Here is a 72,089-nt window from a genome sequence, read left to right as displayed (position 1 = left end):
AACAGCGAGTAAGTGTGGTTTTCTGCCGCTTTGGGCACTTTTCCAACGACGGGCCTCATAAGTAGGCGTGGGGCATAGTATTTAAGTGAGGACTCGAACAATGGTACTGAACATGACGTGCCAACACTTGAACAACTAGGCTACACTACCACTCCGTTTACATGCAGAAACCAGTATCAACCTTTCCCATCTATACCTAAATGGCTGTGACTATGCTTGTCGTAAGAGGCGACTAACGGGATCGGGTGGTCAGACTCGCTGACTTCTTGGTTGAAACATCTCATCGGTTCCCATTTGCGCAGATCGATGCTCGTGTTGTTGATCACTGGATTGTCTTGTCCAAACTCGATTATTTACAGACCGTCACCTTATAGCTGAATATTGTTGAGTGCGGCGTAAATCTAAACTCACTCACTCCTAAATGGCTGTATACTATGAGAGAATTAGTGTGCACTATATATGAAACAAATATTTTCTTCCAAAATGAGTTGAAAACACCTGCCTGTCTGGTCCTCTGTCACCCTTCCGAAGAATCCATGGTCCACGTCTATCCATAGAATATCTTCTTGGCAGTCGTCCTGCCTCTGGGGGACTTCAGGGTCCATTTCCGCCCCCAGGACGATGGAATCCACGTTCCTAATAGTAACGATAACGAATAGGTTAATGTTTCATATCACTGATACTTACTACATAGATAATAAATATTAAAAGCATATGCTTTTTGGTCAGGAAAACGCTGTAACCTGAAACACAAGTTGTGCTCATGACGTCATTGTCAACAAGAATGTATTGTATGTTGTCTTCAAAAGATAGTTTGGAGAACTTGCCTTCCTGGTAGTCTGGCGGCTTTGTGGTCGTTGTCCTGCCGCCAGAAGAGACCTTGATCCACTTCTGTCCACGGAATATCTTCTTGACAGTCGTCCTGCCTCTGGGGGACTTCAGGGTCCGTTTCCGCCCCCAGGAAGATGGCATCCCTGCTCATAACAGTACAGAGAATATAGTTTACATCGCTGGCACTTACTGTGTGCATAAATGCAACTTATATGCCTACACGTAAAATCTCAAACATGAAACTCAAGTTGTAATTTTGCAGTAGATGTCATGATAAACAAGGATGCATGGCATGTTATGGTTTATTCAAAAGATTGTTTGAAAGGAACAGTTGCATGCGTAAACAACGGTTCTACTTAAAAAGGCAAATAACACTTTACATAATTTATGCTTCTCACACAGATTATGACTGCACGAGTGTCCTTTTACACCGCTTTCAGCAATATACTAGCTATATCACGGTGGGAAACACAAATAGATGCTTCACACATCATCCAGATATGGGAAATCGAAATAGGGTTGTTTGGAGCGTCATGAGCGAAAGCTTTAACCATTCGGTTATTCGACGATCCACTAACATTTATATACAAAGCAAATACGTCGGGACGTGAAAAACAAAATTTCATCTAAGTTTTAAACTGAAATAGTGAATGCTTTACCAGCAGGTGGCCAGTACACTGACTTTCAAAGTGACCATCCGGGACTTGCTTTGTCTCGAACTACCTATTGAAGGACGGAATGGTGGGTTAACACTAAGTTATACTATCTATAGATAGCATCGTACAGGGCATGCACGAAGGGGGCCCTATCTACACTAACCCCTAATCTACCAGTCAAGTGCAGTCAGCATTGGGTCTACTGGGGGTGCTGAAAAGACTGGGGCCACAGAGTGTGCCAACCCTAAACTAGCTGGGTTGCTGTAACAACCATCCTGACTGTACAGTCAGGCCCTAACACCGAACCTACTCCATGTACGCTCGGCAGGGGGCTACGCGGAGAGCAGACGCACAATGGAGCCACCATGAGACAAAAGCTCATCCCATCGGACCCTCGGAAAGCCAGTGTACTAAAGTCCAGGTGGAAGGGTTTAGAGTGACACAACACCAAATCCAGAGTGTGCCAGGGTTCCTGCGTCTGAAAGAAATGAGTCATGCATAAGCATCAGTAATCACATTTCTCTCGGATGTAGATAGGATTAACAACAGCGAGTAAGTGTGGTTTTCTGCCGCTTTGGGCACTTTTCCAACGACGGGCCTCATAAGTAGGCGTGGGGCATAGTATTTAAGTGAGGACTCGAACAATGGTACTGAACATGACGTGCCAACACTTGAACAACTAGGCTACACTACCACTCCGTTTACATGCAGAAACCAGTATCAACCTTTCCCATCTATACCTAAATGGCTGTGTACTATGAGAGAATGAGTGTGCACTGTACATTAAACAAATATCCATGAAGATGCAAATTTTCTTCCAAATAGATATGGAAACACCTACCTGTCTGGTCCTCTGTCGCCCTTCCGAAGAATCCTCGAAGTCGTCCTACCTCTACAGCATTTCAAGACTTTCTGTACCCACGACGAATATTTCACGTCACTATAGGTGGGTGCTCAAACTCCAAGCGTGCGTTTCGCTCGCTTACGCAACCTAGTCCCAGTGGCCGAACCCAAAACAAAGGATTAGAGCTATTGAAAGCACCTCCATCAATCACAAGTGTTTGCACAGAGGCATGTTTTCTTATTTAGCGTGAGCCAAGTAAGACCTGGTAATATTTATTATTGAAACAAAACGAAACAAAATTTTCTTGCATTAATTACAGATTTATTTATGTAAGATAATATAGCTAAAGCATAATCAACGGCTAATACAATTACAGGTATAACCCATTGTATATTTAAAATTACAAGTTAAACCCAAAGTGACATAGGTGTATGGAACATTCAATGTAAATGAATTAAAACAAACTGTTATTCTCACTCGTGTTATTCTGCGATTACAGTCCGTTTGCCGTGAAAGCGTACCCATGAATGTCTCTTTAAACAAAAACGTAAATCGAATAAAATGAAATGACGATGGCAAATTTCTTATAATTTTATACCTTGCCAATTGAACAATTTCTCAGAATTTTATTCAACTTAAGATGAAAGTTGTTAAACAAACGATCATAATTTCAAATCACTTTCTTTGTATTACAGGGGGTTTGGGGTGCACATTAAATAAAACGTCGAGAAGTTGGGTTGGTCTAAGTTAACGCTCATCACGTACCGCGCGTGCACGTGTTTCACTGTTCTAACTGCTGCGCTTACCTCCTTGCAATACAAACCAGTAATAACGATTTGAATCTACAATCGTTTGTCAATCTACAACTTTTATCTTACGTTGAATAAAATTCTAACACTTAAACTTTCAGTTGCAAGATAAAATGACGTGGATTCGAAATATAAATTTCACTGTGTCTGGTTTACGTTTTCTTTGAAGTAAAAAAATCATCTCAATATCGTACACCACAATACATGTAAATGAGACACCACCATCACATTCACCAATGCATGGCGCACCACCACCGGGATACATGAGTACACCACAACATCCACCAATGTAATGGTCACCACAACCCTCATACATACACATGAGACACCACCATCACATCCACCAATGCATGGTGCACCGCCACTGGCATACATGACCACACAACATCCACCAATACATCGTACACCACAATACATGTAAATGAGACACCACCATTACATTCACCAATGCATGGCGCACCACCAAAGGCATACATCAGTACACCACAACATTAAGCAATGCATAGGGAACCACAACCGGCATATATAAGCTACCACCATGACATCCACCAATCCATGGCGCACCGCCACCGGCATACATAAGTACACCACGACATCCACCAATGCATCGTGTACCGCCACCGGCATACATGAGTACACCGCAACATCCACCAATGCATAGGGCAAAATTACCAGCATAAATAAGCGACCACCATCACATCCACCAATGCATGGTGAACCGCCACCAGCATACATGAGTACACCACAACATCCACCAATGCATATTGCACCAAACCCGGCAAACATGAGTACACCACAATATTCACCAATGCATGGCGCACCACCACCCTCATACATGAGCCACCACCATCACATCCACCAATGCATGGCACACCGCCACCGGCATACATGAGACACCACCATCACATCCACCAATGCATGGCACACCGCCACTGGCATGGGGCACCACCATCGGTATACATGAGTGCATCACAACATCCACCAATGCATGGGGCACCACCACCAGCATACATGAGCCACCACCATCACATTAACCAATGCATGGCACCATGCCACCGGCATACATGAGACACCACCATCACATCCACCACTGCATGGCACACAGACACTGGCATGGGGCACCATCACCGGTATACATGAGTGCATCACAACATCCACCAATGCATGGGGCACCACCACGGTCGTACATATATATGAGACACCACCATCACATCCACCAATGCATGGCGCACCGCAACACGCATACATGAGTACAACACACCATCCACCATTTCATCGTGCACCACCACCGGCATATGTGAGTACACCACAACATCCACCGATGCATGAGGCACCACCACCGGCACACATGAGTACACCACAACATCTACAATTGCAATGGCCACCACTAACCTCATGCATATACATGAGAAACCACCATCACATCCACCAATGCATGACGTACCACCACCTTCATACATGAGCATACCACAACATCCACCAAAGCATGGAGCACCACTTTCGGTATACATGAGTACACTACAACATCCACAAATGTATTCAGCACCACGTACACCGGCATACATGAGTAGACCACATCATCCACAAAAGCATGGGGCACCAGTACCTTCATACATAGTTACACTACAACATCCACCTATGCATGGGGCACCACCACCGGCATACATGAGCATACCACAACATGCACAAATTCATGTTGCACCACAACCGGCATACATGAGCTACCACCATCACATCCACCAATGCATGGCGCACCGCCACCGGCATACATGAGTACACCACAACATCCACCAATACATCGTGTATTGCCACCTGCATACATGAGCACACCACAACATCCACCAATGGATCGTCCACCGCCACTGCCATACATGAATACACCACAACATCCACCAATGCATGGGCCACCACCAACCTCATACATGAGTACACCAAAACATCCACCAATACATCGTGTATTGCCACCTGCATACATGAGCACACCACAACATCCACCAATGGATCGTCCACCGCCACTGCCATACATGAATACACCACAACATCCACCAATGCATGGGCCACCACCAACCTCATACATGAGTACATCACAACATCCACCAATACATCGTGTATTGCCACCTGCATACATGAGCACACCACAACATCCACCAATGGATCGTCCACCGCCACTGCCATACATGAATACACCACAACATCCACCAATGCATGGGCCACCACCAACCTCATACATGAGTACACCAAAACATCCACCAATGTATCACGCACCACCACCGGCATACATGAGCCACCACCATCACATCCACCAATGCATGGTGCACCACCACCGGGATACATGAGTACAGAACAACATCCACCAATACAAGGGTTAAAACCACCCTCGTACATTTACATGAGACACCACTATCACATCCACCAATGCATGGTGCAACGGCAGTGGCATACATGAGTACACCACAACATCCACAAATGCATGGCGCACTACCAACGTTCTACTGAGGCACCACAATCACAACCACTACTGCATGGTGCACCACCACCCACATACATGAGCACACCACAACATTCACCAGTGGATGGGACACCGCCACTGGCATACATGAATACACCACAACATCCAACAATCCATTAGGCACCAAAACCTTCATACATGAACCACCACCATCACATCCACCAATGCATGGACCATCACCAACCTCATGCATGAGTACACCACAACATCCACCAGTGCATGGTGCACCGCCAAAAGCATACATGAGCACACCACAACATCCACCAATCCATTAGGCACCAAAACCTTCATACATGAACCACCACCATCACATCCACCAATGCATGGAACACCGCCACCGACATACATGAGTACACCACAATCTTCACCAATGGATGTGGCACTATCAACGGCATACATGAGTACACCACAACATCCACCAATGCAGGGGCACCACCACAGGCATCCATAAGCCACCACCATAACATACACCAATGCATGGCACAAAGCCATAAGTAAGCATGAGTACAACGCCACCGACATATATCAGTACACCGCAACATTGACCAATGGATGGGCCACCGCCAACGGCATATGCATGAGTACACTACAACATCCTCTAGTGCATGGTGCACCGCCAAAGGCATATATGAGCACACCACAACATCCACCAATGCATGGGACACCACCACCCTCATACATGAGACACCACCATCACATCCACCAATGCATCGTTCACAGCCACTGGCATACATCAGAACAAAACAACAACAACAACAATGGATCGTAAACCGCCACCGACATACATGAATACACCACAACATCCACCAATGCAAGGCGCAAGGCACCAGCATACATGAGGACACCACAACATCCACCAATGCATCATGCACCGCCACCGGCATACATGAGACGCCACAACATCCACCAATGCATGGGACACCACCACAGGCATCCATAAGCCACCACCATCACATCCACCAATGCATGGCGCACCGCCACCGGCATACATGAGTACACCACAACATCCACCATTGCATCGTGTATCACAACCGACATACATTAGTGGATGTTGTAGTGCACTCATGTATGCCTGTGGCGGTGCGCCATGCATTGGTGGATGTAATGGTGGAGGCTCATGTATGCCGATGGTGCTGCCCCATGCATTGGTGGATGTTGTGATGCACTCATGTATACCGGTAGTGGTGCCCCATGCCAGTGGCGGTGCGCCATGCATTGGTGGATCTTGTGGTGTATTCATGTATGCCAGTGGCGGTGGACGATCTATTGGTGGATGTTGTTGTGTACTGATGTATGCCGGTTTTGGTGTGCAATGCATTGGCAGATGTTGTGGTGTACTCATGGATGTCGGTGGCAGTGCGCCATGCATTGGTGGATGTGATGGTGGTGGCTCATGTCTACCGGTGGTGCTTCCCCTATGCATTGGTGGATGTTGTGATGCACTCATGTATACTGGTAGTGGTGCCCCATGCCAGTGGCGGTGTTCCATGCATTGGTGGATGTGATGGTGGTGGCACATGTATACCGGTGGTGCTGCCCCATGCATTGGTGGATGTTGTGATGCACTCATGCATAGCGGTAGTGGTGCCCAATGCCAGTGGCGATGCGCCATGCATTGGTGGATGTGATGGTGCTTGCTTACATATGAATGTGGTGGTGCCCCATGCATTGGTGGATGTTGTGGTGTGCTCATGTATGTCGGTGGCGGTGCACAATGCATTGGTGGATGTGATGGTGGTGTCTCATGTATATGTTTGAGGTTGGTGGTGGCTCATGCATTTGTGGATGTTGTGGTGTGCTCATGTATAACAGTGTCGGTTGCCATGCATTGGTGGATGTGATGGTGGTGTCTCTTGCATATGTATGAGGATGGTTTTGACCATTGCATTGGTGGATGTTGCGGTGTACTCATGTATAACGGTGGTGGTGTCCCATGCCGGTGGCGGTGTGCCATACATTGGTGGACGTTGTGGTATGCTCATGTATGTCGGTGACAGTACACGATGCATTAGTGGATGTTGTGGTGTACTCAGGTATGTCGGTGGCATTGTCCCATGCATTCGTGGATGTGATGGTGGTGTCTCATGTATATGTATGAGTGAAATGATGGCCCATGCATTGGTGAATGTTGTGGTGTACTCATGTATGAACGTGGTGGTGCGCCATGCATTTGTGGATATTGTGGTGTACTCATCTATACTGTTGGCGTTGCGCCATGCATTGGTGGATGTAATGGTGGTGGGTTCTGGATGCCGGTGGTGGTGCCCCATGCATTGGTGGATGTTGTGATGCACTCATGTATACCGGTAGTGGTGCCCCATGCCAGTGGCGGTGCGCCATGCATTGGTGGATCTTGTGGTGTATTCATGTATGCCAGTGGCGGTGGACGATCTATTGGTGGATGTTGTTGTGTACTGATGTATGCCGGTTTTGGTGTGCAATGCATTGGCAGATGTTGTGGTGTACTCATGGATGTCGGTGGCAGTGCGCCATGCATTGGTGGATGTGATGGTGGTGGCTCATGTCTACCGGTGGTGCTTCCCCTATGCATTGGTGGATGTTGTGATGCACTCATGTATACTGGTAGTGGTGCCCCATGCCAGTGGCGGTGTTCCATGCATTGGTGGATGTGATGGTGGTGGCTCATGTATACCGGTGGTGCTGCCCCATGCATTGGTGGATGTTGTGATGCACTCATGCATAGCGGTAGTGGTGCCCAATGCCAGTGGCGATGCGCCATGCATTGGTGGATGTGATGGTGCTTGCTTACATATGAATGTGGTGGTGCCCCATGCATTGGTGGATTTTGTGGTGTACTGATGTATGCCGGTGGCGGTACACAATGCAATGGTGGATGTTGTGGTGTGCTCATGTATGTCGGTGGCGGTGCACCATGCATTGGTGGATGTGATGGTGGTGTCTCATGTATATGTTTGAGATTGGTGGTGGCTCATGCATTTGTGGATGTTGTGGTGTGCTCATGTATGACAGTGTCGGTTGCCATGCATTGGTGGATGTGATGGTGGTGTCTCTTGCATATGTATGAGGATGGTTTTGACCATTGCATTGGTGGATGTTGCGGTGTACTCATGTATAATGGTGGTGGTGTCCCATGCCGGTGGCGGTGTGCCATACATTGGTGGACGTTGTGGTATGCTCATGTATGTCGGTGACAGTACACGATGCATTAGTGGATGTTGTGGTGTACTCAGGTATGTCGGTGGCATTGTCCCATGCATTCGTGGATGTGATGGTGGTGTCTCATGTATATGTATGAGTGAGATGATGGCCCATGCATTGGTGAATGTTGTGGTGTACTCATGTATGAACGTGGTGGTGCGCCATGCATTTGTGGATATTGTGGTGTACTCATCTATACTGTTGGCGTTGCGCCATGCATTGGTGGATGTAATGGTGGTGGGTTCTGGATGCCGGTGGTGGTGCCCCAAGCATTGGTGGATGTTGTCTTGTACTCATGTATACAGGTGTCGGTGCCGCATCCATTGGTGAATGTTGTGGTGTACTTATGTATACCTGTGGTGTGCCCCATGCATAGGTGGATGTTTTTGTGTATTCATGTATGCCGGTGGCGGTGGACGATCTATTAGTGGATGTTGTGGTGTACTCATGTATGGCGGTGGCGGTGTGCCATGCATTGGTGAATTTGATGGTGTGCTCACGTAAGCCAGTGGCTGTACGTGATGCATTGGTGGATGTGATGGTGGTGTCTCTTGTATGATTGTGGTGGTGCCCCATGCATTGGTGGATCTTGTGGTGTATTCATGTATACCGGTGATGGTGGACGATCCATAATATTGGTGGATATTGTGGTGTACTCACGTATGCGATGGCGGTGCACCATGCATTGGTGGATGTTGTTATCTACTCATGTATGCCAGCGGCGGTGCGCCATGCATTGTTGGATATGATGCTGGTGGCTTATGTATGCCTGTAGTGGTGCCCCATACATTGGTGGATGTTGTGGTGTACTCATGTATGCCGGTGGTGGTACATGATGCTTTGGTGGATGTTGTTGTATACTCATGTATCCCGGTGGTTGTACACGACGCAATGGTGGATGTTGTAGTGTAGTCATGTATGTCGGTGATGGTGTCCCATGCATTGGTGGATGTGATGGTGGTGTGTCATGTATATGTATGAGGGTGGTGGTGACCATTGCATTGATGGGTGTTGTGATGTACTCATGGATCCCGGTGGTGGTGCCCCATGCATTGGTGGATGTAAAGATGCTGGCTCATGTATGCCGGTGGTGGTGCGCCATGCATTGGTGGTTATTGTGGTGTACTCCTTTATGTTGGTGGCGGTGCGAAATGCATTCGTGGATCTTGTTGTGTAATCATATATGAAGGTGTTTGTGGTGCGCCATACATTTGTTTATGTTGTGGTGCGCTCATGTATGCCAGTGGCGGTGCGTCATGCATTGGTGGATGTGATGGTGGTGTCTCATGTATATGTATGAGGGTGGTGGTGACCATTGCATTGTTGGATGTTGTGATGCACTCATGTATCCCGGTGGCGGTGGCCCATGCATGGGTGGATGTGATGGTGGTGGCTTATGTATGCCGGTGGTGGTGCCCCATGCATTGGTGGATGTTGTGGTATGCTCATGTATGCCGCTTGCTGTGCCCCATGCATTGGTGGATGTCGTAGTGTACAAATGAATGCCGGTACTGATAACATCTTTATACCGTACAGTATATTAAAAATATATCTCAGCTCAAACGTTGGTGAAAAGCTGTACGCATTATTCGTTGATTTTGCAAAACCTTGTGGAATAAACTATGGGGGTTTCGCACGGTCTTAGTAGTGGAATGAATAAAATGCTGAAGAGCTCGAGTATATACGAAAACGTTAATGTGTGTGTAAGGAATAAGCACGAATTATCTGGACCTTTCTATTGGTGAACTAAGTGTTAGAAAAGTCTGTATTTTGAAGCCCTCTCCTTTTTTCAATTCATTTTTCGTTAATGAATTGACAGTGCGCATATGTGACACATGTAAGAATGGGATCCAACGACACCCAGATACAATACAAGTGTTTCGGCTACTCTTTGCCGATGATGATGTATTATTTTAGTAATGTTAGCGTTTTACAGAAACAAATAGTTGAATTAGGAAACTTTTCTTGCAAATATAAATTGCGTGTATACAGAGACAAAACAAATTATTGTCTTTACGAAAGCAGGGAAACTTTTTAAATTAAAATAATGGTATTATAAAGGACATTTCTCCAAAGTACCAGTGTTTGTAAATACCTTGGCGTATATTTCTCTAATAGTCTTTCCTGGTCCAAACACAAAAACAAGCGTCAGTACAAGCCTTGAAAATTTAATCGGTGCTTGTAAAAATGCGAGATCTGTAGGGGTAACGTTCTTTAACACATTCTGTAAAGCGCTCGATATGAAGATAAGTCCAATACTCCCATACGAGGGCTGGTCAAAAATACGAAGGGTTGAGTTCAGAGTTGACAATTATGGTTGACATATTTTCGGGAATCACATTTCGAGTTCACACAAACAAAATCACCAAAACGGCTACCATTAAGATTCCCCAAAGTCAGGATTGTGTGTGGTCTCCATGGGCATCGGTGGGCGCGTTGCGTCGTCTGCATATGGAATGAATTAACCGGCTGATGAAGGCCATAGGCACTTGGGTCCATACTCTGCGAAATGCAGAACGAAATGCGAACAAAGTCCAGCCGCAGTTGTCTGACTTGGTTGGAGGGCATTCGGTCGTCTTTTAATCGCGTCCCAAAGGTGTGCTATTGTACGCCATTCCGGACCGAGTGCAAGCTATTGTAGGGGTTTGCTGGAATGTTGTCTTAGGAAGTCCAATATTACCCTAGCAGTGTGGGCACGAGCGTTGTCGGGCTGGAGTAAGTGAGTGAGTGAGTGAGTGAGTGAGTGAGTTTAGTTTTACGCCACACTCCGCAATAGTCCAACAATATGACCACCGATCTGCGCAATTGGGAACTGATGACATGTGTCAACCAAGTCAGCGAGTCCTGACCACCCGATCCCGTTAGTCGCCCCTTACGACAAGCATAGTGGCTTTTTATAGCAAGCATGGGTTTCTGAGGGCCTGTTCTTGCCCGGGACCTTCAGGGGGCTTTTGATTGTGAATTAAAGTGAATTAGAGCGCGTGCTTTGAAAAAAAAGGCTATCGGTGTGACATCATAAAAGAGATGATGAGGGAGGACACGCGTAAAAATATGCACCTTGGTGAATTTAATAGGACATTCTGTGTCAAGAATTTACAGAACTTGAATAAACCTATGCCAGAATGATATATTAGGAAAATATGATAATTCATATATTTTCTTTGCTATTAATTCTAAATCAATTTCAAAAGGTGATTGAAGGATAGGTCTACTCTCGTTTAGCTTTAATTGGAAGCTACATGTTATTATGTGTGCATAACTGAGTAAACCCAGCAAATATTTATAGTATGAATGGTACATTTTCTTCGATTAAAATCTCAGCAACATTTAAAAACGGACTGAAATAATTAGATACATAACACATATTTTGAATGACAAACACAACAACCGTTTTCTTAAAACTTGAGGAATCATTTAATTTATGCTCCTTGTTGTGAGGGAGTCTAGTTTTACAATACACTCAGAGCTATTCCTGCTACATGACAGCGGTCTGTATATAACTGAATCTGGGCCAGACAATACGGGGATCAACACCATGACCATCTATCCACGCAAATGGGATACCATGACATGCTTCCGCCAAGTCAGTGAGTCTGACCCTCAGATCCCGTTAATATACTCTTACGTCCAGCTTAGGTTACTGACGATCAATTTTAACCGGGATCTTCACGAATGCTAGATACTTGCTGAGGTTTTGAAAGTACCCACAGTATTGTCCTTTATACTGCCTGTCAAAACCTCCAGTAATAACGGTATGTTTGCAGCTGAAATTACTAAACGACATCTACTTTAAGTATTTCATGTACTCTAATAGTAGGTGATTCGTGACTGTATCAACCGTCTTAAAAGATTTACTTCACATCAGATGGTTTTACATGTCGTTGGGGTAATTGTCATAAAATCATGTGCAATTCGACATTCTGGTAAGTGAAAAATTGCCCGTTGAAGCAAATCATCTCAAATGTTCACGTTGACGTGAACACAACCGTTCAAAATACTGGATTTCTTTACTCAGAATATCTTCTGTTACAGTTAAGTTTTGTTTGGAATAGCATTCTCGATAAGCATGATACTCGCGTTCTTGTTCAGTTCTTACTATCTCTACTTAAAAACAGTAGGAGCTAAGTGCAACGCTTCTAAAAATGGGTGTACTCAAGGTGAGTTCATTCAGTTTGCAACAGATCTGTGAAGTGAATACTGCTGACTGTCAATCAGGTGACTGACAAGGTTACCTAGGTGTTCATGCGCTGAAAGGAAATGGTTCTCATATGTTCTTTGGTAAGCAATTCGTTCAGACTTTGCTGTCTTGGACAATTCATTTACAATGTAAAATGAATGACTAGACTGTGTCATTCTCTGTTTTGAGTCATTGTCACCCTCATTCTTATGATCAACCTGGATCCCAGACTCGAAACTGTATTTGCTCAACTTATGTGAGTGTGAACGCTCAGACAAAGAAGTGCAATGTCGGCAAGCCACATGTACAAGGTTAACCAGAGTCAAGACATCTACACTGGTTGAATTTGACAGATAATATTGGATTTAATGTGAGAATGAGTTCCGCCCTGTGCCATCTAACCAGGTCTGCTTCAATTAGTTCCATGAGGTTACAGCAATTAAATAGTTAAATATCTTTGGAAATAAATACACTCTTAGTTTGGTAAGCCAAAACCTAGCGTCATGGACAAATACCGGGAGAGCAAAGGTGCCACTTAGTTTCTTAATTAAACTCCTACTGGCTTTGGAGTATACTACCATGGAGAAAGCTCAAGTTAATAAATGCACATCTCTATATCTTAAAACAGCGCGGGGCCCTAGTTTATATCCTGTTCCTCGGTCTGTGAAGAACGCAGAGAGACACCAATACTTCTTATGGATTCACCATATCTTGTAATCATGCAATAGCACTGTTTCTGTCGTGGACGCTTAATAGTTTGCGTTGTGGCATGTAGAAGAAAGTGTGAGGCTTTAATGCCGTTTGTAATTCTTTTAAAGGACACGTTGCCACAAGCTGCTTGGGAAGTCTGTCTGTCTTCCGCATGCACCAGTCTGTTGTGTTTGGACTTTTGAATCTAACACGTTGCTGGTGTTTCAGCACCCTTGTTTTTCGCTGTTTTTGAAAACGTTTCATTTCACTCAACCTCAACGATTATTGAATCAGCTGCGTCACTTCAAGCCCTAAGATGTTGCTGAAAGTGCCCATTAAGCATACAAAAAGTTGCATTTACCTTAGAGTATAAATGGCCATAACCTCAGAGTATAAATGACCATTACCTCAGAGTATAAATGATCAAAGCACGGTAAAGTGTATGTATGCCTATCAAATATTAGTGCATTCCCAAAGTTTTTTGTTTGTAGCATATAACTATTGTAAGACAGAACGGCGAAGGGAACAGAAACAAACATCGAGTGTACATGAACCCATGGGCCCCGAGGGACCAGTGAACAACGTATTTATCTAACTGAATATCTCAGTGTTAGTTCTGAGCTGTTTGAATCATGGGTATCTGATCGAACACTTCAGCCACCCTGAATCGACTGATTCGAATCTTGCTTTCTTTCCCGCAGGTATTGTCTTAGTAAAGTTGCTTTCATGAGACAGTAAGAAGAACTAAATTCCATGTTCCTAAAGTTATCTATTTATTTTCAGTCTTTCATCTATTGTATTAATCAATTCATAGGAATTTTCAAGTCAATGCATTAGTTCCGTGTGTCCTCCTTGCACATACATTTGAGTATTCTGAAAATTTCACCTTTTTACTTATGACTAAACATAGAGTAATTTGACTTTTCCAGACCATTTCTTAGAACCTCGTGTTCTTTGTTCAAATATACATTAAAACACCCATAAAAAGCACATGTGTGACTTAATATGAGATTTTAAAAGAATATTCACCGAAAATCTTCACTTTTCAAGTTTCTTGGCGACAAATAGGACTTGTCATATTTCAGTGGAGACATTACTCAGTAATGTCTGTTCCATTTCTTTTGGAGGTTTTGTGGTATTTTGATTGGACTAAAGGGAGATAACAGTGTTTGATCAAATGTCTTCGAGTGTCGAAATGAAATCTGGATCACTTTAGCCGCCACTTTGTACACGTGTGTTCCCAGTCCCTCTATCTGCATATAGCATACTTTCACTTCTTTAGTTTTCTTGAATTTGCCATGCACAAGATTAAGTGAGTTTAGTTTTACCCGCACTCAGCAGTATTCTAGCTATATGGCAGCGGCCGGGACCAGACAATCCAGTGATCGACAGCATGAACATGAACATCGATCTGTGCAATTGGGAACCGATGATATGTCAACCGAGCCTGACCACCCAATCCCGTTGGTCGCCTCTTACGACAAACTGAGTCGTCCTTTACAGCAAGCATGAGTTGCTGAAGGCCTATTCTACCCTGGACTTTCACGGGTCCCATGCACAAGAATTATTAAATGGTGTTTGTTCTTGCAACAAGCATGGACTATCGAAGACCAAGATATTCACGTGATACTATTGTGGAAGTTTTGTGAATATATCTTGCATCTACCATTATGATGCTGAGTGATGCTGAGTGAGTGAGTGAATGAGTGAGTGAGTGAGTGAGTGAGTGAGAGTGTTCTTTCACGTCACTTTTATCACAATTCCTGCAACATCACGGTGGCGGGTACCTGACTTCAAAGGAGCAAATCTAACAAGTTAGCCTTTGGTCACAGTTCGCTGTAACAGGATATATTATACGTATGCTTCAATAGGAACCATAACGGGCAGTCAACTGAAGTATTTTGTAAATGCTCGAGAATGAATTCTGTATGATAATACAGGAAAGGATGTCTAACAGGCTGTTATCGAATTATTGAGTATGTACCAATGCACCCAAAATGGCTCCGGTGGTATGGAAAGCTATCCACAGGCAAGAGTTCATCCGGCAGACCAAAGAAAGGCTACAAAGACACGCTGAAGGGTACTCTCAAGAAGAAGTGGTTTATTCTCATGACTCACATGTAGTGACATAGTGCACATACAGATAATCAACAATGTGATCAGTATTAAATAAGAAAAATGGGAAAAGGGAAATATAAGTTGTTCACTGGTCACGAAGGGAGTATGGGTTGATGTACCCTCGATGTTTATGTACCCTGAGCGCCAACAACTTATAATATATCCCTTTTCTGAAATTTTTAACAAAATGATCTTCATACAAATGACAATCAAGTTCAGATTGGGAAATATTAAACGTCGACTACTTAACACAGACATTTACATAACTTGATGAATCAACTGTTTAAAATTGTTAAATTGCTTCCCGATGAACGAAGTTAAAGGAACAGGGGAATCTAAATATACTTGTTGAATGCACGTGACTGTCACATGGAATATTTTCGGAGTTACATTCCTTGCTTTCATTCACTCTTTTGGGTGCAGGTACGTCCGCCCATGGTCCACGAGGACCTGTGAACAACCTATTTATCTCACCGAAGACCTCAATGTTAATTCTGAACTGTTTGAAGCATGGAGTGAATCAAACGAATCGAATCTTGCATCTTGCTGTTTTTCCCCCGCACGTAAATGTCTTATTACTGAAATGCCACATAATCGATAACCCTGCATCATGCGTGATTCAGTTTTATTTGAGATAAAGAAGTACCCCGAAGTATGGAATGTATTGCCATTGGAACCTGGGTACATATATGAACTGAGATCTCATGCTAAACAAACACAAATGTGAAACTGTAGTCTCACCTTTTATCCAGTGGGTTTGTTCAAAACTCCATCTCCACCAAGCAGAAAATGGGTACCCAGTGGGATAAGTCATGTAAATAAAGGAATGTGCTATTGCAGAAGCTTTTTTCACTATTTTACATCAGTATTCATTCAATGCCTAAGATATACCATATACATGAGCATAATGCTTCCGGTCATAAGTGTTACTGCAGGTGTTTCACTCCTGACAACCAGGTCATGACATAAGCTGGTAACTTTCACTCAAGGGAGCTAAACGTAAACAAAAATACATTCTGTAAAAGTGAATACAAATATCTCTAATTTTATTTCTGTATGCAGTTCAAAGAGGATTTGCTGAGAAAGGTGCATACAAGGGTTGACACTCCAATGTCAGGTATAACCAAATATCACATTACGCTTCCTAACAAACAATCTCAACTATTCATTCCACAAAGATGGAAGATAAACCAACCAGACTGACTATACAAAATTAACCAAATAATGTTGGAACAAACTGCTGAATAAACAAAGAAGCAAAAGACAAGAAAACTATATTCATGTGTTATATACTATACAGTTCCACTGATGAACCATTATTGTTGACAGCAGCATATCTGTCCCTGAGGAAAGTAAGATGAGGAGTTATGTCTGTCAGGTTATACGTGTCTTAAACAACATGCTTAGTCTTGTATGTTGCTGTATACTAAACCACTTAACCCCACATCAACACATGAAAATATATAAAAACTATACAGTCCTCTGATTAGGTCCACCCGTACATTTTAAGTGGAGCTTCTGTTTGTATTGCCACAAAGTTGCTCATTCTGGAAGCCGTATTATTTGAGCTTCTTGAGTCGACGCAGCTGTATATAGGACAGAATTAGAAAGACAAAGGCGATAGCTGCCAGTGCCACCTGGGGTACCCACAAGTCCCATGTTGTCTCGTAGGTGATACCTTGCTGACTGAGATACTCGTCCCCTGTTGTACTGTGTGAAGAGACACATCCATTGACATACATGTGATAAACATACACATTACCAGGTGAACAGGATATCCATGTTCAGCAGTTTAAAGAATTGAAAATTTCAACAATAAATTGTATATTTAGACTCATAGAAAATAAACTATCTCATGGTATGCACTTCTATCTCCTACTGCGCTCATGTCATGGAAACCTGCTGTATGCTAGGTTGAATAAAATCTTATGCCTCTCTCTTACCCCATCTCTCCACCACTCCCATTCCAGGACATGTCAGACATCCCTGTAAAGCGTGTGAAGTGTGTCATATAATAATCTATGATGAGGGGAAAGTCAGGTGGGAATCCACTGCATGAGATAGGATAAGCATTATAAATATACAGTTTCCAAATTTTCCCCAAATTTCCAAGTTATTAAACTTCTCCCATCTCAAAGTATGCATTTCTCCCACAGTTTGACGGTGGGCTGCTGAGTACTTTGTGTCGAACGTACTACAACATCATCTGCCTGAAGAAAGCAGTACCTCCTGATATGCATACTCCAGTACATGTGATGAGTTGCTTCTCAATGATAAACCCCTTGACTTACATGGCACAAAAACTCTTGGGAGAGGGCAGTCCTGAATCAATGTTGCTTCAACTATTGTTCAAGGCAAAAGGCTGTTGTTTGGCAAGTAAGTCCTGCCACCCTGCAGTTTCTCACAGACCTTAATCTGATCAGCCCCTGCTTCAAAACCATTCTCCACACACACGATGGAATGTGGTGAAACTTGCTTAACATTCAGTACCATTGAATCACTCCGAGATGAGAAAGGGCAATGTTGGGCGTGAAAGCATGGAGTCTTGAAGATCTGAGGATGCAGCTTCCACTCTGTTGTTGATGGCTGAGCTGACTGGGACAGCGAGTCTGCAATGACATTCTGCACCCCTGGGATATGCCTGAATGCTTCTGCGGGACAAGGAAAACTGGAGAGTAAAATACAATGAGTGTTGGGAGACGGGCTGAGCAATTCCACCATAAGGTTTGAATTGTTGCTCTCAGAACGGCTGACTGGGTTACGGGATATCTTCTTTGAACCAAGTGGAGCGTCAAGGGAGGGGAACCTACTAGAAAAAAATGAAATCTTCTGAAAAGTGTCAACAGAACGAATAGGTCATCCAGAACCCTCCATTTGTATGTATAAATGTAAAGTATTTTGCTGACTGCAGAAGTTCCTAGACGTGTACATGTGTTGATGTGAGTGAGTCACTGCTTGGAAGATCCTGCCACATGTGTCTGGTTGGACCGGATAGTGCTACGGGATCAGGTAAGTGTACAGATGCTTTTGGCACCTGAGATGGCTCAGGTAGGAGGGGTGACCTCGAAAATGATGATGACGAAAGTAGGTGCGGATTGTTGAGGAAGTAGAGCACTAGGTGTTGTTGTTGCAGAGGTATTCCATCTGTAGTTGTTGGAACTTCAGAAGTTCCACTGACATCCGTAGCTGAGCATCTTGCTTGACCTTGAAGCAGTCTTCTCAGAAGGACAGATTAAGGGGTACCCAATCCCTGAATGCTCTCAGATATGAGAAAAAATGGGCCACCTGATCCCAAACCAGCTGGAATTGTTCTCGCATCATGGCCATGCCTCCCCTCCCGATGTAGGCTTGTGATGTGAAGTCGTATGAGTGACCACCATAGCAACTGCCTTTGAGGCTGTGAGGATCATGTTGAACAGAGTCAATATTTTGCAGACTTCAGAATCCAGATGGGAGAATTCCTGATCCTCCACCATGAAAAGAGTGTAGGTACGCCGTTTAGTCCCCAACAACATGATATCATCATCATTGGGATGTAATCAGCGTAGAAGGTTGAACTGGGAAGTGGCCAACCATCCCTAACTTTCTGTAAAGTGTTAAAAGCATCATCCAATGATGCAGCCAAGGTGGGAAAGTGATCGTCAAATAATCATCGTGTTGTATGTCAAAGGAGGATAGCAGTTCTACTGGTGACCTGCTCCTTGGTAGTTTCAAATTATCAGCTATCCACATAAGAAGTTGTGATGTCTCACAGCATCTACACTGCCACTTGGAGCTCAGACTGCCATTCTGGATGATTGAGAGGTTATCATGAGAGCCACTGGACATGACTGGAAAGTGAAGTATGAAGCACAACCACTCAAGTGGGAGAATCCGCAGAATCAACATCATAGATTTTCACTTGTGTCCAAAAAATCCTCCTCTGCTGAGGGTGAAGAACGCCAAGCTGATATAAATGAAACATCTAGTTCACATTGTTTCGATGATAAGGGACCCTCGGATGGTCTCTGATGATCCCTGTCTGCCACTCGCCTGCTACCAACTCTGCGATAGGTAGTAAATGCATCATCATCTAAGTTAGCACAGCATGGGTTGCTGAAGGCTTATTCTATTCAGGGGTCTCTAGGAATGGGAACGTTGGAGAGCGATTGGGTGGGTGAGTCCAGAAGATTTCATTCAAATTAGCCTACAGCAAGTTTTCATGCAATGGCTTAAGTAGGAGAGTGAAGTACATAGTGTGAGATAGGATAGGATAAAAAATCTGGTTTTGATGGTAGACTGCCTTTTTCTACTATGATATGACTGTTCCCAGGGTAGGTGTTATATCACACTGGTCACACACTAGTCAGTTGGTGGGATTTGAAATTTACATACATTGCTGGAATATCGCTATCACAAGAAATATATTTTCATTACAAATAACTTCACAAAGTGAGGTGGATGTGACAAATGCCAAGTGCTTGTGACAAATCAAGCCTCAGTTACTTACATTTTAAGCTGGGAGACAGTTTGGGTACACTTACTTGTTCTACACAATCTAATGTTTTATAGATTCATAAAGTAATATACTCACCAAGTACCATTTGGCCCCATGTCACAGAAAACCTCACCAGAGAGCTCATTGATGCTGAGAGCCTGGAACAGCACACACAAAGTGATCATTGGACAAGGACTCAAGTGCACACAATGTGATCATTTAAAAAGGACTAAGGACACACAAAATTTCATCATTCAACAGGGACTCAAGTACACACAAAAAGATCATTCCACTGGACTCAAAATATGATCATTCAACAGGGACTCAAGTACACAAAATGTGACCATTTGACAGGGACTCAAGTTCATTAAAGGTGTTCTTTCGACAGGGACTCCAAATACACAAAATGTGATCATTCCACAGGACTCAAGGACTCAAAATGTGATCATCTGACAAGGACTCAAGTACACAAAATGTCATCATTCAATAGGCACTTGATCACATACAAAGTGATCATTCAACAGGACTCACGTACACAAAATGCCATCATTCGACATGGGCTCAAGTACACACAAGGTGATGATCAACTAAACATTCATCATTGTGCACTCATATGAGACAAACAACTAAACATAATTCATCATTGAAACAAGCACTCACATAAGACATTCAACTAAAGATAATTTAGCGGTGAGACAAACACTCACATTAGACAATAAATCAAACATCATTTAGCAGGGAGACAAACACTCACATCAGAATAAAAAATGAAACATCATTCATCCGGGAGAGAAGCACTCACATGATACAAGAAACTAAACACCATTCTACTGTCTCACCAAGGATGCGATGAACATCATGGTTAGGTTGAAACACACAGACAGGACTGAGTGTATGCAACAGCTTCACTTCAGGAGTGATGAACATCATGGTTAGGTTGAAACACACAGACAGGACTGAGTGTATGCAACAGTTTCACTTAAGGAGTGATGAACATCAATGTCAAGATGACCTGTATTCATGAGGTCCATGTATGCATTCAGATCAACACTATGGCTGGACTAGCTTGATTATGTGTGGTCCCTCTATACACGGGTATCCGCTGTGATCATGGGATCATCAGCGAGAATTGGAGGGAAACTGGCATGGACATCAAGTCATGTTCATTGTTTAAGGAAGGCCCTTAGGCAAGTGCCACACAAACACAACAACCATTGTGACAACAGTTGCCAGAGGTCTCTCGGCTCTACTGTGAAGAGTTGCCCTCTAGGTGACAAAACCTGGACAACATTAAACCTAGTGTTACTATCACTGCCTCTGAATACCACATATATTTATCATACTTACATCAAGACTGTATCTGAAGATACTGAACCACTTCAGCCACACCAACCAATCAGCAATGGAGCTCAGGTTCACCAACAGTCCACTGAACAACTGAAACATATCACAGGCAGTTTATTTTTCCAAATCCTCATTGAAAAACTGTAATGAAGAGTATCACCTTCCTGGCTTTTACTATGGATGCTCACCATCATAAATACATAGCACAGAGCGATGAGGAGGTTGGCAATGGCGAAGATGCGGACACTGGCACTGATGGCAAATGCTAATCCTGAGGCTGCCAGTGATGTTAAAAATAGGTCCAGCAAAAAGTAGAAGAAGTAGCTAGCGGCATTTCTTAGACCTGCAATGTAGAAAGCAGACTTGTCATAACATCTGACAGTGACAAAGTAGGGAGAGGACCTGTTGTAACCTCTGTATCATAGATGTTCTGACAGTGACAAAGTAGGGAGAGGGCCTGTCGTAACACCTGTATCATAGATGTTCTGACAGTGACAAAGTAGGGAGAGGGCCTGTCGTAACACCTGTGTGGTGGGTGTCTAGGTAGTGACAAGGTACGGAGACTCTTATGAGCAAGGTGTGTACAGCTATAAGTGGCATCAACTTCATCGTCATGCACTGCACATGCCCAAGCCTTTCTGCTCTCCCTTTCAGAAGTCAAATAGGTTTGCTCACTGCCACGTACCTGCATTACCTTCTTCTTGAAAACTTGTTCTTTGTGGCACTGCCAGTAAGTAATATCACAGACCCAATGCAGCTCATTGTCAATAAGGGTTATTTCAAACATTAGAATGAACACAGCACAAACACACCAAGGATCTGGTTGAGATGCACCCACCTATCATCCAGTAGACAATGGCGGTGAAAAAAGTTACTGGAACCAGCCTCATGGGAATGACATCACAGAAGACTTTAGCCAGGAAGTAGGCCGACACACGATAGAAGCCACTCACGTTCTCGTGCCTGTAATGGCAGAGTCATACTGTCAAACTTTGGGTCACTCGTTGAAAGGGAATTTAACTGTAATTGGGGTTCTATTCTTTGTGTTTGAAACCAAAATAAATATGAAAATATATACAGAACAGTCATCAGAACTATACTCCACAAATGACTTCACAGCCAGTAGAATTATAATGACTTTAAGCATCAAGGAAGCAAAATATCTTTTAAGCTTACATGAAAATAGCTCTCTCTTTGATGAAGAGCTCCACTGCGGACAAGTTGCCAAACATCTGGTTCATGATGATGAAGAAAAACGCCCCCACTCTGGAAGCAAACCAAACTCAACCGGTACAGACTAGCTTATTATTTACAAATGGAATAAGTATCCAAGACTGAAATGGATATTTACACATTCTGACATCTTTTTAGCAAAGTTGTAAATAAAATGACAGTTCTTACTCCGTGTACTTTGATAAATGTGAACAATAATTACACAATAATGAAACAGTCAACATATCTATATGGCAGGTCCAGTGTGAACACGATGAAGGATACTTTAATTAATGAAGTACAAAGTCATAATCATGTGGGTATAACACTTCACAGAGAATGTTAATGGAAAATACAAATCAATAAACAAATTCTCTAGAAAGTAAGTCCAAGAATATACTGCTTACGGAGAGCTACAAGTACAGACTGACCAGAAATGTTCCATTTTTGACTACAACTGTTATTACTCCAGAATTTGCATTTGGATGCCCCTGTATTCCATTACTCTAGAATTTGCATTTGGATGCCCTGAAAACTATTTGTGGGCAATTCGACAGCATATATGCCTTTATCTTACTGACACATAAATGCCACTGTCTGATTGGCTGAACACTCATCTATTACTTTCAAAGCATCCCGTGTACAAGCGAGGTGTATTGCAATATACCCTGCTGCCAATTGCAACTCATTCAGTACTTCATGTTTTTTTTTACCTCGAGTAACATCAAATGATGCATGATGCATGATGCACGATGCACGATGCACAGAAATTATATATGTTTTGCGAATGGAAATTGATGGAAGGGAGATAACTCTAAATCTGTTTTCCTTGTGTCGTCTGCAAAATCAAGCAATGACTCTTTCCAATAAGTAAGTATTGAAAAAAAATAAAATGTTCAAATGTAGTTTAAGTGAATAATAAGAAGGGGAATTACATTGCGGCAACTTTACTAAGACAATACCTATGGGAAATAACAGCAAGATGCAAGATTTGAATGGTTTGATTCACACAGGTTGGCTGAAGTATACGATCCGATAGCCATGCTTCAAACAGTTCAAAATTAACAATAAGGTGTCCAGTAAGATAAATACATTGTTCACTGGTCCCTCGGAGACCATGGGTTGAGATATCCTCAATGTTTGAGGGTGCATCAACCCATGCCCCCCGAGAGACCAGTCAACAATTCATAACACCATCTCTCAGTCCATACAGAGAGACAATACACACAAAGGAGGGATCTAACGGCAGATGAAACAACATTGGCAAGTCTCCTGATTCACCACCTCTCAGTCCATACAGAGAGACAATACACACAAAGGAGGAATCTAATGGCATATGAAACGACATAGGCAAGTCTCCTGACTCACCATCTCTCAGTCCATACAGAGAGACAGTACATACAAAGGAGGGATCTAATGGCAGATGAAACGACATAGGCAAGTCTCCTGACTCACCATCTCTCAGTCCATACAGAGAGACAATACACACAAAGGAGGGATCTAACAGCAGATGAAACAACATTGGCAAGTCTCCTGACTCACCATCTCTCAGTCCATACAGAGAGACAATACACACAAAGGAGGGATCTAATGGCAGATGAAACGACATAGGCAAGTCTCCTGACTCACCATCTCTCAGTCCATACAGAGAGACAGTACATACAAAGGAGGGATCTAATGGTAGATGAAACGACATAGGCAAGTCTCCTGACTCACCATCTCTCAGTCCATACAGAGAGACAATACACACAAAGGAGGGATCTAATGGCAGATGAAACGACATAGGCAAGTCTCCTGACTCACCATCTCTCAGTCCATACAGAGAGACAATACACACAAAGGAGGGATCTAATGGCAGATGAAACGACATAGGCAAGTCTCCTGACTCACCATCTCTCAGTCCATACAGAGAGACAGTACATACAAAGGAGGGATCTAATGGCAGATGAAACCACATAGGCAAGTCTCCTAACTCACCATCTCTCAGTCCATACAGAGAGACAATACACACAAAGGAGGGATCTAATGGCAGATGAAACGACATAGGCAAGTCTCCTGACTCACCACCTCTCAGTCCATACAGAGAGACAGTACATACAAAGGAGGGATCTAATGGCAGATGAAACGACATAGGCAAGTCTCCTAACTCACCCTCTCTCAGTCCATACAAAGAGACAATACACACAAAGGAGGGATCTAATGGCAGATGAAACGACATAGGCAAGTCTCCTGACTCACCATCTCTCAGTCCATACAGAGAGACAGTACATACAAAGGAGGGATCTAATGGCAGATGAAACGACATAGGCAAGTCTCCTGACTCACCATCTCTCAGTCCATACAGAGAGACAATACACACAAAGGAGGGATCTAACGGCAGATGAAACAACATTGGCAAGTCTCCTGACTCACCATCTCTGAGTCCATACAGAGAGACAATACACACAAAGGAGGGATCTAATGGTAGATGAAACGACATAGGCAAGTCTCCTGACTCACCATCTCTCAGTCCATACAGAGAGACAGTACATACAAAGGAGGGATCTAATGGTAGATGAAACGACATAGGCAAGTCTCCTGACTCACCATCTCTCAGTCCATACAGAGAGACAATACACACAAAGGAGGGATCTAATGGCAGATGAAACGACATAGGCAAGTCTCCTGACTCACCATCTCTCAGTCCATACAGAGAGACAGTACATACAAAGGAGGGATCTAATGGCAGATGAAACGACATAGGCAAGTCTCCTGACTCACCATCTCTCAGTCCATACAGAGAGACAGTACACACAAAGGAGGGATCTAACAGCAGATGAAACAACATTGGCAAGTCTCCTGACTCACCATCTCTCAGTCCATACAGAGAGACAATACACACAAAGGAGGGATCTAATGGCAGATGAAACGACATAGGCAAGTCTCCTGACTCACCATCTCTCAGTCCATACAGAGAGACAGTACATACAAAGGAGGGATCTAATGGCAGATGAAACAACATAGGCAACTCTCCTGACTCACCATCTCTCAGTCCATACAGAGAGACAGTACATACAAAGGAGGGATCTAATGGCAGATGAAACGACATAGGCAAGTCTCCTGACTCACCATCTCTCAGTCAATACAGAGAGACAATACACACAAAGGAGGGATCTAACGGCAGATGAAACAACATTGGCAAGTCTCCTGACTCACCATCTCTCAGTCCATACAGAGAGACAGTACATACAAAGGAGGGATCTAATGGTAGATGAAACGACATAGGCAAGTCTCCTGACTCACCATCTCTCAGTCCATACAGAGAGACAGTACATACAAAGGAGGGATCTAATGGTAGATGAAACGACATAGGCAAGTCTCCTGACTCACCATCTCTCAGTCCATACAGAGAGACAATACACACAAAGGAGGGATCTAATGGCAGATGAAACGACATAGGCAAGTCTCCTGACTCACCATCTCTCAGTCCATACAGAGAGACAATACACATAAGGGAGGGATCTAATGGCAGATGAAACAACATAGGCAAGTCTCCTGACTCACCATCTCTCAGTCCATACAGAGAGACAATACATACAAAGGAGGGATCCAATGGCAGATGAAACGACATAGGCAAGTCTCCTGACTCACCATCTCTCAGTCAATACAGAGAGACAATACACAGAAAGGAGGGATCTAACGGCAGATGAAACAACATTGGCAAGTCTCCTGACTCACCCTCTCTCAGTCCATACAAAGAGACAATACACACAAAGGAGGGATCTAATGGCAGATGAAACGACATAGGCAAGTCTCCTGACTCACCATCTCTCAGTCCATACAGAGAGACAGTACATACAAAGGAGGGATCTAATGGCAGATGAAACGACATAGGCAAGTCTCCTGACTCACCATCTCTCAGTCCATACAGAGAGACAATACACACAAAGGAGGGATCTAACGGCAGATGAAACAACATTGGCAAGTCTCCTGACTCACCATCTCTGAGTCCATACAGAGAGACAATACACACAAAGGAGGGATCTAATGGTAGATGAAACGACATAGGCAAGTCTCCTGACTCACCATCTCTCAGTCCATACAGAGAGACAGTACATACAAAGGAGGGATCTAATGGTAGATGAAACGACATAGGCAAGTCTCCTGACTCACCATCTCTCAGTCCATACAGAGAGACAATACACACAAAGGAGGGATCTAATGGCAGATGAAACGACATAGGCAAGTCTCCTGACTCACCATCTCTCAGTCCATACAGAGAGACAGTACATACAAAGGAGGGATCTAATGGCAGATGAAACGACATAGGCAAGTCTCCTGACTCACCATCTCTCAGTCCATACAGAGAGACAGTACACACAAAGTAGGGATCTAACAGCAGATGAAACAACATTGGCAAGTCTCCTGACTCACCATCTCTCAGTCCATACAGAGAGACAATACACACAAAGGAGGGATCTAATGGCAGATGAAACGACATAGGCAAGTCTCCTGACTCACCATCTCTCAGTCCATACAGAGAGACAGTACATACAAAGGAGGGATCTAATGGCAGATGAAACAACATAGGCAAGTCTCCTGACTCACCATCTCTCAGTCCATACAGAGAGACAGTACATACAAAGGAGGGATCTAATGGCAGATGAAACGACATAGGCAAGTCTCCTGACTCACCATCTCTCAGTCAATACAGAGAGACAATACACACAAAGGAGGGATCTAACGGCAGATGAAACAACATTGGCAAGTCTCCTGACTCACCATCTCTCAGTCCATACAGAGAGACAGTACATACAAAGGAGGGATCTAATGGTAGATGAAACGACATAGGCAAGTCTCCTGACTCACCATCTCTCAGTCCATACAGAGAGACAGTACATACAAAGGAGGGATCTAATGGTAGATGAAACGACATAGGCAAGTCTCCTGACTCACCATCTCTCAGTCCATACAGAGAGACAATACACACAAAGGAGGGATCTAATGGCAGATGAAACGACATAGGCAAGTCTCCTGACTCACCATCTCTCAGTCCATACAGAGAGACAATACACATAAGGGAGGGATCTAATGGCAGATGAAACAACATAGGCAAGTCTCCTGACTCACCATCTCTCAGTCCATACAGAGAGACAATACATACAAAGGAGGGATCCAATGGCAGATGAAACGACATAGGCAAGTCTCCTGACTCACCATCTCTCAGTCAATACAGAGAGACAATACACAGAAAGGAGGGATCTAACGGCAGATGAAACAACATTGGCAAGTCTCCTGACTCACCATCTCTCAGTCCATACAGAGAGACAATACACACAAAGGAGGGATCTAATGGTAGATGAAACGACATAGGCAAGTCTCCTAACTCACCATCTCTCAGTCCATACAGAGAGACAGTACATACAAAGGAGGGATCTAATGGCAGATGAAACGACATAGGCAAGTCTCCTGACTCACCATCTCTCAGTCCATACAGAGAGACAATACACACAAAGGAGGGATCTAATGGCAGATGAAACGACATAGGCAAGTCTCCCGACTCACCATCTCTCAGTCCATACAGAGAGACAATACACACAAAGGAGGGATCTAATGGCAGATGAAACGACATAGGCAAGTCTCCCGACTCACCATCTCTCAGTCCATACAGAGAGACAATACACACAAAGGAGGGATCTAATGGCAGATGAAACGACATAGGCAAGTCTCCTGACTCACCATCTCTCAGTCCATACAGAGAGACAGTACACACAAAGTAGGGATCTAACAGCAGATGAAACAACATTGGCAAGTCTCCTGACTCACCATCTCTCAGTCCATACAGAGAGACAATACACACAAAGGAGGGATCTAATGGCAGATGAAACGACATAGGCAAGTCTCCTGACTCACCATCTCTCAGTCCATACAGAGAGACAGTACATACAAAGGAGGGATCTAATGGCAGATGAAACAACATAGGCAAGTCTCCTGACTCACCATCTCTCAGTCCATACAGAGAGACAGTACATACAAAGGAGGGATCTAATGGCAGATGAAACGACATAGGCAAGTCTCCTGACTCACCATCTCTCAGTCAATACAGAGAGACAATACACACAAAGGAGGGATCTAACGGCAGATGAAACAACATTGGCAAGTCTCCTGACTCACCATCTCTCAGTCCATACAGAGAGACAGTACATACAAAGGAGGGATCTAATGGTAGATGAAACGACATAGGCAAGTCTCCTGACTCACCATCTCTCAGTCCATACAGAGAGACAGTACATACAAAGGAGGGATCTAATGGTAGATGAAACGACATAGGCAAGTCTCCTGACTCACCATCTCTCAGTCCATACAGAGAGACAATACACACAAAGGAGGGATCTAATGGCAGATGAAACGACATAGGCAAGTCTCCTGACTCACCATCTCTCAGTCCATACAGAGAGACAATACACATAAGGGAGGGATCTAATGGCAGATGAAACAACATAGGCAAGTCTCCTGACTCACCATCTCTCAGTCCATACAGAGAGACAATACATACAAAGGAGGGATCCAATGGCAGATGAAACGACATAGGCAAGTCTCCTGACTCACCATCTCTCAGTCAATACAGAGAGACAATACACAGAAAGGAGGGATCTAACGGCAGATGAAACAACATTGGCAAGTCTCCTGACTCACCATCTCTCAGTCCATACAGAGAGACAATACACACAAAGGAGGGATCTAATGGTAGATGAAACGACATAGGCAAGTCTCCTAACTCACCATCTCTCAGTCCATACAGAGAGACAGTACATACAAAGGAGGGATCTAATGGCAGATGAAACGACATAGGCAAGTCTCCTGACTCACCATCTCTCAGTCCATACAGAGAGACAATACACACAAAGGAGGGATCTAATGGCAGATGAAACGACATAGGCAAGTCTCCCGACTCACCATCTCTCAGTCCATACAGAGAGACAATACACACAAAGGAGGGATCTAATGGCAGATGAAACGACATAGGCAAGTCTCCCGACTCACCATCTCTCAGTCCATACAGAGAGACAATACACACAAAGGAGGGATCTAATGGCAGATGAAACGACATAGGCAAGTCTCCTGACTCACCATCTCTCAGTCCATACAGAGAGACAGTACATACAAAGGAGGGATCTAATGGCAGATGAAACGACATAGGCAAGTCTCCTGACTCACCATCTCTCAGTCCATACAGAGAGACAGTACATACAAAGGAGGGATCTAATGGCAGATGAAACGACATAGGCAAGTCTCCTAACTCACCATCTCTCAGTCCATACAGAGAGACAATACACACAAAGGAGGGATCTAATGGCAGATGAAACGACATAGGCAAGTCTCCTGACTCACCACCTCTCAGTCCATACAGAGAGACAGTACATACAAAGGAGGGATCTAATGGCAGATGAAACGCCATAGGCAAGTCTCCTAACTCACCATCTCTCAGTCCATACAGAGAGACAATACACACAAAGGAGGGATCTAATGGCAGATGAAACGACATAGGCAAGTCTCCTGACTCACCATCTCTCAGTCCATACAGAGAGACAGTACATACAAAGGAGGGATCTAATGGCAGATGAAATGACATAGGCACGTCTCCTGACTCACCATCTCTCAGTCAATGCAGAGAGACAATACACACAAACGAGGGATCTAACGGCAGACGAAACAACATTGGCAAGTCTCCTGACTCACCATCTCTCAGTCCATACAGAGAGACAATACATACAAAGGAGGGATGTAGTGGTAGATGAAACGACATAGGCAAGTCTCCTGACTCACCATCTCTCAGTCCATACAGAGAGACAGTACATACAAAGGAGGGATCTAATGGCAGATGAAACGACATAGGCAAGTCTCCTGACTAACCATCTCTCAGTCCATACAAAGAGACAATACACACAAAGGCGGGATCTAATGGCAGATGAAACAACATAGGCAAGTCTCCTGACTCACCATCTCTCAGTCCATACAGAGAGACAATACACATAAGGGAGGGATCTAATGGCAGATGAAACAACATAGGCAAGTCTCCTGACTCACCATCTCTCAGTCCATACAGAGACACAATACATACAAAGGAAGGATCTAATGGCAGATGAAACAACAGAGGCAACTCTCCTGACTCACCATCTCTCAGTCCATACAGAGAGACAATACACATAAGGGAGGGATCTAATGGCAGATGAAACAACATAGGCAACTCTCCTGACTCACCATCTCTCAGTCCATACAGAGAGACAATACACATAAGGGAGGGATCTAATGGCAGATGAAACAACATAGGCAAGTCTCCTGACTCACCATCTCTCAGTCCATACAGAGAGACAATACACACAAGGGAGGGATCTAATGGCAGATGAAACAACATAGGCAAGTCTCCTGACTCACCATCTCTCAGTCCATACAGAGAGACAGTACATACAAAGGAGGGATCTAACGGCAGATGAATCAACATTGGCAAGTCTCCTGACTCACCATCTCTCAGTCCATACAGAGAGACAGTACATACAAAGGAGGGATCTAATGGCAGATGAAACAACGGAGGCAAGTCTCCTGACTCACCATCTCTCAGTCCATACAGAGAGACAATACACACAAGGGAGGGATCTAATGGCAGATGAAACAACATTGGCAAGTCTCCTGACTAACCATCTCTCAGTCCATGCAGAGAGACAATACATACAAAGGAGGGATCTAATGGCAGATGAAACAACAGAGGCAAGTCTCCTGACTCAGCTGTTCTGAATCCCTGCTGATGCAGTGTTATCCACATCAAAGTAAATAGCACCAACAATTACTCCAAAGATTATCATTACGAACACCTGAAAACACAACAAAAATCATCTTGGGATGACAAAGAAACTGAACATATGTCAGGTTTTGGATTACATTTCCTTAGGTCAGTGCACATTCTAGTTATTTTATTGCACTGTGTCCCAGCCCTGATTTTTTTAAAGCCACTCCACACCTAATTGCACCAAATAAAGCCAGCCACCTAACCCACACAGCCAACATAACAAGCAGGGAAGTAGGACAACTGGTAGTCTAGACTGCGAACTTTGTGTACCCCTCTGATAAGTTGCCACAGCTCCCACAGCTGAAAGCAATGTTTATACAATGCCACTTAGAAAGTGGTCAAATGTAACATAGGTTATATATCAGCACACAAAGTCATGGTGGCTAAGTGGCTAAGCAGCTGACTTTGTGTGCTGGCAACTAGGTTGCAGACTCTGAGGGTGTGGGTTCAAATCCCGGATGGGACTTACCCAACTAAAGTACTAGAATCTGTATATGTTACATCTGACCATTTTCTAAATAGCACTGTAAAATCAAAACTTATAACACTTATAAAACTGACATGTATGGAAGTTCATAACTGTTCCCCTATTCGAACATTCCGACAGGCACACTTTATCACATTACTGACTTAAGAGTTACATAAACGAGTAACATAGTAAATGTTCTGCCCCTGTATTGCATGTTTAGATGATTGCAACTCTCTTACATATTAACATGGTCTCATAGAGGTCTCACATTGCTTGGTGGAATTGGCACGGATCATAGAGATGAGCCCCTCAGGAGAAACCCGAGAACAGATTAAGGGGGACTTTGGACTTGAAGCCAAGATCACAAAATCATTCTTTTTGTGCTTTACCTTCCAATAGAGCTGCCAGGTGACATTATCTTATATATAACCCTTCTTGATGCCTTGAAAATATACCAAAATATATAATAAGGCTTTCACCTGCAATATGGATGTCTGGGGATTTCGGATGATATTTCTTATTGTTCTTCCCGAGACAACCATCAGCTGAAACATTAAGATCATTTAATAATTCTGTTTCTCATTTCAATCAATCATTTGTCATCAGAATATAAAAACACCAAGAAAAAAGTGTAAAATATACTCATTTATACAAAGCAAAATAAGGTTTGTAATCTGTACCTGATTGAAGAAAGACGTTGCATATGGCACTCGTGGCATCCGAACAATTGTGCCGTTCTCATCATCCTTCACATACTTGTCATAGATCTCCGTGACCTCATTCATCAGTCTGGAATAATGATGCATTAGTTAGGCCTGGTGAACGTTATTTGCACCTAGAAGCTGTTCAGTGAGCGAGATAATGGGACAGGGTGACTGAACTATCTGCCTTGAAACTTGAAATTCAGCTACCATTGTCATTTATGTTGCCAACATTTCATTGCCATTACGACATAAAGCCAACCTAAGTTATAATTCCACTATCTACTTGTACAGCCTATTACAGCAAGTATTCAAGTGGGCCCCAGCTCCATTTCTGAATCTCCATTCTCACCATATGACACACAACAATCATATTGCAGACCCTGACTGGCATTATTGTGGACAAAGATGTCTTGTAACAAATGTTATGTTGGGGATAGTATTAGTGTGCTGGTGATCAGATGCTTGACCCTGAGGGTTAGGGTTCAAATCCCAGACGGGTCTCAACCCAACAAAAGTAGTAGAATTTGTTCTCCACTGAGAGAGTGTCCCAAATATAACGTTACATCCTCCGAACACATGGACGATAATGTTAGGTCACATTGTGTGGATGCCATCAGTGATTTCTTACTCCAAGTTGCTAGCGGCTCTACACTTTCCTTTCCTTTAGTGCAGATCTCAATCCCATAAAGGATGTTTGGTACATTATGTGTTGCACAATATGCCACAGAAATCCTGACCCAATACATTGGAACAAGCCCTACATGAAAAAGGGAATGGAATACCTAAACACCTCATAGATGTGAGAGGGGAGGAGGGTGAGGGAGGTTATTGTAGTTGGCAGAGGTTACACCAGATATTGAAATTGTACTTGGTTGTTAATACTTATGTGGTTTCCTATGAGGCTTTAATGAAAGAATCTTGAGAAAGACTGCCTGTGCTAAAGTCATGCGACCACAGTTATCAGCACTATAAAATCAGTGGTTTGTCATGTTTGTTTCTAGGAATACACTTTCCTTAGTCATTATTTCAGCATTTAGATTTACCATCCAATTATTCCTCACTATCTAAACATTCCCTGAGGCCACATTTATAGAAAAATTTATTAAACCGAGATTTGGATAAGTTCCTGAGCCATATTCTATGGTAACAAACTGATAGTATAAAATGATGTGCGTTTTGCGATACTTTTCCAGGTGTGTATTTCACACATTGGATAATGCATAAGATAACAGACTAAACCTTGGAATAAAACCTCTGTCATAAACAAATAAATCTTCATTACTGTTTGTATCAGTATGTATTGTAACATTGTTCAGATGTTATTCAATAGTACTGCAATATGCTTACTTGTCATGCCACTGTGACTGTCTAAAATTCTCTACAAGAGTTTCCTGAAGATTCTTGCTTTCTGAAAAAAAGTAAGTTTACATTGAATATGAGAATACTAAGAGTTCTTGCCGCATGAAGGAGTTAAACCATGCATCATTTGCTATAGTCAGCACTGAATGGTGCAACAAGTGAAAATAACTTGACTACAGGTCAAATAGAGAACTAAACAAGTGACACAGAAAAGGGCAGACAACGCTGTTGTGACAGCTTTGAAAAAACGGTGCATGTGTGGAGATGTGGGTGCATGTGTGGGTGCATATACATAATTGTGCAATGGTCGACACTTAGGTTTGTTGGACTGACTGACAACTAATATCAGTTACAATACATTTTAAGGTTAAATGTTTAATTTACCACAGTCACATTTATCCGCAATACAATAATAATAACAACAAAATTTCAGCACACATTAATAAAAGTTCTGAATGATATTATTTACCAATAAAACAAAGGAATTCCAGGACTCTATACAAGAATACAACCAATGGGCATTTTACCAATGGTTTCCAAGCTTGATTGGGTACTTAGTATCAGTATTTTCATTACCTAGTTCATTCTGGTATTTATGTATTCTTTATTACTGTCATATTGTTGATAGTGTAAATCCTTTCATTTGGCTGACAGCATCTGATACACATTTTTAAGTTGTTTATTAATTACACACATTTATTTTATTCAAATCGTAACAGTAATAATTAATGCATATATTATCCTCAGACAATTGCAAAATTTGCTTTTTTTTAAAAGAAAAACCCAAACTCTTTCCTATTTAACACAAAGACCCAGATCCAGGATTATAGCAGTTATGTTTGAATTGGAATGTCATTTTCAGTTATGTTTGAAATGGAATGTCATATTCAATGCAGTGGCAAGTTATTGGAACCCCATTTTGAAGCACACTACCAAAAAGTGGGAGGCTTGTGCCGACTGGAATCCCTTGGATTCAAACTCAAACACTGAAGTAAGCTGATGTTAACAGATAAAGTTACCTGGCAACACAAGAAAAAGACTCAGCACCATCATTAATCATCAATAATGTAAGCTATGCAGTAGGCTGGCCCTGTGGTTGTAGAGAGTTACACCCCTTGGCTATGTCGATCCAACAGTTTGGGGTTCATACCCCATTTTCTGGGATAGTGTCATGCTTTAACCAGTAAGTGTCACTTGAGTTTTAATGTCTTCAATCTGCTCTTTTTTTAAACTTAAGACTGTAGTAATTGTTTTTTCTTTTTTTTCTAATAATTTATTCATTTCAGTGAGGCAGTTACATAGTTAAATCTTCAAACAAGAATATGGATGTACAAGAGATTTGTAACAATAATTGCACCATGTGTTACCCAAATCATATGAGCTATATTCATTTCAGAAAGGCTGTTACACAAATGCAATTCGCATTATGTGTGAATATAGATGTATGAGGATGCTATAGCGCTACTGGCATAATATATTTTAAAACGTGTAGACAGTCTTCATTTCGGCGAGGCGGTTACGTAATTACCTCAGTAATTGTATGGGAATATAGGTGTGCATAGGTATTGACATGGTATTAGCATAATATATTTCTATTTCATAATGGCTTTGTATACATATTCAAATAAAATACATTCAATACGTGAAAAGCAGTTCTCAAAATGTCCACAGTGAAAAGGTACATTCAGGCTACATGTTTATGTAATAATATAGTGTAATATAGGTGTGGCCAACATAACATTAACATGGCAGGTACACTGGGTAAAAAGTTACATCAGACATTAGCACTGTTTACATATCCAAGATACATGCGGAGGGCAATATATACTGCACACTAGAAACAAATTGCTATGTACATCAAATAGCAGTGTTAACTCTGTGGGCCATTTTTGCTGGAAATTCGTCATAGTGTTATTTTTCCTGGCTATGTATCTTTTTAACTCGCACAAAAAATTGTCAAGAGTAAGCTTTCTCTCAGTTATACTAGCTAGGTATATGAACCGTTTTCCAGCAAGAATGATATTATTAACAAAAGGGTAGCCAGTGTTAATCCCTAATAATATTACAAAATCTGTGAATAAAATGTTAATATTAACAGTATTCTTAATATAGAGACTTTAGTCATTCGAAAAGGTCCGAACAATATCACAAGATGCAAACACGTGTACAATGTTTTCAGATTCTCTTTCACAGAATGTACAGCAGTTATTATCTATTACAGTATGTTCGTTTTTATCAGTTCTTTCAGGTATAGATAACTTTAGGAATAAATCTATACTGAAGAGGTAACAGTTTAATGTCTTTTGTACACTTTCTATAGTTTAGAAAAATAGTGTACCAGGATGTATAAATATTTGTTAAAATTTCCCATTTCTTGCAAACTTCAGGCAATTTATCTGTTCTAATCAACTTATCATAAAGGATTCTGCAACCTTTGAAGGGTGTAAGCAACATTAAAATCACTTCATTGATACCAAGATTTTGGTTTCCGACTTTATGATTGCTTTTGTAGTTCTCCAAGTCCAGGGAATATTTTTCAATAGTCTATTACAATCTAAAAAGGTACCCTTAACTGGGAATCTAGCTTTAAATTCACTAAATGATAGAAACCTGTCAGAGTTACAAATATCTTTGATCTCGGTAACACCCATTTTAAACCAGTTATAAATCAAAAAAGAGGAGACTGCAAACTGATGGTTCAGCCATAGTGGTTCATAAAGTATTTTCTGAAAATCATCTGGATTAATTTTGAAAGAAGATCTGTATTTCTTCCATGCCTGAAAAACATCTTTCCAATATGGGTTATCCACTTTCATGAACTGATCAATATTAGGAATGTTGCAGGGGTTGTTACAGTTAGCTCTAGATAAAGATCTTGTTAGGGTGGCTACTTTGAGTGAGTCAATAAAAGAGGTAATATCTGTCATCCTAATTCCTCCTTCCTTATAGTCTTTTTTCAGTGTTACTCTCCTTATTGTATCTGGCTTTCCGTTCCATGCAAAAGAGAAGAACCTTTGTTCCAAGTCTTTAATAAATGTTTCTGGTGGATTAAGTAGAGCCGAAAATATATGTACCAGAGACGAGAGAGCTAGAGTTTTTATAACAGTAATTTTCCCCATAAGAGTCAACTTCGTTCTTTGCCAGTATCCTAAAATCTTCAAAATTGAAGTAAGTCTTTTTCTAGTATAGATCCTTCAGGTTGGCATTCAGAAATATACCCAAAACCTCAAAATTTTCAGAAACCCAGTCTCAATATAATTTCTTTCGTTTGAGGCACGAATTAGAATGAAATTTCTTTCTCCTAGCATCGGAAGATACAACAAAGGGAAGTAATGCTATAGGTATGGGGGCGCTCTGGTAGGTATAAAAGGGAGGGAAATTTGAATTAGATTATTCTCAGCTGCAGTGCACTAGCGGTCAGTTTTGATGTGTCCTGTATGTTATGTGATGTTTATGTGAGTGGATATATACACTGTCTGTATATATGCATGCGGTCTATACTGAATGTTTAATTCTCGTGTCATGTTACAGACCGATGACTGGCACTGTTGAGTGGGACGGACATGTCCAGGCTGGCGAGCCGTTAGAATACGTGAGTCATCGGGGAGCATTTGCCATGAGCTGTCCAACATGTAACCTTGAGATGTTGTGTGCAGATTTGAAGCTGATTCTGTGATGTGATGAGACGACACGTTATCTAAGTCTAAATGAATGTACTCTGGTATAATTGTAGCAATTACATAATTATTCGGTTACGAATAAACTGTGGTCTCAGTTTGTGCACCGTACAGCATGCAGATGATATCCTTACTGTTGACCACAGACCCTAGCCATATTGCTTTAGTCTTTTCCACCTTAATTTTCAAACCTGAAATTTTATAAAATAGAGACAGCGCGTCTTTAGCAGCCTTGAGACTAGTATCAATGCCATCCAAGAATAGTTGAGTATCGTCTGCGTATTGACCTAATTTATATTCCTTACAATTCAACACAATACCCTTGATATCTCTGTTCTCATGAATCATAATGCCTAAAATTTCAGCAACAAAGAGCAAGAGGTATGGTGAAATTGGATCACCTTGACAACAGCCTCTTGAGTTAGAAAAGAAGTCTGATAGGTGGCCGTTTTGAATGACACATGACGTCGCGTTACTTGTAAAAGAGTGATCCATTTTAGTCTATTTGTGCCAAATCTAAACTTTTTTACGACAGCATTGAAACAGTATTAATTAATAGCAAAAGACCTTTCATATTTTGTTTTCCTGTCTCAAAAATGGTGTCATACAGAAGTCTTATATTTTCGCTAATGCATCTACCTGGAATAAAACCAGTCTGGTTTTCTTGTATTAAATAGTCTAGCGTACATTTCAGTCTATTAGTGATACAAGCACTAATCAATTTATACACAGAGTTTAGAAGGGATATAGGGCGCCAATTTTTTAGCAGTTTTCTATCCTTACCTTGCTTAGGTATGCAGGTTATTATTCCCCTGTTCAAGGTTTAAGATAAATGGTTATTTTTAAATGTTTGATGTATATAATGGAGAATCGATTTACCCAAATCATTCCAGAAAAATTTTAAAAATTCTATTGGATATCCGTCAATACCAGGACTTTTATCATTTTTCATGGACTTCAGAACATTCAGTATTTCACTCCTATTAATGGGTTTTTCTAATTTTTCTGTCAAGGTTGCTGGAAGACTTGGAACATTAAGTGTAGATAGAACTATATTGTGGTCTATCTTACTATCTTTTTCAGCATATACTGTAAACAGCCAAATTTTCACGACCCTTTAATTTTTGCGAACTTCGCGTCAGACTTCATAACGCGAGAATAAAAACACGAGATAATATAGATATATCATTCACTTTCTTCAGATAAGTCAACAACATAAAAACAATACAAGTGTACACTGCTCATTCACGTGTCCCCGCTGGGCTAATCTGAATTAACATGTGTCACTTACTGATCCTCTTACTAACAGTTTTCACAAGAGATTAGCTTTTTGCCAACCCCTCAGAACAAAGTCTTTCTCTTTGGAGAGCTTGTCCAGATATTTCACTATCCACCGTGCATGTACATGCTTCATAACACTGATTTGCAAGTGTATTGTTTCATCTACGTAAGCAGTCACATCACGTGAGAAGAGATCATTTTGTTTTCATTGGGCTAACAACCGGTTAAAGAGAACTAGGTTTGATATCAAATACATTTGTTTTTAAATCACTACGCAAATCTGTTTATCTTATAACAACTCAATGATCACGCACCTGGGTGTTGTGCTACAACATTCAGAGATGCCCTCTGTTACAAGATCACATGTTTGTCACGTGACCGGTCTTTTTCATGGCTGAATGAAAGATTTATCGATCAATATTCTGCTAGAAAACCATAGTCATGTAAAGTACCCTTTAGACCTATATCTCAGGTATTTATACTGTATTGCATTTGTCAATATATTGGTCAACTAGCGCCTCGCGAAAATAAGAAGGCGCGAAAAGGTTTAGTGACCGTCACTTGCGAAAATTTAAGGCATGGAAATAAGACAGTTTTCAGTAGTTCTTGATAAAAATGTCTTTGCCTTGCCAAAATATCCTTTTGATCACTGATTAACTCACCTTCATCTGATAGAAGACAGTTAATTGATTTACTGATAAAATTTCTATTTTCAAGATTACAAATTTTGTAGGTTTTCCCCTTCTTCCTGCCACAATATTCTATTTCTGATCTGAATACCGTTGATCTCTTGTTCCTTTATTTTCTCCAGTTCCAACTTATATTTAGATAGCTCAGACAGAAGAGCTTTGTTAATGTTTTGGAAGTTATTACGAATAGTATCCTCAATATCAACTATTTTAGCTTACAGATATTTTGTTCTGTCTTTTTTCTGTCTCTTCAAGAAGGTACTGTAGGAGATTGATTTACCTTTAATGTTCATCAGCAATGTTTCAAGAAAAAGACAATCATCGATACTTAGAACTAAATCATTATCGTCAATATTCCTTATATCCTCGGTGCAATTACTTAGAGCATATTGCTGTTTAGCTAATTCTATCATGGTCTTAACTATATTTATATACTCCTCATCTTGAAAAAGCGAGGTGTTAAATTTCCAGTAACCGTTTCCTCTTCTATTGTTGTTATTCGTGAAAGTAAATGTTATAGCTGAATGATCAGATTTGTATCCCAGAAGAATTTGAGCATCTACAGTGATGTTACCTATGTCCTGGGAGACTAGAAAGAAGTCTAGTCTGGCTTGCAGTCTAGGATTTCTTTTCCACCAAGTGTATTTCCTCGTATTATCATGTAGATCACGCCAGACGTCTATCAAATTGAACTGCTCAATTTTCTTTGAAATTATATTTCTAGCATTTGGGTTGTTAGTGTGTTTGTAATTCTCAAGATCAACAGTTGGGTCAAGTACAACATTCAACAAGACTGTAGTAATTCAATAAAACTCAAATGTGCACCATTCTGAAGTCAACACCTACTCACTCTCACAGTGCTTTAAGTCTTACAGTGGTCACCCATATCTGTAGCTAGCAAAGATTCCACAAACCATTTTCTTTCTTGTCAGGGGCCTCAAAGTTATCAATGGTATTGTAGTCGCCGTTGAGGACGTCCAGGAAGAAGTCCGGAGGGTTGTTGTGTTCCTCACAGATATAACCTGGATGAAAGAAATCTCATTTATAACTGCTCTCTGACTCCATGACAGTTCTAAACTGAAAAATATTTTCTCATGGAAATAATACAGAAATTGACATGCGTGAACTGGCTAGTATGCTCTGCTTCTAAGAGCTCAGCACACATGTAAGTAGAATGTTCGATATGAGTCATGAGTGACAGGAAGCTGGGACATACCTACTGACTGGAAGTACTCGAGAGCCTCAGGTGCAGCGCCATGGTAGACTACCTCACCCCCCGACAGCAGCATCAGGTTGTCAAACACTTTGTATATAGAGAAGCGAGGCTGGTGGATTGAGAACACAATGGTACGACCCTTCAGGGCCAGTCTGAAGTGAAAAAAAACCCTCTGGTTTAAGGAAGAAATGACCGATCTATCTGGATTGTTATGAATGTACAATTTCTGTTGTTCCAGCATACAAATGGTATTTTTAATACCAATACTATCTGGTCAAAGAGACAGCCATTTTGCTGTTGGTCTATTTGGGGAAATGCATCATCTTAACTAATGCTAATGCCACAAAAACCTGCATGAATATGTCAAGAAGTTATGATTAGGTATATAGAAGAATGGAAAGAGAGTAATGAAAGGTTTTAAAAGGTGAAAGGAGCACAACCACCAATTTCTGTCTAGTCATACTTGTTGCCATGGAAATGCAAAAATATCTAAATCAGAATTCCAAATACCACTAGACCAAGCTTTAATATTCCAAGTTTGGTGAAATAACGAACAGTTCAAGAGTTCTACTCCGTAAAAGAGCCCTACCACTAATTTCAGTTGAAGTCAAACTTGTTGCCATTGAAATGCAAAAAATATTTTATTAAGAATTCCAAAACTATCAAAAGGCACCAATACACCAATAGTCCAAGCTATGTGCAATGTTTGGTGAAGAAACACTGAATGGCTTTAGAGTTCTGCTCCGGAAAAGAGCAATAACACCAATTTTAGTTGAAGTCAAACTTGTTGCCATGGAAACACAAAAAATGTTTTTATCTGAATTAAAAACTTACCAAAAGGCACAAGTACACCATCACATCAATCTATGTGTCAAGTTTGGTGAAGATATAGTGAACAGTTTCAGAGTTGGGTCTCCAGAAAAGAGCACTAACACCAATTTCAGTCAAATTCATACTTGTTGCCATGGAAACACAAAAAATACTTTATTCAGAATTCCAAAACTATCAAAATGCACCAGAACACCACCACACCAATCTAAGTCACAAGTTTGGTGAAGAAATATTGAACAGTTTAAGAGTTCTGCTCTGAAAACAGACTGACAAACTGAGCACATTTCAATACCCTCCTCCCTGCAAAACGCATTGCAGGCGATAAAATTAGGAGGTTGTGTATGCATTCATCTAGTCTGTGTCATCTCAGTTCCTTCTCACCTTCTAAGCAAGTACATTACTGCATTAGCCGTGCTGGCATCCAGGCCTGTGGTTGGTTCGTCCAGGAACAGCACGGGAGGGGAGATAATCAGCTCCATACCGATGTTTGTTCGCTTTCTCTCACCCCCAGACACACCCCGAATAAACTCATTACCAACCTAAATGAATGAATGAAAATTTTAACAATACACTGTAATATTTATAATACGGCTCCTATCTCATGGTATGCACTTACTTACTTCTACTTCGACCATGGCATGGAAACATGCTGTTGAATAAGATCTGCCTCACTCCCATCTGAATATTCCCCACTGCTCCCATTCATGAACACATCTATATCCAGCCAGACCTTACATTAAGGCTTAATCTGGACAGCCCCTGCTTCGAAACCATTTCCCACAGACACACGCTGAAAGGGTGTGAAAGGGAAGACAACTCAGTATTTAACTTCTTTAATGTTCAGTACGAATCAGTCATCCTAAGATGAGAAAGGGATTTGGACGTGGAATACTTTGAAAACCCCATAGGTAATCTGAAATAAACACCTTACTGACATAATTGCTGAGAGAGTACAGGTCAGAAAGTGAAATGTTGAAATTTCCAAATTTTTAAACTTATCCTATCTCAAGGTATGCATTTCTCCCACAGTTTGACGGTGGGCTGCAGAGTACTTTGTGTCAAATGTATAACTGTGAAGTAGCCTTGCACAGTGAGGCCTGGAGAAAGCAGTACCTCCTGATATGCATACTCCAGTACTTGTGATGAGTTGCTTCTCAATGATAAACGCCTTGACATACACAGCACAAAAACTCTTGTGAGTGGGCAGTCCTGAATCAATGATGCTGTCAGCTGCAACTATTGTTCAAGGCTAAAGGATGCAGTCTGGCAAATAAGCCCTGCCTCCCTGTAATTTCTCTATGACCTTAATGGTAGACCCTTGCTTTGAAACCATTTCCCACAGACACACTGCAAGGCCATTAAAGGGACAACCTGGTTTCAACTTGTTTAACATTCAGTACTAATCAGTCATGCCAAGATGAGAGGGGAGCTTATAAGCGAAATGCTTTGAAAATGAACACTTTACTTACTGCTCAGAGAGCAGAGGTCAGTAAGTGGAGTGGCGAGCCCTCTCTGCATGAAGTACAAGACTGGCCTCACAGTCTAAAGAGTCATTGGTATGACAGTACAAACATGCATCTGCTATGCCAGGTAAGGTGATCTGTGCCCAAGAAAAGTAGAACGAAACAAAATGACATCAATATATTTTATAGATGTACAAGACCAACATATAGCAGGCTGACACAAGTTGGTCTGCCACACAGACCAAACTGGTGTAGACCCTCCACATTAATAACAGATATATCTCGGAGATAGTAAGAGGTGAAGTCCATATTGACTTCCAGGAGCAACATTCCATGATGATGTCAAGGGAACAGTTACTCTGCAGCACCTATGTTGAAGCCAAGGCTCTTACTATGTGAGTTAGCAGTAGTAAGCATTGGAAGGTCAGCGTAGACATTAGTAGCCTAGGATGGTAGACCTTACCCAAATTTGTTGTATGCGAGACTTCTTCAAATGAAGATGTAGACAATGGAATCAAAAGCATACGACAGTCTTGAGATGAAGCAAGATTCACTCATAGAGCCCAGACACGGATGGAGAGAATGAGTGTGCGCGGCTGTCCTGGCAACTGATTCTTTGCAATAAGGTTCCACCCTAAGCCAAGGAAAATATTGGCATGCCTTTTCGTTGCAAAACACACCCAGTTGACAGTTCCTAGATGCATGCAGCAGTGTTTGCAATACTTTAATTTACCAGCTGTCCAATGGGCCTGCTGCTATCTGCAGGCTTTAAAATCTACAGGCTCTGAATGGAATCTGCAGGCCCATTTGGAAACCAATAAAAACAAAATAGACTACATTGTACACATTTTCACACTGTTTCTACAACATCAAGTGAAGCCTATGGCACGCAGAACAGTTTTTATTTGTAAGACAGGCGTTGACATTCCTACATCAAAAAATAGTACTAGGATGTGAAACTTATCATAACATAATGAATCATGGATGATTCCTGAACATTATTAAAGAAAAGAAAGGGAAAACATTCCAGCTGAAAAGTAATTGACAGATAATGTACTGGATGTCATTAGAGCCTGCACATATTTGAAACTGCCAGTCCAGTAGAATAACAACCGTCACTGGGCCGGCGATTATTTTGAACGCCGGCAGTTGCAAGTACTGTAAGGAAAAAGGTTTTGAGGGTGATTATCTCGAAATCTTTTGATGCCAAAGGTTCATATTCCTCTGAGAACAACCACAAGATCGCAGGGTGGACGCTGGAATTTTTGAGTATGGTCAAGAACCTTACAGTAGAGACTGGAGTACAGGGACAGAGACTTGAATACCCAAGGCTGTGACTATTATCGTATGTCCTGGCACTTGGACTAGAAGACTGAGGACAAAATAAACATCACGCATTTTCACTGAGATAAGAGTCCTACAAAACATCTAAGAAGTCCTTCTCGGGTGAGGAGCAAAAGAGAACTCAAAGCGCTATTCTAAGATGCTTCGGTTAAAGATCAAAGGCGCCAACAATACTTTATCAGATGATAATGCACACTTTTTGCATTACGTCACAATGTGTTGATGTCGCTGCACCATTCCAGTTGTCATCGCCTTGTACAGCCTCCCACAGTAAACAGCTTCGACGCATCCCATTTCTTGGTTTGCGGTTGCATCAAACAGCTAACATCACCGGTGGAAACATTATGTTTATGTTTTCCGAAGGATAAAATGCCTCATAGTTCAACTAAAACATTTACAGAGCCACGTTCATGTTAAGTGTTCAGGACAGTCATATGACATCCAACTACTGCCATTCTCTTTCTTGTCACCCACAGGTGTGGATGTGTGTCTAAGCTCTGTCTGCCACTCATCCTTGTCTCTAATCATGGAAAAGAATAGTTGTTCTACTTGGAAGAGGAAATACTGTGTTTGCGTTAACAGCATTTATCACAAGGTTGGTTTGTCTGTTACATGTCATAACCACTACAAGCTCATTTCTTGTCATGACTAAATTTACATCAAAGACTCAAGGAAATTTACATTCCTAACATACTAGTCTTCAGTAAATGCATTTTGTGTAAATTGAGAAAAAATCCTGAAAAAACTATGTGTTTCTATATTTTTTGTGCACTAACAAACATAACCAGTAGACATTGATAAATAAAGGTAAGCAATTATTTTCGATAATCAATCGGTTAAATCATCACCTGTAAGATCTTAACCACTTCCCAATTCTTGTCAAGTCAAAGAGAGAAGTGCATACCATGACACAGGTTAAGTTAATCAATTCACATGATCTCATCAATAGCCAGCTATATACTCACAACCTCATGACCAGCCCTAGGTGTCAGCTACAAACAATGGTGTTAATTTCACCCTGGTGTCAGCTACAAACAATGGTGTTAATCTCACCCTGGTGTCAGCTACGAACAACGGTGTTAATATAACCCTGGTGTCAGCTACGAACAACGGTGTTAATATAACCCTGGTGTCAGCTACAAACAACGGTGTTAATATAACCCTGGTGTCAGCTACAAACAATGGTGTTAATCTTACCCCGGTGTCAGCTACAAACAATGGTGTTCATCTAACCCTGGTGTCAGCTATCAACATTGCTGTTAATCTAACCCTGGTGTCAGTTACAAACAATGATGTTTATCTTACCCTGGTGTCAGCTACAAACAATGCTGTTAATCTCACCCTGGTGTCAGCTACAAACAATGCTGTTAATCTCACCTGGGTGTCAGCTACAAACAATGCTGTTAATCTCACCTGGGTGTCAGCTACAAACAATGCTGTTAATCTCACCCTGGTGTCAGCTACAAACAGTGCTGTTAATCTAACCTTGGTGTCCGCTACAAACAATGCTGTTAATCTCACCCTGGTGTTAGGTAAAAACAATGGTGTTAATCTCACCTGGGTGTCAGCTACAAACAATGCTGTTAATCTCACCCTGGTGTCAGCGACAAACAATGCTGTTAATCTCACCTGGGTGTCAGCTACAAACAATGCTGTTAATCTCACCTGGGTGTCAGCTACAAACAATGCTGTTAATCTCACCTGGGTGTCAGCTACAAACAATGCTGTTAATCTCACCCTGGTGTCGGGTACAAACAATGCTGTTAATCTCACCCTGGTGTCGGGTACTAACAATGATGTTAATCTCACCCTGGTGTCGGGTACAAACAATGCTGTTAATCTCACACTGGTGTCAGCACACCGAGTCAGCCCCAGTTCGTCTATCACAGCATTCACACGGGCATCTCTCTCCATCTTTGTAGTATCCGAGGGTAACCGCAAAGCTGCTGAGAACTGGAAATTCTCTCTCACTGTCAGAGTTCCCATGACGACATCATCCTAAGTTTGAATTGTAAAGCTAAGTAAAACATCACTATCTACATACACAGCAATACTTGTTTACGGTTGACTTTTAGAAGAGATTTGCTGAAAGGTCTTATTGATGACGTTGTTCACACCTAAGACAAGGGCCAGAATCTGCATCACCATAGCTCCAATGGAGACACAAGAGTGAAAAGGTTCGGTGACTTGTTGCCATTTAGCTAAATTAGATACAAATTAATGTGACCCACACTCACTAAAATAAACTATCAGTGCTAAAATACTGCATATTGTATACTGTATAAATTGTCATTATTTTGTTAGTCAAACCTGAACATTTTCATGGGAACCTGCATTCGTCAATAAATGTCCTCATGGGTTAGACAGAGGGGTATTCCCTGACCCTTGTACTGACTTGCTTCATGAGCTGTCTTAGTGGGTTAGACAGAGGGGTATTCCCTGACCATTGTACTGACTTGCTTCATGAGCAGTAATTGTGGGTTAGATAGAGGGGTATTCCCTGACCCTTGTACTGACTTGCTTCATGAGCCGTCACATTGGGTTAGACAGAGAGATATTCCCTGACCATTGTACTGACTTGCTTCATGAGCCGTCACATTGGGTTACACAGAGAGGTATTCCCTGACCCTTGTACTGACTTGCTTCATGAGCCGTCACAGTGGGTTAGACAGAGGGGTATTCCCTGACACTTGTACTGACTTGCTTCATGAGCAGTAATTGTGGGTTAGACAGAGAGATATTCCCTGACCCTTGTACTGACTTGCTTCATGAGCCGTCACATTGGGTTAGACAGAGGGGTATTCCCTGACCATTGTACTGACTTGCTTCATGAGCAGTAATTGTGGGTTAGACAGAGAGATATTCCCTGACCCTTGTACTGACATGCTTCATGAGCTGTCACATTGGGTTAGACAGAGGGGTATTCCCTGACCCTTGTACTGACTTGCTTCATGAAAAGTCACAGTGGGTTAGATAGAGGGGTATTCCCTGACCCTTGTACTGACTTGCTTCATGAGCAGTAATTGTGGGTTAGATAGGGAGGTATTCCCTGACCCTTGTACTGACTTGCTTCATGAGCCGTCACAGTGGGTTAGACAGAGGGGTATTCCCTGACCATTGTACTGACTTGCTTCATGAGCAGTAATTGTGGGTTAGACAGAGAGATATTCCCTGACCCTTGTACTGACTTGCTTCATGAGCCGTCACATTGGGTTAGACAGAGGGGTATTCCCTGACCATTGTACTGACTTGTTTCATGAGCAGTAATTGTGGGTTAGATAGGGAGGTATTCCCTGACCCTTGTACTGACTTGCTTCATGAGCCGTCACAGTGGGTTAGATAGGGAGGCATTCCCTGACCCTTGTACTGACATGCTTCATGAGCCGTCACATTGGGTTAGATAGGGAGGCATTCCCTGACCCTTGTACTGACTTGCTTCATGAGCCGTCACAGTGGGTTAGATAGAGGGGTATTCCCTGACCCTTGTACTGACTTGCTTCATGAGCAGTAATTGTGGGTTAGACAGAGGGGTATTCCCTGACCCTTGTAGTGACTTGCTGCATGAGCCGTCACAGTGGGTTAGATAGGGAGGTATTCCCTGACCCTTGTACTGACTTGCTTCATGAGCAGTAATTGTGGGTTAGACAGAGGGGTATTCCCTGACCCTTGTAGTGACTTGCTTCATGAGCCGTCACAGTGGGTTAGATAGAGGGGTATTCCCTGACCCTTGTACTGACTTGCTTCTGAGCAGTAATTGTGGGTTAGATAGGGAGGTATTCCCTGACCCTTGTACTGACTTGCTTCATGAGATGTCACATTGGGTTAGACAGAGGGGTATTCCCTGACCCTTGTACTGACTTGCTTCATGAGCAGTAATTGTGGGTTAGATAGGGAGGTATTCCCTGACCCTTGTACTGACTTGCTTCATGAGATGTCACAGTGGGTTAGGAAAGGAGATTTTTCATGTGTTACTAGCTGTCATAATTATGTAGACTAAATAGGGTGGTGTTCAATGAACTGTATACTTCCATGTGTGGGTGTGGGTTAAAGGTCAAAAGGTTAGGGGGAAATGCACCCGACAGAACATTTTATGGGGATGCAGAGGTTAAAAAAGTCCCATCGCTCTGAGCCTCAGGGATGACTCAGTTTTCATTTCGGACAATAACATCATGGTATCTTACTTGTCTTGTGCCACTTGATAATTTCCACTTATGGTTTCAAACTGCAAATAAACTTGGATTTCATGTCATATCTGCCCAAAATGTAGCCATTAAATTTTGCAATGATAATGAAGTACAGTATCTTTGTTTGCTATTTATCACTTTTTCTTAAATTGTCCAGTAAACATTAACATCAAATACCATATTGATTTCTTCTTTCAAAATTATATCATAATGATTATGTCATAAAAATCTGGGCAAGAAGAAAATTTATTAGGACAAGGTTGCTTTCTTAAAGTCACTCACTCTGTGGCAAGCTGCTTTTAAAAGATTATGAACCCCTATGATGTGTGTGTGTGCGTGCGTGCATGCACCCCTCTGGATCCATCACTGGTATTCAATGTACCATACACTTTCATGCGTCACAAACCTTATCAGTAAACATGATAGGAAGGTATTCTATGAACCTTGTACCCGCATGTTACACAAGCCATTGTATTTGCCAAGATAAAGAGGTATCTTAGTGATAAAATGTTGGATAACAGTCCTAACCTAGCTATTCCCCTATAATACCTAGCTGTAAGAAATACATGTTTACCTCCAGCATTTAGAGGAAGATAAGAACACTTTTTATTGACACAGTGGTAAGAGCTATTGATAGTTCAAACATCAATATCAAGCTACAACAAATTGCTACATGCCAGTGTTTCCTATCACGTACCTACCCCGCAGAGTACCTACCTGCACAACATATCCCACCATGCATTTGAAGTTGTCAGGGGGTGGGGCACCATCCAATAGCAAGTTACCTCTAAGGCCAACTGGGTCTTTTCTGCCGGCCAACACATCTAGCAGTCTGAAACAAACACGTCTAAATATGGCACACATGTCATCAACCACGTTCCCTCATATCAAAGCGTTTATCCGACATTTCTGTCAATACGTGCACACGCACTCCAAAATTACTGTCATCCATCATGGACTATGCAAATTTGTAATTTAGTTACTTCAGCACAGTCATGTATACATAAGTTTTATCACGACATTATTTGTAACATACTTATGGAGAGAAAGTGAAAGTTAGTTTTTTGAAAGGACCTGTTTCCAGTCTCTGCAGCACACAGAAGTATTGAATGTGTGCCCTGATGTTACATATTGTGGACACTAATCAAGCAATTATCACTTCATCAACATAAATATTCTGAGATGACCAGGGCTTGTAAAATGATGGATAATTGGAAATGTCATGAACATTGTGATATGGATAATATTTTACATTAATGTTTGTGACAGATAAAAACTTTAAAGGACCACTAAACTCAATTTTTTGGTACTCTTTTTATCACTGCATATGAAAGACTTTTGGTTAGTCATAAACAAAACACCATTTTCTTTTAAAAAAAACTTGTAGTTAATTAATACCAAGCGCTTAAAAGTTGCAAAAAAGCCGTGTGCTTCTCTCTCGCCCGCAAACGAAACCGCAGACAGGTTACGTAACTCTCGTCGCCAGAGCCCTACAGTGACGTCATAGCAGGAACGGTTTCCAGTTAAATGTATAGAAAATGTGTAGGAAGCTCGTCATTTTGCTGATTTCTTGACGTCACCAAAGACATGCCGAATTGTTGTGTTGCCGTCAATTGTTCCTTGGGGTCGGGTGATGGTGTAACTATGCACAGATTTCCACCAGACTCTGAAGTTTGTGCTTAAATTGGTTGTTAGTGTGTGAGAAGTGAGCTTTGTGGAAGCCTGTGGTATATACTAAATCAGATGGTTTGCCCCCTACCACGCTTCCAGGATAGAAAATGGAGTTCAAGATTCCTCGAGTTTATAAAATCAAGACTGCTTACTACACATTGTTGACCAAAAGGATTTTGCATGGATATAACGCTTTCTCCCACAAAACGAGGTTGTGGTCGAAGTGACAAAATTATCGTAAGTAATATTATATATTGACCCCTTATATTGACTGATTCCTAGAGTGAAATTGTTATGTTATAAGCAATGTCATGTAAACTCCTAAAGTCCATCAATAAAATACACATTTTACTACGAGTAGAAAGTAATTGTCCTTTTGTAAGTCGGTGAAAACAAACTTAAATAGCATTCATCCCAAGACAGGGCGCCGCCATTTTTGAAAATCGTGAAGTCAAACTCATTTGAATTAATGAGATTATGTATGGTTTGTTCTCATCAACTTAGAAAATCAAAACTACATAAATATGTATTTGAATCATTACCAAAAGGAGTTTGCATGACACAACCTGTAACATAACCTAAGCGAGGTTGGGGTTGAAGTAAAAATACTGTGCGATAAATTTCTTCACTTGCTAAATTTACTTGGTTTCTAACGTTCACTCACCAGTATGTAGACACTTAAACGTCTTCATACTTGGTCTCATAATCCTAATTACTTTATAATCATACTTGTATGCATTTTGAAACGTAATAAAAAGAAGCGATCTGCGAATGTATAAGAGGAATGTAATATGTAGACATTTCATAGTTTTCCTATATGAATCATAATTCGCACCCACGCCCTAGTGTATGTCGTCTGATGAAAACAATGATTCTGTTGAAAGCTACGACAATGTATTAAAAACAAAAATGCAAATATTATAATTAAAGTTATAGGAGCAATGTCAGGCTATTACCTTCTTCGAGGAATGTATCCATCAATATCCACAAAAAACAAGTGATATATAATTCATCTGCAGATTTCCCAAGTGATGTGTCTTTTAACAGTCTAATATACGAAAACGTGATGTATCGTTTCAGGTTTTTCACATTGCGGTATAGTTTCATTGATTACCCAAGAAAGCACACCTGGCAACTAATTGCATAATGTGCGTCATTCTTTTTATAAAGTTATTTAGTTAGCCAATAATGAGCAATCAATGTATTGGCGGTTAATCATTTGAAAGAAGGGTGTTGTTTTACATAGACACAGACACGACAGAGTGTATTCAGTATAGATTAGTAAATGTACATACATAAACACTACCTTTTGACAAATCCCCCATTTAAATCCCCATAAAACTAATTAATCAATCAGCATGTTATTGGTTAATCCTTTGATCGATCCAGACAAAAGAAATGCCAAATGGGGGCCTTTGTCGGGTAATCTAAGTGGCATTACCACTAATTATACCTGTTATAAATTCATTAACTGAGCATCAAGTGAATGATGACAAATAACGTGTAGGTTTATACCACCTAACACAGATTACGACTTCGCAACACCAAGTGATTTTGACAGAATCGTCTATGAAAAGAAGGGTTGTAACTCAAAAACTAGGCAAAGCAGGAGACAAAACTAAATGATAGTAGATTGTGAGAACATATAGCTTTCATTTTTCTCCACAGCTTTCGTGATTTCAGGTTTGCACAAACCTGTAAGCGAAATAGTTCAACCCCTGAAATGTAGATGAATACTGCACAGACCCTCATTTCTATACCCACTATTACGTCACGGAGACGCGCCGCTCTGATTGGTTGAAATTTTGTTTGCGGCCGAGAATTGTGCACTGTTGACAAAAGGTCTATTTAAGGTAATTAAAGATCGAAATGAGCATTTTTAATGACAGGGTTTCATTTATAATGATGTCAGCAAGTGATTTTGCGTTTGTACCCTATTAGAGTATATGTGGCCTTTAATATTCTCATACAATATGCAGTTTTAGGACTTTCATGGTCTGTTTCTAAATTATTCACAGGGTGTTCTTATTTGTTTGAACATTGCTCAAGGCCTGACAGAAGTACCCACGATGACTTTCCACTTCCAGTTGGTCCAAGGATAGCATTCATGCCTGGCTTGAAGATGCCACTGAAACAATAGTGAATGAGTATGGTCTTTAGCTGCTTTTAGCAATATTCCAGCAAAATCAAGGCGAGGGACACCAGAAATTGTACACATGTGGGAATCGAATCAGGGTCTTCAGCATGAAAAGTGAAGACTTTAACTATTGGGCCACTCTACCGCCCCTCCACAGAATGATATCAATCCTATCACAGTTGCAGGAGAATGTTTCAATGAAACAGATTTAACTTGCACAAGAGGCATATTGACATTTTAACCAAAGTTAACAACACAAAACAAAGATGCACTCTGATCCCATAAAAATATCAAAATTTAAACAGAGATGCGTAACCTAGTGTAAATGGATACGAATCACAGATCTCTGATTTTACATGCAAAGTGAAATTTGTGTCAAATCACAAAAAGCCACATACAAAAATGTTGTGGTTCCAATTACACGGGATTTTTTTCAAAATCGTTTTTTTCAAAAGTAAAGTACAAACCAATAGACACTTTTATCAATGTGTAGCTGTACAGTGTGGTGACAACAATATTACACACATTGATGGCACCCGAGTGCCACGCCTCCTGTCATGAGGTTATCATCAGACTGTGACAGAGCATGAAATGCAGGTGTCCTACCCCAACACATGGTCATGGTAACCCCGGTTCCTTGGAATTTTTACTATTCTCAGCTTAACAGTTAATTTAATCAAGTTTGTGGCCATCATATCCACTTGCTCTATCAGTATGACCGATTTCCCTCGGTGCCAGGGGAATAAAACAATTGTATCTGAAAGCCTATTTATTCATACCATTTTAAAAATAATAAGAGTCAGTCCAGTAACTGGAAGCACATTTTCAGGCCTAGAACACATGGGATAGCCATGAAGTGTTGCAAATTGAAAATAAAAGAATAAAGAGTGTTCAAAGACCGTTGTAGAGTGAAACACTGAGGAAAGTTTAGACACAAAGTGGAAAGTGGCGATCTATAGAAACGAACAAGTCTGTGTTTATCGGGAACTAGGGCGAGAACTGATATCCTAACCAAACTTACTTTAATCCTTTTAAAATAGTCTTCATTTCTGTCCTGCCGCAGCATGCTTTCGTCTTTACTGGTACAGAGTAGAAACAGTTGTGGATGGAGATCACAGAGGACTGAATGTTCTGAGAGCCGCTCAGACGAAAACCTGCCTCGGGGTCGAGGGTTGTTCTGCCATTGTCTGTGGTTCCATACCGTACAGACACACTCCCGTCCACAGGTGACTTGGTAATGAACGCCGAACCTCTTTCTGTATCATCCATTGCAGTTGTCGAGTGGTCTTACTGATTTGACCACCACCCCTACCCTGAACTGACAGGTCATGGGTAGGCCGATTTTAGCCTGTAGGGGTGTCAGAACTTTACATGGTATGTAGTAATAATCATGTTATCAGTATGGACTGCTGTGACGCGGTCACTTACAGGTCTTACATACCTACACCACCAACGTACACCGGCTGATGGAGAAAGACTTCCCCTTGAAATTTTATTCTAGTAAAACCGTACCACCTGATTATATAATCTTCATCTGGTAAGGATACGCTTTAACATGTTTTAACGTAAAAGGCTGTTCTTCACACAGAAGCGTAGGTCTAGACGCTGTTCGTTCCGCAAGTGACTTAGTAGTTCAGGGGGAGAATCTTAAAAGGGGCCAAGAAATAGGATTTCGTAGCCTCCCCAGTATTGATTTGGTTTGACACTGTTTTCAGTTAGTATGATGTCTTGGGCTCATGAAAAGGACTGTAATACTCTAAGATTGTGGTATCAGGTTTATTTTCACAGGCCATTTTAGGTGGTGCGGGTCTGTGAACATTTTCATGACATTTGGTTTGCTGCCCGACAACATCTCAAAGTTAATCGTGAATAGTTTTACTACTATCGATCTGATCACTTTCACTTTGACTTTTGTGTATTGCTAAATGATGTAGAATTTGTTTGACATATTTTGCTTTTGAAAATAATCATAATGGCCGCCATTCTGGCCGCCATCTTTAATTGTCGAGTGTTGCCGTCTCGGCAGTTCAATTTACATAATGATTAACACCGAAGGTGCCCATTTACATCCAGTGTTGATACTTTTGATGTTTTTGGACACTTGTCACTTCTAGAGTGGTGGTTTGGGCGCAAAATAAGTAATTTTGTATTGTCATGTCGTGGTAATATAATTTTTTACAGCTTATTCTTTGAGACAGGGGACTTTAGCGATTCTCCGACTTTTCATGAAACATGTGTGGTGGTAATTTATTTGTTGAAAGTTTACATTATTCTTGTAACTCGAATCAGCTGTTTTTGTTTCCTGTTTACTTCTAGAGTGACAGCATGTTATATGGAATTATTTCATATTACCCAGAATTCAAAATGGCTGCCAAGATGGCCGCCATTGCAGTCTTACTACTTATACATAGCAGAGGACTAAGCTTGTAAGCAAGTAAACAAACAAACCAATGTAACAATGTAACAAGCAATTCCTTTGATGTCAAATGTTTTATACAGTATCGAAAAAGACCTAAATTCCAATAGTATGGTTTATGAAAGCGTCATTTGCCTAATCATCCAAAGTGTTAGAAAGCTATTCTTCACGGCCCATAACAGCGTCTAAGCTCTGTCTGTACAGGGCCGAGGAAGCAGGGGTACAGCTGCCCCTTATAATTTATTTACAGGTTACTTTTTATGCATAAACGTATTGATTCAACATTCTTTTAATGTTGATAGTGCTCCCTTAAAGGTCACATGCAACCAAAAAAATCAAACATAATTAAAACACATTTATCACTTATTCATGACATATAATATACATTGCTGCTTTTAAAAAAGCAAAAAAAAAACAACAAAAAACACAATTATAAGCGTACAATCGCGATTCAAAAGTGCAATATTTTGTACTTGGGCTTACTTCCCCCGAAACGGAGCCCTCGGGAGACCGAACCCAGTCAGAGCGGGTGGATATGCACTCAAGTGTAACGACGGCTTTCGATTGGCTGGTTTAACTTTAAACGGGAGTGTATGGTGCTTTATTGCATGCTAGCAGATGAGTGAATGCTGGCTCTTCATATAGTTAAATGGAATGGCAAAACTGCAAATGTGCAGAAAGGGAACTGCTTCAAAATTTGGAGACTTGGCTGATATGCATTGAGATAAATTCGGAATCGAACTGACTGCATTAAAGTTGATGCTGTTTGGGACAGGTATGCCAGCCAAGAGTCGGTCAAAGTAGGGGTCCTCTCAACAAGTCTAGTCTTGTCGCACATACGAACGAACGATTGAGTTCTGTTGGTCCGGCCATGCTACATGCTGGTAGGCCCGAGGCACACCAAGGTACATCTGTAGTTCCTAGGACGTACTGACCTGTCTTAACAATAACTGTAAAATGAGACTGAACGGGATATTAGGTGTAATGATTATATAAATTACAATGCTCGTTTGATCATAAATATTTGTCAATATGTCTACCTCATCTGTGCCCAATCCCCAGACAGTTGGTATTACCTGGCCTGGGAGGAAATGGACCTTCACCCCATGTGAACAACGTTTTCAAGCAGTTCAACCCCGTCTTTAGTCAGTTTATATCCGTTCTGAATTAGACCTACCACGATCTTAACATGCGCATGTCCTGATTTGATTTCTGTAAGTACCCAGCCCATTCTTATTTCCGTTATCAGTTTCAAGATGGAAACATCGACATAAACATGCCCCGGGGTGGAATAGGCCTTCAGCAACCCATTCTTGCCATAAAAGGCGACTATGCTTGTCGTTAGAGGCGACTAACGGAATCGGGTGGTCAGGCTTGCTTACTTGGTTGCCACATGTCATCGGTTCCCAATCGCGCAGATCGATGCTCATGTTGTTGGTCACTGGATTGTCTGGTCCAGACTCGATTATTTACAGACCGCGGTCATATAGCTGGAATATTGCTGAGTGCGTCGTAAAACTAAACTCACTCACTCACTCATATCGTAATGCACACAGTGTTGACATAGTAAGACCTGTGTGAGACCTACATAAACGCACAACGAGTAGAACTTGATGAGAATTCATTGCGCTCTTTCAGAACCGAGTAGAAATGTAGTACAACCTTCTTAAGAACAATTCATTTGGTTTTGAGAATATTTGCACGGAATATCAAAGTAACTAAGAATATAATGCGGTCGAGTTTCGTTTGGTTGCGGACTGAGTTGACCTGGAGGAAACTGTGTACAAATGTATTGCATCTGATGTCCAACTACATTATGTCTGCACACATTTGAAGTACGGCGATTCCGTTCGTCATATGACAATCTGTGTTATCACTCTATCCCACTTCAGAACATGTAGAACATTAGACAATGGGAATTGTCTTATTACAGTCATCTGAAACTCACCAACGACATTCACACAAATAGGTGACAATCAGGATTCTGTCGGTCATTATATCTTGTAGACAGTTTGAATATAAAACCATCCCAAATCAAATCTTCATTACAACTGGCAGCGTCTTATTAACACACTTTGGAAACAGGTCAAAATACCCCAGTGTAATATCAATCAGAGAATGTCAGAGAATGTTCCAGATTGTATCCGCATAAAACGCGGCCATCAAATCCCAACGCCCAGAGTAGCTGAGAGAGTGAGTGAGTGAAGCGTTTTGACAATTAGTGAAGGTTGGATCAACCAAAATGTTAGTTTTAAAGCCATTCTTAAGGATTCTCACGTTTAGTGAAGTCCTATATTATTTTGTCCTCATTTTGTGCAGTTGATCCAGTCTACCGAATATGCCCTTCCCTGAAACAAGACACAAGAAAGGTCATTAAGATATTGGAATTTCACAAGAATATCTTTAAATTTTAAGGGATTAAATCGGAATTTGATACAATTATATAAAACATGTATTACTTTAAATGTTCTATTGCCTGCAACCAGATCTTAAAGGACCACTACATTCAATTTTTGGTACTCTTTTTATCACTGCATGTGAAAGACTTTTGGTTAGTCATAAACGAAACACCATTTTAAAAAAACAACAACTTGTGGTTAATCAATACCAAGCGCGTAAAAGTTGCTAAAAAGCCGTCTGCTTCTCTCTCGCCCGCAAACGAAACCGCAGACAGGTTACGTAACTCTGTCGCCAGAGCCCTACAGTGACGTCATAGAAGCAACGATTTCTCGTTAAATGTATAGAAAATGTGTAGGAAGCTCGTCATTTTCCTGATTTCTCGACGTCACCAAAGACATGCCGAATTGTTGTGTTGCCGTCAATTGTTCCTTGGGGTCGGGTGATGGTGTCACTATGCACAGATTTCCACCAGACTCCGTAGTTTGTGCTTAAATTGGTTGTTAGTGTGAGCGAAATGAGCTTTGTGGAAGCCTGTGGTGTATACTAAATCGGATGGTTTGCCCCCTACCACGCTTCCAGGAAAGAAAATGGAGTTCAAGTTTCATCGAGTTTATAAAATCAAGACTGCTTACTACACATTGTTGACCAAAAGGATTTTGCATGAAACGAGGTTGTGGTCGAAGTGACAATATCATCGTAAGTAATATTATCTTGACCCCTTATATTGACCGATTCCAAGAGTGAAATTGTTATGTTATAAGCAATGTCATGTAAAATCCTAATGTCCATCAAACAAATATATATTTTACTACCCGTAAAAAGTAATTTTGTTTTTGTAAAATTTTGTAACTTAAATAGCATTCATCCTCAGACAGGGCGCCGCCATTTTGAAAATCGTGAAGTCACGGACTAAAGTCCGTTAGAATTATTGAGATTATGATTTGTTCTCATCAAGTTAGAAAATCAAAACTACTTTTTACTGGTAGTTAAATATGCAATTGAATCATGGCCAAAAGGATTTTGCATGACACAACTTTTAACATAAGGACTTCTTCCAAGGAAGCAAGGTGGGGGGTCGAAGTGACATTTATATTGCAAGAGTGAAATTGTTATGTTATAGGCAATGTCATGCAAAATCCTAATGTCCATCAATAAAATACATATTTTACTACCAGTAGAAAGTAATTGTCCTTTTGAAAGTCGGTGAAAACAAACTTAAATAGCATTCATCCCAAGACAGGGCGCCGCCATTTTTGAAAATCGTGAAATCAAATTCATTTAAATTAATGAGATTATGTATGGTTTGTTCTCATCAACTTAGAAAATCAAAACTACATAAATATGTATTCGAATCATTACCAAAAGGTGTTTGCATGACACAACCTGTAACATAACCTAAGCGAGGTCGGGGACGAAGTGAAAATACTGCGCGATAAATTTCTTCACTTGCTAAATTTACTTGGTTTCTAACATTCACTCACCAGTATGTAGACACTTGTCAATAAACGTCTTCATACTTGGTCTCATAATCCTAATTACTTTATAATCATACTTGTATGCATTTTGAAACTTAATAAAAAGAAGCGATCTGCAAATGTATAAGAGGAATGTAATATGTAGACATTTCATAGTTTTCCTATGTGAATCATAGCGTATGTCGTCTGCATCATTACACTTAACGACGAAAACAATGATTCTGTTGAAAGCTACCACAACTTATTAAATGTCACATAATTACTCTAATAGGGTACAAATGCAAAATCACTTGCTGACATCATTATAAATGAAACCCCGTCATTACAAATGCTCATTTCGATCTTTAATTACCTTAGATCGACCTTTTTGTCAACAGTGCACAATTCTCAGCCGCAAACGAAATTTCAACCAATCAGAGCGGCGCGTCTCCGTGACGTAATAGTGGGTATAGAAATGAGGGTCTGTGCAGTATTCATCTACATTTCAGGGGTTGAACTATTTCGTTTACAGTTATGTACAAACCTGAAATCGCGAAAGCTGTTGAGAAAAATGAAAGCTATATGTTCTCACAATCTACTATCATTTAGTTTTGTCTCCTGCTTTAGCTAGTTTTCGAGCTACAACCCTTGTTTTCATAGACGATTCTGTCAAAATCACTTGGTGTCGCTAGGTTGTAATCCGTGTTAGGTGGTATAAACCTACACGTTATTTGCCATCATTCACTTGATGCTCAGTTAATGAATTTATAACAGGTATAATTAGTGGTAACGCCACTTAGATTACCCGACAAAGGCCCCCCCACTTGGCATTTCTTTTGTCTGGGTCGATCAAAGGATTAACCGATAACACGCTGATTGATTAATTAGTTTCATGGGGATTTAAACATTTGTTGAAAGGTAGTGTTTATGTATGTACATTTATTAATCTATACTGAATACACTCTGTCGTGTCTGTGTCTATGTAAAACAACACCCTTCTTTCAAAGGATCAACCGCCAATACATTGATTGCTCATTATTGGCTAAGTAAATAACTTTTTAAAAAGAATGACGCACATTATGCAATTAGTTGCCAGGTGTGCTATCTTGGGTAACCAATGAAACTATGCAGCAATGTGAAAAACCTGAAGCGACACATCACGTATATTAGACTGTTAAAAGACACATCACTTGGGAAATCTGCAGATGAATTATATATCACTTGTTTTTGTGGATATTGATGGATGCATTCCTCGTAGAAGGTAATAGCCTGACATTGCTCCTATAACTTTAATTTTAATATTTGCATTTTTGTTTTTAATAATTTGTCAGAGCTTTCAACAGAATCATTGTTTTCGTCGTTAAGTGTAATGTTATATTGACCTCCACCTCACTTCCAAGAGTGAAATTGTTATGTTATAAGCAATGTCATGTAAACTCCCAATGTCCATCAATAAAATACATATTTTACTTTCAAGGATGCATGTCGCATCAGAACACATCTTTAGAACTAGTTTGCACAAAGAAAGGATGAACAAACAAACCCACCACTAAACATGATGGACTAAAACACTTCAGTGTCCACCATAGCACCATATCTTGATGATGACATGCATACAGTGATAGATGTTGTTTTGGTGTTCCAGTGGTGTAGTGATGGATGTAGTTGTGTCGCAGTTAGTGGTGGCTGTGTTGCATCCCATGTTGTGTCGGTGGCTGTGGTGTCTGTATGTAGTGATGCATGTGGTGGTGTCCCATGCATTGGTGGATGTTTTGGTGTCCCATGTAATGCCGGTGGTGGTGCGCCATGTATTGGTGAATGTGATGGTGGTCTCATGTACATGTATGGTGGTATACGATGTTGAGATGATTTCTCACTTTAAACAAAAAGTAAACCAGACATAGTGAAAGTAATATTTCGAATCCACGTTTTTGATCTTGCCAACTGAAAATTGAAGTCTTAGAATTTTATTTAACATAGGATAAAAACTGTTTAACAAACGACCATGGATTCAAATCGTCATTACTGGTTTGTTTTGCAAGGGTAAGCGCAGCAATTAGAACGGTGAAACAAGAGCACGCGCGGTACGTGATGAGCGTTAACTTAGACCAACCCAACTTCTTCTCGGCGTTTTATTTAATGTACATATACACCCTTGTAATACAAACAAAGAAAGTGATTTAATATTATGATCGTTTGTTAAACAACGTTCATCGTAAGTTGAATACAATTCTGAGAATTAAATGTTCAATTGGCAGGGTAATATTACAAGAATTTGCAATCTTAATTTAACCTTATTCTAGTTTTTGTTTAAAGATACATTCAACACTACGTTTTCACGGCAAACAGACTGCAATCGCAGAATAACACGAGTGAGTCACGAATGCGATGAGCAGTGATAAGCACATCACAATTTGCAACATTCCCACCCACGGATGACAGTTTGTTTTAATTCATTTGTATTGAATGACCCATACATCTATGTCATTTTGGGTTTAACTTGCAATTTTGAATTTACACTGCGCCATACCTGTATTGCATTAGCCGTTGATTATGTTTTAATTATATTGTCTTACATAACTAAATCTGTAATTAATGAACGAAATTTTTGTTTCGTTTTGTTTCAATAAAGAATATTACCAGGTTTTACTTGGCTCACGCTAAATCAGAAAACATGTCTCTGTGCAAACACGTGTGATTGAGGTGTTTTCAATAGCTTTAACCCTTTGTTTCGGGTTCGGCGACTGGGATTAGGTTGCGTAAGGTGGCTAGTTTGCCCTTTGTTGTTTCCAGCTGCACACTTTAAGCGAGCGACTAAAGCCCGCTTGGAGTCTGAGCACCGACTCCCAGTGATGTGAAATATTCGTCGTGGGGACAGAAAGTGTTGAAATCCTGTAGAGGTAGGACGTCTTCAAGGATTCTTCGGAAGGGCCACAGAGGACCGGACAGGTAGGTGTTTCCATATCTATTTAGAAGAAAATTTGCGTCTTTATGAATGTTTGTTTAATATTCAGTGCACACTCATTCTCTCATACTATACAGCCATTTAAGTATAGATGGGAAAGGTTGATACTGGTTTCTGCATGTAAATGGAGTGGTAGTGTAGCCTAGTTGTTCAAATGTTGGCACGCTCTGTTCAGTGCCTGTGTTCGAGTTCCCACTTAAATACTATGCCTCGCGTCCACTTCTGAGGCCCGTCGTTTAAATATTGCCAAAGCGGCATACAACCACACTTACTCGATGTTGTTAAACCAATCTACACACGAGAGAAATGTGATTAGTGATGCTTATGCATGACTCATTTCTTTCAGACGCAGGAACCCTGGCACACTCTGGATTTGGTGTTGTGTCCCTCTGAACCCATCCACCTGGACTTAGTACACTGGCTTTCCAAGGGACCGATGGGATGAGCTTTTGTCTCATGGTGGCTCCATAGTACGTCTGCTCTCCGCGTAGCCCCCCGACGAGCGTACATGGAGTAGGTTCGGTGCTAGGGCCTGACTGTACAGTCAGGATGGTTGCTATAGCAGCCCAGCTAGTTTAGGGTTGGCACACTCTGTGGCCCCAGTCTTTTCAGCACCCCCAGTAGACCCAATGCTGACTGCACTTGACTGGTAGATTAGGGGTTAGTGTAGATAGGGCCCCCTTCGTGCATGCCCTGTACGATGCTATCTATAGATAGTATAATTTAGTGTTAACCCACCATTCCGTCCTTCAATAGGTAGTTCGAGGCAAAGCAAGTCCCGGATGGTCACTTTGAAAGTCAGTGTACTGGCCGACTGCTGGTAAAGTATTTCAATATTTCAGTTTAATATTTAGATTAAATTTTGTTTTCATGTCCCGACATATTTGTTTTGCATTTAAATCTATGGGGATCGTCGAAAAACCGAATGGTTAAAGCGTTAGCTCACGACGCTCCAAACACCCCTAATTCAATTTCCCATATGGGAATGATGAGTGAAGAATATATTTGTTGCTTCTCAACGTGATATAGCTGGTATATTGCTAAAAGCGGTGTAAAAAGTACCCTCACGCAGTCATAATCTGTGTGGGAAGTATAAATTATGTAAATTGTTTTTTGCCTGTTTTAGTAGAACCGTCGCTTAGGCAAGCAACTGTTTCTTTCAAACAATCTTTTGAAGAAAATATAAAATGCAATGCATCGTTGTTTACCATGACGTCTGCTGCAAAGTTACAACTTGAGTTTCATGTTTGAGATTATTTCACGTGTAGTCATATAACTTGCATTTATATACACAGTAAGTACCAGTGATGTAAAATATATTCATTTTTACTATTAGGAGCAGGGAACCATCGTCCTGGGGGCAGAATTGGACCCTGAAGTCCCCCAGAGGCAGGACGACTGCCAAGAAGATATTCCATGGACACACGTGGATCAAGGATTCTTCGGAAGGGCGACAGAAGACCAGACAGGCAGGTGTTTCCAACTCTATTTGGAAGAAAATATTTGTTTGATTATATAGTGCACACTCATTCTCTCATTGTATACAACCATTTAGGAGTGAGTGAGCTTAGTTTTACCCCGCACCCAGCAATATTAAGCTATATGGTGTTGGTCTGTAAATAATCGAGTCTGGACCAGACAATCCAGTTATCAACAACACGAGCATCGATCTGCGCAATTGGGAACCGATGACATGTTTCAACCAAGAGGTCAACGAGCCTGACCACACGATCCCGTTAGTCGCCTCTAACGACCAGCAAAGTCACAGCCATTTAGGTATAGATTGGAAAGGTTGATACTGGTTTCTGCATGTAAATGGAGTGGTAGTGTAGCCTAGTTGTTCAAATGTTGGCACGCTCTGTTCAGTGCCTGTGTTCGAGTTCCCACTTAAATACTATGCCTCGCGCCCACTTCTGAGGCCCGTCGTTTAAATATTGCCAAAGCGGCATACAACCACACTTACTCGATGTTGTTAAACCAATCTACATCCGTGTGAAATGTGATTTCTGATGCTTATGCATGACTCATTTCTTTCAGACGCAGGAACCCTGGCACACTCTGGATTTGGTGTTGTGTCACTCTAAACCCTTCCACCTGGACTTTAGTACACTGGCTTTCCAAGGGTCCGATGGGATGAGCTTTTGTCTCATGGTGGCTCCATAGTACGTCTGCTCTCCGCGTAGCCCCCCGCCGAGCGTACATGGAGTAGGTTCGGTGCTAGGGCCTGACTGTACAGTCAGGATGGTTGCTATAGCAGCCCAGCTAGTTTAGGGTTGGCACGCTCTGTGGCCCCAGTCTTTTCAGCACCCCCAGTAGACCCAATGCTGACTGCACTTGACTGGTAGATTAGGGGTTAGTGTAGATAGGGCCCCCTTCGTGCATGCCCTGTACTATCTATAGATAGTATAACTTAGTGTTAACCCACCATTCCGTCCTTCAATAGGTAGTTCGAGGCAAAGCAAGTCCCGGATGGTCACTTTGAAAGTCAGTGTACTGGCCGACTGCTGGTAAAGTATTTCAATATTTCAGTTTAATATTTAGATTAAATTTTGTTTTCACGTCCCGACATATTTGCTTTGTATTTAAATGTAAGGTGATCGTTGAATAACCGAATGGTTAAAGCGTTAGCTCACGACGCTCCAAACACCCCTAATTCAATTTTCCATATGGGAATGATGTGTGAAGAATATATTTGTTGCTTCTCAACGTGATATAGCTGGTATATTGCTAAAAGCGGTGTAAAAACAACACTCATGCAGTCATAATCTGTGTGGGAAGTATAACAGATGTAGAATACTATTTACCTTTATTAGTAGAACCGTCGCACACGGAGGCAACTGTGTATTTTCAAACGGTCTTTTGAAGAAAACATAAAATGCCTCCTTGTTTCCCATGACGTCTACTGCAAAGTCACAACTTGAGTTTCATGTTTGAGCTGTTTTCTCGTGTAGTCATATATTTTGCATTAATACACATAGTACCATTGATGTAAAATATGTTTACCTTTGTTATCAGGAGCATGGATGCCCATCGTCCTGGGGGCGGAAATGGACCCTGAAGTCCCCCAGAGGCAGGACGACTGCCAAGAAGACATTCCATGGACAGAAGATTCTTCTGGAACGGGATGTGGATGTGACAATGTACTCTGCGTGTCTACTACTGTAAACCCTCCAGTAGAATAGGTAGCGTTGCATACGTTGAGGGAACACGGTTCCAGAGTTGTTTTTTTTTCTCCAAAAAGTTTTTTTATCTCTGGTTTTACGTGTCGGGCTTCAGTTACCTTTTGACCTTATTCAAATCTCAAATTTGAACAAGGTCAATTTAGACACACAATCTGCGGCAACAACGCTGGTGTTCGAGGATCTGGTTCTGTTCCATGTTGAGATTGATGACATTAAACACCGCCCAGCTGGTCCAGTTGTACTTGTTTGTTTTGTTTTGTTTTTGAAAGTTGTGAACTCGAAGAACGGTTGTTGTCCATGGAAATCGGATCTGCCCGTCTTTATCGCCGCGTAGTGCTTGTTTTTGCCATACACTGCCAACACATCAAGAAACAAGTCCAAAAAATGCACCAGTACACGGGCGTATTATAATATCTACAAACCAGAACTTACAATACAAAAGCCTATCAACATTACCAGATCGCACAGACTTTTAGTACCAAACAATCCAATGATGTCTGTAGATGAGACAAGACATTAAATGAAAAGCTCCCACCACCATCTAGTCTAGAATATCACATTGAGCAAGTAAACTACCGAGTGCATGTTTGGAAACAGTATCTGCAGCCTGTCATATTCCTTCACCAGTTGACCATGGTTGGAGCATTTATGATAGCCATCTTATCCTGATGTCGAGAGATGCTGCTCCCCGTGGATTAGTTGAACTGCCAGCAGAGAGATCTATATCAATGCAGATGAACTGATTTATTGAGCACAGAGGCATGTCTTTTTGTATGACATGTGATTGTTGCCCGAACAGCTTTAGCTTTTAGAGGACTCCAGTTCTGACATGATGTAACATATGATATGAAAGAAAGTGAAGAGGAGAGTTAATTGTAAGCTTCTGAATGTATCAAAAGTGATTAAGAGTTATCTGACAGACCACTTTGAATAGCTACAACAGGACAGAATTTATCATTTCTCATTTAAGGGAGCACTATCAACATTAAAAGAATGTTAAATCAATACGTTTATGCATAAAAAGTAACCTGTAAAAAAATTATAGGGGGCAGCTGTACCCCTGCTACCTGGGCCCTGTACAGACAGAGCTTAGACGCAGTTATGGGCCGTGAAGATTAGCTTTCTAACACTTTGGATGATTAGGCAAATGACGCTTTCATAAACCATACTATTGGAATTTAGGTCTTTTTCGATACTGTATAAAACATTTGACATCAAAGGAATTGCTTGTTACATTGGTTTGTTTGTTTACTTGTTTACAAACTTAGTCCTCTGGTATGTATAAGTAGTAAGACTGCAATGGCGGCCATCTTGGCAGCCATTTTGAATTCTGGGTAATATGAAATAATTCCATATAACATGCTGTCACTCTAGAAGTAAACAGGAAACAAAAACAGCTGATTCGAGTTACAAGAATAATGTAAACTTTCAATAAATAAATTACCACCACACATTTTTCATGAAAAGTCGGAGAATTGCTAAAATCCCCTGTCTCAAAGAATAAGCTGTAAAACTTTATATTACCACGACATGACAATACAAAATTACTTGCGTTGTGCCCAAGCCACTACTCTAGAAGAGACAAGTGTCCCAAAACATCAAAAGTATCAACATTGGATGTAAATGGACACATTCGGTGTTAATCTTTACGTAAATTGAACTGCCGAGATGGCAACACACGACAATGAAAGATGGCGGCCAAAATGGTGGCCATTTTGATTATTTTCAAAAGCAAAAATATGTCAAATTCTACATCCTTTTAGCAATACATAAAAGTCAAAATGAAAGTGATCAGACTGATAGTAGTAAAACTATCCACGATTAACTTTGAGATGTTGTCGGGCAGCAAACCAAATGTCATGAAAATGCTCACAGACCCGCACCACCTAAAATGGCCTGCGAAATGGCCTTTACATGAGCCCAAGACATCATACTAACAATGATGATGGGATTTTTCAGCTGCCTCCTCCTGGACTATGGGAATCTACCAATGTTCTCTACCAACATTCCTGGCCTGCGTTACATAAATAGTGTTGGGTGTCTCATAATTGCATTTAGTAATAGTTTTTAATGTATTTACAGCAGGTGTGGTTGTCGGGATCTATTTCAGTCAGAAGGGAAGTATTCCAGGGGCACTCGAGTTTTAAGCTGTAAAACATAACAATACAAGTGCAGCTAATTTCCAACCGGGAGCTGCTCAGCTGTGCTTCACAGTTTAAAATAAAGGAAACAGAGTTATATGGCTTGAAGAGGTTTTCATGAGGAACAGAGTCCGCAGGTTTGAGAGATGTTTGGAAGGCTGTTTCACAGAGTTCGAGCCACGACTGAAAAAGTGACTTGCTTGCTGCAGTTGATGAGCGGAGTTGATGAGCTGAGTCCACGAGCAGGAAGATAAGGAGTGAGAAGTTTTTTTCAGATGGGCTGTGTCACAGTGGAGAGCAGATAGACAGATTGTCAGTATCTTGAAGGATATTCACTATTTTATGGGTAGCCAGTGCAGTTCTCTGAGAATTGGACTGATGTACTCATGTAGTCTAGTGCGGTTATGAAACGTGCTGCTTTGTTTTGAACTTCCTGCAGGTCTGAGATAATGCCGGATCCAGAGGGAAAAGAGTTGCAATAGTCCAGAAACGTTTTGCAGGTATTAGAATCCAAATATTTTCGGATTCTACCTATAGTGTGGAGCTTGAAATTGGCGGTTCTTGCTGTTCTGTTTTAAGTGCCTGTGCTTTTCCTGACATGCATTTGTCCATTTCAACTCCGGGATTCTTGACGGAGGATGACGGAGTCACAGAAGATGTTCCTACCAGTAGTCTGGTACTGTCAACTTTGTTCGGCTTTTGAGGCGTCCCTATGACCATACACTGCTGAGCTTTAGAAAACTAGCTGACACCCAGTTGTGAATGCACTTAACGCATGGAAGTAGTTGGTCGACTTTATCCTGGATTCTTTTATGCTTTATGCCAGTACAGAACTGCATATCGTTTGTATAGCTGTGAAAGACGAATTATAATTCCTAGAGGGTGCATGTACATCGAAAAGAGGACAGGACCCAACGCAGATCCACGCTTCAGGTCCTTAGGATCAGAACAGACTCCATCAATCTGTATTCTCATAGATCTCTTGTCAAGATAAGATTCCAAACAAGCTAGAACTGTTACGCCAAAGGTGTGCTTGAGGCGGAATAGGAAAACACAGTGCTCCACAGAGTCAAAAGCCCCAGACAGATCAAACAGAGCCAGCAAAACAACTTCCTGTTTGCCCAAAGACGCCATTGTACACCCTCAGTAAAATAGTTTTCGTTGAAAGGGTTTTTCTGTAGGTAGACTGAAAAGGTTCCTTGATATCGGAACGTGCACTGACGTAACCACTTTCGCTTGACAAGCTTGTCGACATCAATGTCTCGTGTCTTCAAGGGATGTAGCACATTTCCGCGATGGTCCTGACGTCTGTAGATTAAGGGAGGTAAACACACTAAACTGATTAGAGTGGCCATGGTCAATTACCTCAACTGACCCTGTTACCCTGTATCCTTAAAATTTCCTTAGGTGTGAGTTTGTGTGGTACTGTTGGCTGCATTAGGTATTCATTAAGTTCACTGGCATTCTTGCGTGGAGAGAGCATGCAATACGCATAATTTGAACTTTATACTCTATCTTGTTACACTCGTTGCAATGCTATAGTTCACACAACTCGCTGGTGATAGATTTTTCTTCTTTGGAAAGCCAGGATGGGTACACCTTGGGGTATGATTGTACTCCATTGTGTTGTCAGTGGGTCTGGCTACAGCGGGGTGGGTACATCTTGGGGTATGATTGTACTCCTTTGTGTTGTCAGAGGGTCTGGCTACAGCCAGGGTGAGTACACCTTGGGGTATGTTTGTGTGAGTGTGTGTGCGTATTCCTGTTATTGTTTGCGGAGTTTACATACACTATGTGCACCTTCAAATATGTACGTACATATTTACAGCGAGACTACAGTCCACAACTCCTAATTACACACCACAGTTTTAACATTGGAGACTTTCTTGAAAACTTGTATAGGAGGCATATATAATAAATTTCCATAACCACCGGAGTGTTCATCATAATCACCGTTTATGACTTCTAAATTAGCAGAACGTTGCGGGAAACGTAAACACTAGCTGTTTGAAATTCCATGGACGTGTAATGGATGACAGCATACTGGCGTTACGTGCAGGGTGATTGTACCATGCGACCCAAATACCTACCGGAGTACCCTGCCCTGCCACCCTACATATCTAGCTCTGTTTACTGTCGCACAACCCTCATCTTCCGTAGAACGTGTCCACTTGCCTATCTAAAGAAACCGTACTTCCTCGATTAAGCCCTTGAGCGTTTTCATTCAAACACTACCCATTTCCGGCTACGTCGATTCGCTTTGATATCGCTTCAGCTATCTGCAAAAATACGTGTGGTATACGCGCCAAGTAGCCACAGTACAACAGAGTATGCGATAAGACACTGCGCTCAGCATTCATTGGGATCCGGGGTTTTTAGATTCCAGACACCGGCGGATAATCAAGCGCCGGTGTTTATCATATCCAGCCACCCCGTTTATCGGACGAATAATCAAGAGCCGGCGTTTATCGTTTCTAGATACCCCATTCACGGGCGGATAACCGGCGGATTGTATGATACTTGTTCATTTGGCATTCTTGTTCCTATCTATAAACAGGGTGACCCTAAAGATACCAATAGCAACTGTGGAATAACTGTACCAAATAGTACATTTGGCAAGTTAAGTACTTATATCATCAACAAAAGATTAGTTTAATGGGCTGATGTCATTGATGAGATAGACAAGGGTCAAACCGGCTTTAGGGAGGGATATACCTGTGGCGATGAACCATGCATTGGTGGATGTTTTGGTGTATTCACGTATGCCAGTGGCGGTGGAAGAACTATTGGTGGATGTTGTGGTGTACTCAAGTATACCGGTGGTGGTGTGCCATGCATTGGTGGATATTGTGGTGTACTCATGTATGCTGGTGGCAGTGCGCCATGCATTCGTGGATGTTGTGGTGTATTCATGTATGCCTCTGGCGGTGGACGATCCATTGGTGAATGTTGTTGTGTACTGATATATGCCGGTTTTGGTGTCATTGCATTGGTGGATACTGTGATGTACTGATGTATGCCGGTGGTGGTACGCCATAGCATTGGTGGATGTGATGGTGGTGGCTCATGTATACCGAAAGTGGTGCGCCATGCATTGGTGGAGGTTGTGGTGTGCTCATGTATCCCGGTGGTGGTACGCGATGCATTGGTGGATGTGATGGTAGTGCACTCATGTGTGCGGGTTGTGTTGCAGCAGTGGATGTTGTAGTGTACTCATGTATGTCGGTGGTGTGCCATGCATGTTTGAATGTGATGGTGCTGTCTCATGTATATGTATGAGGTTGGTGGTGGCCCATACATTCTTGGATGTTGTTATTTACTTATGTATGCCAGCGGCGGTGCCCCATGCACTGGTGAATGTTGTGGTGTACTCATGTATGCCGGTGCTGATACACGATGCAATGGTGGATGTTTTGGTGTACTCATGTATGCCGGTGTCGGTGCGCAATGCATTGATGGATGTGATGGTGGTGTCTCATGTACATGTATAAGGGTGGTGGTGGCCAATGCATTGGTGAAAGTTGTGGTGTACTCAAGTATACCGGTGGTGGTGCACCATGCATTGGTAAATGTTGTGGTGTACTCATGTATGCCGGTGGCCTTGCGCCATGGATTGGTGGATGTGATGGTAGTGTCTATTGTATGAGGGTGGTCTTGCCCCATGCATTTTTTATATGTTGTTATGTACTCATGTATGCCGGTGGCGGTGGGTCATGCATTGGTGGAAGTTGTGGCGTACTCATGTATGGCGGTGGCCTTGCGCCATGCATTGGTGGATGTGATGGTAGTGTCTATTGTATGAGGGTGGTGGTGCCCCATGCATTTTGTATATGTTGTGGTGTACTCGTGTATGCAGGTTTCGGTGCGCCATGCATTGGTGGATGTTGGTGTACTCATGTATGCCAGTGGTGGTGCGATAGGCATTGGTGTATGTGATGGTGGTGTCCCATGTATATGTATGAGGGTGGTGGTGCGCGATGCATTGGTGGATGTTGTTGTGTCCTCATATATGCCGGAGGTCGTGGTGCACCATACATTTGTGGATGTTGTGGTGTGCCCATGTATCCCGGTGGTGGTGCCCCATGCATTGGTGGATGTGATGGTGGTGGTTCATGTACGCCGATGGTGATGCCCCATGCACTGGTGGATGTGATGGTGGTGGCTCATGTATGCCGGTGGTGGTGCCCCATGCATTGGTGGATGTTGTGGTGTGCTCATGTGTGTCGGTGGCTGTGCGCTATGCATTGGTGGATGTGATGGTTGTCTCTTATGTATACCTGTTTTGTGCCCCATGCATTGGTGGATGTTTTTATGTATTCATGTATGCCAGTGGTGGTGGACGATCTATTAATGGATGTTGTGGTGTACTCATGTATACCGGTGGTGGTGTGCCATGCATTGGTGGATGTGATGGTGGTGTCTCTTTTATGAGGGTGGTGGTGCCCATGCATTCATGAATGTTGTGGTGTATTCATGTATGCCGGTGATGGTGGACGATCCATTCGCTGATGTTGTGGTGTACTCATGTATATCGGTGGTGGTGTGGTATGTATCGGTGGATGTTGCAGTGTACTCATGTTTACCGGCAGTGGTGTGCCATGCATTGATGGATGTTGTGGTGTACTCACGTATGCCGTTGGTGGTGCACCATGCATTGGTGGATGTTGTGGTGGACTCATGTATGCCGGTGGTTCTAGATAGTGCATTGGTGGATATTGTGGTGTACTCATGCATGTCGGTGGCACTACACAATGCAATGGTGGATGTTCTGGTGTACTCGTGTATGCCGGTTTTCTTGCACCATACAATGGTGGTTGTTGTGGTGTGCTCATATA

The 72,089-nt window shown here is 41.7% G+C and overlaps 1 protein-coding gene across 1 annotated transcript; it reads right to left on the bottom strand.

Moving 5' to 3' along the window:
- Positions 1-17,165: 17,165 nt before the first annotated feature.
- On the bottom strand, positions 17,166-53,965 carry LOC137283846 (broad substrate specificity ATP-binding cassette transporter ABCG2-like). The gene is made up of 18 exons (XM_067815527.1): positions 53,718-53,965; positions 52,628-52,687; positions 49,606-49,720; positions 46,550-46,702; positions 42,279-42,436; positions 41,067-41,218; positions 40,761-40,872; positions 39,717-39,721; positions 34,192-34,252; positions 32,821-32,929; positions 32,620-32,685; positions 31,614-31,696; positions 22,812-22,904; positions 22,474-22,598; positions 21,824-21,978; positions 21,639-21,728; positions 20,388-20,449; positions 17,166-17,524 (listed from the first exon to the last, which is right to left on the bottom strand). The coding sequence occupies exons 1-18, from the start codon at positions 53,963-53,965 to the stop codon at positions 17,374-17,376; spliced, it is 1,998 nt and encodes a 665-aa protein (XP_067671628.1). The 3' UTR covers positions 17,166-17,373.
- Between the last annotated feature and the right edge of the window lie 18,124 nt (positions 53,966-72,089).

This window comes from Haliotis asinina, chromosome 5 (assembly GCF_037392515.1).
Source record: "Haliotis asinina isolate JCU_RB_2024 chromosome 5, JCU_Hal_asi_v2, whole genome shotgun sequence".
In the NCBI taxonomy this organism is placed as follows: domain Eukaryota; kingdom Metazoa; phylum Mollusca; class Gastropoda; order Lepetellida; family Haliotidae; genus Haliotis; species Haliotis asinina.
Note: the sequence above shows the minus strand (reverse complement) of the source record. Positions and strands in the feature narration are given on the sequence as shown.

Excerpts from the sequence above, each read along its gene's own strand:
- LOC137283846 (XM_067815527.1), bottom strand. The coding sequence starts at position 53,965 with ATGGATGATACAGAAAGAGGTTCGGCGTTCATTACCAAGTCACCTGTG. Across the intron at positions 46,703-49,605 it reads TGGTGGGATATGTTGTGCAG|GATGATGTCGTCATGGGAAC; the intron begins GTAGGTACTCTG and ends ATTCAAACTTAG. Across the intron at positions 42,437-46,549 it reads CTCGGTGTGCTGACACCAGT|GTTGGTAATGAGTTTATTCG; the intron begins GTGAGATTAACA and ends TCATTCATTTAG.